This window comes from Urtica dioica, chromosome 10 (assembly GCF_054948205.1).
Source record: "Urtica dioica subsp. dioica isolate 48M chromosome 10, U.dioica_male_clone48M_v1_H2, whole genome shotgun sequence".
NCBI classification, from domain to species: Eukaryota; Viridiplantae; Streptophyta; class Magnoliopsida; order Rosales; family Urticaceae; genus Urtica; species Urtica dioica.
This window is the reverse complement of record NC_142765.1, coordinates 20220270-20291728: the sequence shown is the minus strand read 5'-3', so window position 1 is coordinate 20291728 and position 71459 is coordinate 20220270. Positions and strand designations below refer to the sequence as shown.

The following is a 71459-nucleotide window of genomic DNA, read 5'->3' as shown; positions in this document are numbered from 1 at the left end:
ATACGTATCTTGTAGCGGTATGCCTCGTGGGGCGCGACTTTGCAGAATTTAAGTCCCGTGGGACGTGACCTCGTAAGGCTAACCCAGTGGGGTTGATCCCGTAGGATTGAGTCCCGTGGGACATGGCCTCGTAAGGCTAACCCCGTGGGGCTGCGTCTCGTAAGATCAGCCCATTATCTCATTAATCCACGCTGGAATCCTTCTTCAAGTCGGAGTAGCGAAGCCCAAAAGTCAATGGGCCGAGACTGTTATACAGGACTGTTACAACACAAACTGCGACACTTGTGACCGAAAATTGTAACAAAGCCCAACGTTATCCGATAATATATTCCACGATTCTATATTATTTTGCCAACATTAAATCGCCAATTAATGGAACAACAATCTCCCCCTTTGGCGTTTAAAGGCAAAACAGAATCGTACCTGTGACACTTGTGACGATGACGACGACGACGAAGCTTCAACACCATTAGCAGAGTCACCAAGAGTCACATAATCTCCCCCTTTTTGCCATAAACATACCTCCAAATTTAAACAACCACCAAACAACAATTTTCTCCCCCTGAATATGATGCATCATCGTAGATCTCGTTTCATGTCGAAAAGAAGATATCACGGCGTCGGAGAAAACACGACCCAAGCTCAATAAAAAAGCTTCTAGCTCAATGAGTGTAGAAAAGAGCCGCTCATGGTGGTGTAAATCTACTCCGGAGGTGGAGAAAAACGTTGATTCATCGGAGAAGAAACCAAAAATTTCGGAATAAATCGCAACTACTCCGACCAGCGTCGCCAAACACGAGTTTCTGAATTCGTTAACCGTTGGATCGTCACGAAATTTGTACACCATGGTCGTAACACATAAAGGTACATTCTGAACGGTGGAGATTGGATTCTGAGACTCCGAAGTCTGTCTGCCGAGTGAAAAACCAGAGCAGTAAAATCTGGAAATCTGCAACTTTTTTTTTTTTTTTTTTTTTCGAATTTCGACTTCTTTTTTTTTTTTTTTTTAATTTCGACTTTTGAACTTTTTTTCGAACTTTGACTTTTTTTTTTTTTTTTTTTTAACACAAAGACAACTCATCGGACAAACACTAAAAATCCGAATTAACATGACAACTTGCACTTGAGGTAAAAAATATCGTACCTCAATAAAAGTGTATTCGAGCATTAATTTTCCATATTTATACTCGAATACACGTCGATGATAAATCACGAATCAGTCACACAAAGACCCACGACAGGTCTAAGTGATTCGAACTTTGAATCGTCTTTCGTGAAAATATCTGCAAGTTGTTGTTTCGGAACAACATCCTCTTTTATGAAGTTACCGCATACGATAGATTGCTCGTCTTTGGTCGGGACTTTCAGAGGAGTACACGCACCGTGATTTTGTGAATCTTTGACTTTCCAAACTTTTTTCATGGCAAGAGGGTTTGACCTTGAACGTCTTTGCTTTTTCAGATCTTTCAGGAGCTTGTAACACCAGGGTTTAATATGACCCTTCTTCGCACAGTAATGACAAACCCAAGATTTTTGGCTTGCCTTCGCAGGTGTTGCAGAAACTGTTGTAACAGTTCTTGAGCCAGTAGCTTCATTCTGGAAATTTATGCTCGGGACGAATATAGTCTTAGAGCTGGATGCTCCTCCTCTCTGATAGCCTATACCATGATGATCGCCACTGGTTTTTCCTATACATAAAATTTCATCAAGTTTTGATGTTCCAGAATTGAGCATTCTAATATTTTTCTTCAAGAGAGTTATTTCAGAAAGAAACTTATCTTGTTGAGATCTTTCAGATTTCAATTCTTCATTTAAGGAGGCAACAGAGGCAAGGAGTTCATCCTTTTCTTTTGAAGCGGTGGCAATCTTCTCATAAAGCCTTTGATTAAGACTAACAACCTCATTCCACTTGCTGTAGAGAAGTCCATAAGCCTTGGTAACAGACTCAAGTGTTAATTCTTCTTCATCTTCTTCGTTGCTGCTGACTTCAGAGTCGCTGTTGTAGAAAACGTCACTAACACAACCTGCGACAGTGTTGCATGGCTTCAAATTGTCTTGAGAATCACGGGCAGTAAAAGCAAGGAAGTTGTCGATAATGTCTTCCTCTTCTGAATCCTCATCACTCCAAGTACGGGTATTGTAGCTTTTGTTACGCTTCTTGAGGGTGTTGGCACATTCTGCTTGGATATGACCGAATCCATGACATTCTCGACATGGAATCCCCTTAGCTTTGACATTCAGATCTGTGGAAATTTCGTTGGCGTTGGATCTGTTTTGGGAACTGTCAGAGACAGTTTCTGAAACACTTCTGCGAGTGTTGTTGTTCATCCTCTTCATGAATTTGCCAAAGTTCTTAGCCAGAAGAGAGATATTCCTAGCCAAGTCTTCATCTTCATTAAGGCCGTGATTGTTGTCGAGGTCAGCTTTCAATGCAATTCCATGAGTCTTCGGCTCGGGATTGTGGTGCTCATCGTTCATCTCAAAGGTTCTGAGGGAACCCATTAACTCTTCCAGCTTCATCGTGGATACGTCTTTAGCCTCTTCAATGGCAGTGACTTTGTAGATGAACCGCTTCGGAAGCGACCGTAGAACTTTTCTGACAAGTTTTTCCTCAGACATTTTTTCACCAAGGGCAAACGATTCATTAGACAAGTCACAAAGTCTAGAATTGAATTCACTAATCGTTTCATCTTCTGTCATTCTTAAGTTCTCAAATTTAGTAGTCAAAAGCTGGAGACGAGACATTCGTACCGTGTCAGTTCCTTCATGAGTGACTTGAAGGATATTCCATGCATCTTTGGCCATGTCACATGTAGAAATCAGCTTGAATGTGTTGGGGTCGACGGCAGCCATGATCGCATTAAGAGCTTTAGAGTTACCGCTTGCCAGTTTATCTTCATTCACTGACCAATCAACTTCAGGTTTCAAAACAGTCTCTCCGGCATCATCGGTGGTGGTGGGGTGCTTCCAGCCAGTGAGGACGGCTCTCCAAGCTTTCTCGTCTAGTGCTTTTAAGAAGGCCTTCATCCGAGCTTTCCAATACGAGTAGTTTCCACCGTCGAGGAGGGGCGGACGGCCAATAGATGCACCTTCTCTCATGAACTCCATCTCTAAATAAACAGATCAGTAACATTACGGATCACAATCAAAAGGACTGAGTGAACCGCTCTGATACCAATTGAAATTACTGAATCTGCGCAGCTGTTGCAGAAAGTGTTGTAACAGAAAATGCGACAGTTGCTGAAATTTAGAGAAACACGAGATAAACGATATGAGTGCGGAATAATAAAGAGACACCAGAGTTGGTAACCCAGTTCGGCAATCCGTGCCTACGTCTGGAGGGCCTTTGCCCGGTGGAAAGCAGTTTACTATGATAACGTGGTACAATAAGGATTTACACTCAACGACTCCCTCGCTAGCTACCCAACCTACGTCTATCCTCTTCAACAGCAACTTAGGCTCCCCCTAAGTACGAGATCCCCTCGATTCCCACAGAATATCTCTCCCGAGACTTCTAAACGTGTTTCCCAACAAAAACAATTGAAAAACCTAACCTCTAGCTTCTAATACAATCACCCGTATATAGGCAACAAAGCAGAGGTAAAAGACACCTTAAAAGCTTGAACACAGGTCGTTCTAGCTCGGCTAAACACTCAAATAAATCTCTCAAAAGGCGTGAGTGTAGAAGGTGAGGTGATGACCTATTTATATGAGAAAACTAGGTCAACACGAATCTTGAAGTCGGATTAGGAAGACCAGCCCATTATCTCATTAATCCACGCTGGAATCCTTCTTCAAGTCGGAGTAGCGAAGCCCAAAAGTCAATGGGCCGAGACTGTTATACAGGACTGTTACAACACAAACTGCGACACTTGTGACCGAAAATTGTAACAAAGCCCAACGCTATCCGATAATATATTCCACGATTCTATATTATTTTGCCAACATTAAATCGCCAATTAATGTAACAACAATATCCTTGATGTTTACCGTGTTTACGATTCCATATTATTTTTTTCTTATTTAAAGGTATTTTTTATAAATGTTGGCTTAAACGAAATTCTCACATTTGAAGGGGCCTATTTAGCTATAATCATGTTTTACATTTTTACTTTAAAAAATTAGTATTTGAGGAAATTGTTAATTATCGGTAGCATGAAAACAGGATCTAAAATAAAAATTAATCAGACCCAGTATATTACCGTTATGGCCACACTTCGTGATTAAATATACAACATTATCTTCCCTAAATTTGTATACTATACATCAGTTTCAGAAGGGAAAAATAAAAATAAAAATTTAAGTCACCCGGCAAAAAAATACAACTTCGAGTTTAGCCTCTACAAATTAAATCGCTAAGAAAAATTGTGTTTAAATTAAAAAAAAAAAAAAAAAATTGAGGAGTAAGATCAAGTTTTAAATTATACTAATTTCAGAAAATATATATATATATATATATATATATATATATATATATATATATCGATCAAGATCGACAAGACTTGGTCAAGAATCATAGGCTTGCATTTTACGGGTGATGTTAACGAAGATGTCGTCTAAAGTAGTGTCAACGAGACTCCACGCTGTTACCGTGAACCTGCGCTTAGCGTCCTCAACGGCTTTGAACACGTCACCAATCCTAACACCACTCTTTGCGAGCTCAAACTTCTGTGTCCCTCCAATATTATTGGGGTACGTCTTAATGACATTAGGTGTGAGACTCATCACCAACTTCTCAACATCTTCAACATGTTCCGGCGGAGTCGTCATTGTCAATACATAGGAAGCGCCAAGTCGAGCTTTTAGCTGCCCATAAATATATATACAAAATATCTAATTAATTAGCGAATCTAAGATTAAAATTTCGCATGTGGATCATGATTGATTGATTTGTGTATATTTACGTTTCACTTAAATTTTTTAATGTTTTCGACATAAATTTGTTCAACTTTAAAAATATAATTAAAATATTCGGAATTTCAAATTTTCTCCGAAATTAAATCGTAAAAAAAAAAATCCAAAGTAATATATGAGTGAAAAATGCTAATACTCATTACCTCTTTGGTATTTCCTATGCATTGAAGCCTTCCATCTACAAATACTCCTATCCGGTCGCATACCACCTCGGCCTCTTTCATTGAATGTGCTAGATTATTTACATTATTGTAAAAAATTTAATTTATATGAGTATTGGAGATTAACAATATACCAATAGAGAGAGAGAGAGAGAGAGAGAGAGAGAAATCGTACTTGCGAGGAAGATTGTCCGGCCTTGATACTTAGCCCTCTTTACAACATTCCACAAGAGGTTTCTCGAATATGGGTCAATCCCGTTGGCCGGCTCGTCCATGAACACAACCTTGGAAGATTTTTATCATATTTATTCAACATATATATGAGGAAAAACCTAAACACTGGATTTATTATAATTATATATGTATGTGATACATATTTGCATACTTTGGGGTCTCCAAGTAGTGATATTGCAATACTAAGTCTTCTCTTCATCCCTGCACTGCATTGCCTTGTTTGCTTATCAGGAACGCCATCATAGTTCAGATTCACACCCTTCAATGCATCTTCCACTGCCTTATAAAAAAAAAGTTTGAAAATATCTTAATAATTTGAGAAAAAGGCTAGCTTAGTTTGTAAAACGCTCTTCCCCCAAATTAAGGGATGGGTTCGAGTCAACACAAAAGCACAAAAAATGGTGAGACGTCACTAAGAGTTTACTTGATTTAAGGCCAATCCTGAAAGATTTTTTAGCCGGCCGTAAAACTGCAAATGTTCCCTTGGTGTTAGGGTTTCCCAAAGCTGGCTAGCAAAAATATCGAGTGAAGCGAAATTAAGATATTACCGATATACAAAGAGTAGTAAAAATTAACATAAAGTAAGAAATTATTCGATTGATCTATTGAGATTAGGGCTTACTCGTGATGCAAAGAAACGCCTATTCTCGTTTGTACTTTGTGCCTCTGAGCCCGTACATCCATACCATGAACTAAAGCTGTCCCCGAGGTTTGCCTCATGATACCGGCCATCTATATTGAAGCTTTCTCGACTTATAAGCAGTAATAATTAATTTTGGAAAGATATTTACTACATAAGAAAAACAAATATCTAGCGATATAAGCCACAAAAACATAAGCATTTATATTTTAACCAACGTTTTATAATTTTTTGTAAATAGCCAAAAATATGATGTAACTAACGTTAGTTACACATATTTAACTATAAATTTACTCTGCGTAAATAGATTTACGTGACTATTTACCAAAAATTAACTAAACGTTGGTTATTTAGAAATTATTAATATTCTATATGACTAGATAGACATTAGACCCTAAGAAAAATGAAAATAAAATTTGTACCATTATATATACTGACCATGTGAATGAAAGATGTCTTTCCGGCTCTATTCGGTCCCACCATGCCAAAGCATTCCCCTTGAGGCACCGCGAGAGATAACCCATTCACCGCCAACTTCGGAGGATTTCCATCTACTTCTGGGTGAAACTTCGTGAGATTGTAACAAACGGTCGAAAAAATCCGATCGGGCTTCAATAAGAATTTTTCAACCCGCTTTCTCTATCAAATACAAAGAGCAAAAAATGTTACAATTAATTATATATACCATCTAAATTATTTTTTTGGGGAAAAAATTGGAAACAATTTTTAACCTCTTGGGTAACATCTGGCGTTTCCATGGGAACGGAGATCAAATTCGAACTTTGACTTTGACGAAAAGGTCTCGAGAGAGACATTATTTTAGCAAGAGATTTCTTGGCACGCAAGTCTTGTAGGAAATCTATAGGACACTTTCCCACCAAGACAATATAAAACGTAGCCGCGAGGAAAAAAAGCCCCTCGAAGAGCATGATAGCGATGACGGTTCTCATTCCGTCCATTTCATCGCTCAAGTCTCTCCATGTCATGCCGATTCCCCTAAAATTTGCCATTTCTGTGTATTCTGAAAACTCATTCAGCCCACGATACAGAGCAAAGCAGGGTAAAAATTCCAATGCGACGATCCAATTCGCTGTCGAAATGAACTGAATAGTTAGGGTTTTAAGAGTTAAATAATGGATTTAAAACTAGTACAATATTTTTTTTACGAACCGTTAGGGTTTGAGAATGATAGACCTCTGGTGGAACTTTCAAAAATGTCCTTTCCTACCAGCCCGTTTAAGACAATAAACATGTAAGAAAGAACTGAAAAAAAAAAAAAAAAAAAAAAATTATCCACTTACTTGATAGAGATTTTTATTAGGAAATAGCTATATAGCTTAGGTAAGTAAAAAAAAAAAAAAAAAATGATGAACATAGAAAAACCTGTTGCGATCCAAGCGTCTTTGAAAATCGTGGAGCCGAGAAAAGCCATCGAAATTTGTAAGTTGGCATTGACGAAATAGAACACAATGTGGATGAGAAAGTTATTTATTCTGAAGAAATCAATTCCTGAAAAGGGATTAAAAAAAAGAGAGAGAAAAATATGTTATAAACCTAGTATATTCCTAACCCAATTAATCAAACTACTAATTCATTAAAAATTATTTATTGTATTACCGAAAATGAGCGAGCCAATGATCAAAAGATGCAAGAAATAGGCCATTGAAATCAAAAGAAAATAAGCATATGAAATGGCCAAGTATGAAGCGTCACCAAGGCCGTGCAATGCCATCATAACCCTCGATCCATTTTGTTTCTCATAAACCAGCAACGCCAACATAACCTAGACCAAAGTCAATTCATAATATGAGATGATCATTAATAACCCAAGAAAATTGTACTAGAAATACACAGAGATCATATGCTTGTATATGTATACTTACAGGTAATAGCAACTGGTAAAGCCACACAAATGTTATTGTGCTATGGCGAGATGTGAAATCCGAACCCTTTTTCGATAGCGCTTTCGGGGTTTCGCTGACAAACTCAAGAAGTATTTTTGTGTTTGGGCCTTTAAGAAACTCAAGGTAAGCATTGGTTACCTGAAAGGGAAAGAAAAAAAAAAGTTTACATTAATTCAAACAATCATTTGAGGGTAACAAGACAGGTGATTAATAATAATAACAAGTAATTAATTAACAAGTCTAGGAACATACGAGATTCACCGATCGCGGAATCCGCTGTAGTTTGCGATCGTTATTGTCGTCCTTTTTGGGTTTGAACAATATGCTCACATTGAACAGATCCTTAGTTGTGTTTAGAAAATCATATGCTGATTATATTTATACAGTACATAGATAAGAGATTAAGTAAAGAACAAAACAAGAAAATAGTATAAAAAGATTAAAAAAAAAAAAATTATAGTTAACAACAGCAATGCATGTTTTGTGAGTCTTTTATTTTGTGCTTCTTATTAAGTAACTGTGCTCACAAAGTCCGGATCAGGGCGTTTATAATCCAATATATGATCTAGAAGGTAATTTTTTTAAAGTGTAATTTATCGACCATCAATATAATCTAGAATGTTATATCATCGTAGTCCTTATTGTTACCTGCTAGTATTTTGGCTTTCTTCTGTGTATCTTCTAAAGCACGGCCTTTGTAAAGCTCATTGATGATCACGGACGCGTTATTCCGCCACAAGCTTCGAGCTTCCAAGCACACAACCTCTACGGACATAACATGCATATGAGAACGTCGTCACAATGTATAAACAAATAATAATAATAGGGCTAGATATATAGCCATATGAAAATTTAATTTCGCCATATTACCAATCTTTGATCAATTTCAAGTAAATAGCACAAGATTTTATTAACAAAGTCAAAGAGGCGTTAATAGTTGTAAATAATCAATAATTACAAATAAATCATTAAACTTTAAAAGCATAAATGAAATGCTAAAAACGTTCGAACAATATTTAAAATTTATAAAAAAAAAATTGACTATTTAACAATTTTTCAATTTTTGATGATTTAGTTACTTATTTGATAATGATATTAGTGGTTTCTTGACAAAGTAGATATCTACCACTAACATCATAAAAAAAAAATATTATATTAAAAGACCCCCTAGCATCTCCTTCTAGGGTCATTTTCTTATTTGGTACTCGGTTTCTATAAGGGATATGTGGAGCTAGTTACTTATAAGGGCTATATATATGCACACACAAGGATAGATAATGATTGAAGTTCAAAGTAAATTAATTTTAGAGGGGTTATTGTACACAAAAATAAAATAAAAATTAAGTAATTAAGTAAATAGAAGTTTGTGAACTATTAAATGGAGCAATTAGACCGTCAGTAGTCCAATAGCTCACTATGCTTTTAAAAAAATAGTCAAAATTTTATTTTATTAAGAAAATAGCTCATCAGGCTGAAGTAAATTAATTAATTGGTTAAGTTAATTTAATTCACTTAATAAAATAGTCCACTAAACCAAAGTAAACTAAATCAACTTAAACAGTTATTTAATTTACTTCGGTCTGGTGGGTTATTTTCTTAAAATGAAACTTTTATTAGAAACTTAAACGAATCTATAAAGTTGGTCAGTTGCAACAAATTTTTCTTTTTAAATAGTCAATTCTTCATTAGTTATAGATAAATAGTTATTAGGATGATGTATTATCATATGAACAATTCGAGCATTTTATATATACCACATTTGTGTATTACGTAAATTTGTCCATATTAATATAAAAACATGATCATTTATTTATAATTATCGAAGGATCGGCTATATGACAATTTATTATGTTTATAAGGATATAAATTGCTTATAATAATCGTCATAAAAATTTAATATTCATGTTAAAAATAAATTGATAACGTAATTTTGGCTACTTTACTGATTAAAACTTTAAATATTTTGCTAATCAATTAGTTTGACTATTTTCTATAAACATTCCTAAGAACTAATTGTATAAATTAATTGTCACACATTTAAGAAAATAACTATATTAATTAATTGTATAAATTTTAATGGGCCATCGGTCTAAGCTATATTTCAACAACAAAAATACTAAAAAGTCTTGTTTATATTATTAAGCAAGCAATTTCACCCTGTGCTTTCTCTTATTGAGTTTATAAAACTATCTAAATTTTTGTAAAATATATTTTACAATAACTAATAATTTAAAACTGTTGGGTGTTTAGAAAAAGATTTTTCAGATTTTAATATAGATCGTGTATTGAGTACTATTTGTTTATCTTGTTACTCAAGGTCGAATAAAAAAAAGGGTCCATAAGTAAACAAACGTCAATAAGTAACGTATCATAATAAAGTACAACTAAGTTAACTGAATTATAACACAATTTAGCTATATTTACTAAACTCAACGTACTCTCATTTGAAAACGGTATAAATAGTCGAGTTCTTTAATACCTGTTTTCTCTTCGATTGGCGAGAGCTGGCTTGGGATAATAAGTGAAGAGTTTTTCAAGCACTGACGTTGTACATTGTAGAGTGGATATTGACGAGAGAAAGCGACGTCGTAATATAATGAATCTTTTAGCTCCGATTCAGAACCCTGAAAATTTCAATATAAAGCAATATTGTTACAAATTTGATTGGTGACACTCCACTACACATTAGACGTAAACATGGCAAAAATTGATACAAATTACAAATACACTTCAATCAAAAAACTTCTCTGGATCCCAATAATAATAAACACACCCAGTTTTCACATAATGTTTTAAAATTGCACATAGTATTTATTTATATATAATAAGATTATATTTGATTTCGTTGATTCATTACTTCATTTTATCTACATTCCTTTTTTTTCTTGAACTCGTGGTCTTACAAAACTTGAACCGTTGGATTTATTCTTTAGATATAAAGTTTGGAGTAGGTGTATATATATTTATCCAACGTATAAAATTGTTAATATGATTCATTTTAAAATTTAACTTAAAAATAGATAAATGCCAGAAACCCCTTTTATTATGCTTTATATATTTTGTACATTAAGATACAGCAAAATCATTTAAATTGACCAATACTTACCAAAACATTATAAGGAAGATTTTCCAAGGAAGTATCAGAGTCATGCACGGTGGAAGTGTTTGGGAATAGAAATCCACTCAACGCTACAAAGAGGAAAGCACTCAATTTGAGATTGGTACTGTTGTTGAAACACACATACCCACACATACTGACATACATACATATATATATATATATATATGTATATATATATATGCTATTGAACATATATGGTTGACTCATGACTAGTTTTTTTCTTACTAAAAGTCTTAAATACGTACGTACAGCCTTTTTTTTTTTTTTTTGTATTTCTGAAACCTTAGTACTTCAACTTAAATATTTCTTAAAAATACCAAATACTAATGAGTACTTCACATCTTTAAATATGTCATTAAATTGTGGCAAATACAAATTAATGAGTTTTTATAGAAATAAAACAAAACCTTTATAATTTGATACAAGTTCATCTTTTAAAGTGCATTAAATTATTTTTATCCGAACGAGTATTTTGTACGATAATATTTACATTTCTTTTAAAAACATAGAGAATTAGTATATAATGATTTTTTTTTGTTGCTAAATTTATGTTGAGAGTGACAAAATTTTTAATTTGTTTTTGTGCCTAAGTCAAATATATATCAAGTGAGAGAGATAGAGAGTAGTACTTTCTCCAAGAGTCCGATTTTCCGAGGTAACGAGCACGGTCAAACACGGATCTTTACTCTTGCACACGAAGAGTGTAGTGCCAATAATGTTGGGGTCGCGATCGTCGAGAACGGGCATTTGTAGTATTGGAGGCCATTTGGTAGGCTTAGAAATCGGACAATTGGATTGTAGTCCACTATTTGCAATTGTGGGTACACCATCTAAGTCTGTCAATCCACATTCGACGTGTCCTTCGTTCCTCGCGGCTTTCTCGTCTCTTTGAATCTTCGATAGCATTATACATAATAAAAATGGCAATAGAATCGTCACACAGTTTGATACCCAGTTTCGTTTCTGAAAGGACAAACAAAAAAAGTCATACGAACATCTCAAGGTGTAAGATATCAGTGTATAGATTGGCTGAAAATTCAATTTTACAAAATATAACGGTTGATGATAGAAATACTGACAAAATTTTGGTAAAATTTGAATTGTCTATTTGAAAATATTGCCGGAACTTCAAAATGCCGGTCTTTGGCTTAAAAAAAATGTTATTTATTAATTTAAAAACTAGCCTAAAGTTTGGATTTTCGTCGATTTTTCTGTCGGAAATTTAAATTTTCACCAAACACCTAACTTTCAGTTTGTTGCATTTTCGCAAGCTGCATATCGAAAATCGAAATTTGTAGCGACAAACCGATTAATAAAGATGGCATTTTGAATTCTAATGAGAACCAAAAGGAAATTGTGACTCGTGGTATATTAAAAAAAATTCTTCTTCTGCCAAGATAATTCAGTATTTAGTAGTCCTTATTGAATTCTTTATGAAATGACCATAAAGTTGAGAGAATGAGTCCGTTAGCTCTCTCCTAATATTTTATAAAAAATTATTATCATCAGCATCAGCACCTATGTGCGAGTTCTGCAAGGAAGGAGCATAATGCAAAATGAACTTATGTACTTTCTTTATAATGCTGAGAAATAACAATAAGCCTGAAATTGTGTTACTATTTTTTTTTTTCTTCAAACAAAAATTGAATAATACGCATAATAATAATAATAATAATAATAATAATAATAATACCTGGTAATTCAAGTTCTTCCGAAACAAAGCATTCGACTGAGTCCAAAAACTTGCTTCTCCCAATGAAGAATGATCAGCCATTGTTGGTGTAGCTCAAAACTTATTGTCAAAATCGAAAAACTATCTAATTGTTCCTATAAAACTCTCAAGAACAATTCTATTATTTACTCTATTTGTGAGGAGATTATGAGCTGTACGTCTTTGAGACGCTGTAAATCTCTTTTTGAAAATCAAAATAATAGAAAAATAGATAAAAGAAACAATATACGAAACAAAAAGCACAAACCATGTTACACCAATAAACTAAAAATGGCCATTCATTTTTTACTGCTCGATTGAAAGGGAAAATGGTTATGGGTTTGGGTGTATGACCTATCCAATCGAAGCTCTTTACGTCTAGTTTGTTATGGCGAAGATTTCAGACCATTTCGAATTTTCTACAACAAGTTATGGTTGTTTTAGTAACCAGTGGTCAGCATTGTGATGGCTGTTACAGTTGTTTTGGTCTTATTGTGTTTGTTATTTATATTCGTTTTTTAAGAGGTTTTTGTGATGTTAAGAGTCTATAAATAGAGTTGTATATTCTGAAAATGTAAGCAAGAAACATCAAATTAATAATAGCTTCACATTCGTTGAAAGAAATTCCCCAATTTTTTTTTTCCTCTTTCTCTATGACATATTATAATGGGTCTGAAATTGGTATCAGAGCCAAGACATTCTGGGAGTACATCGTTGCTCGGTGCTCAATAAGCAAGGGAAATAGTCAAAGATGGCTATGAAGAGTCAACTTGACGTACGGAAAATCAATTGAATGCGTTAAAAATGATGCGTATGAAAGACAAGATCGCTTATATCTTCTGTTCCAAGCAGTAAATATTCGGTATAATTGAAACACCGGATGTATTTGACTAAGAACCGAATGTTCAAACTCAACTTTCCACTTTGCTAAACATTTAACACTTCGAGATATAAATACTGTAAGTAGCCTAGAGAAACATAATCAACTAATAAAAACTGCAAATTCATACATCCACAGTAATGAAGTCTAATAAGCTAAGAACTTCAAAGAAGAAGATAATTTGCAATAGAAGGAGATATGCATTTTCAGCGCTATAGACTGATCAAACTACCTGAACCTGAAATATTTATTTATCTGAATAATGCGTTCTTGAAACATATACTCAATTATTTTCCATGTAAAAAAAAAAGCTTTAATTGTCACAAAAAGCTGTAATATACAACTGTACACTGTAATCACAAGGAGCTACTTTTAGTATATCGGCTAGACGGGAAGAAGAAGAAAAAAAAATCACAAAATAATATTAAAATAATTACTTTCAAGAGCCAAAAATAATTAGTAATTGTAATCATGAAAGGAAAAGGAAAAAGATTTAACTATGAGAAAACATTGAAGGCTTGAGCACCACGAGCGACCTTGATGAAGACGTCCTCGAGTGTGGTGTCGGCTAATCCCCAAGCAAAGACTGTGAAACGAGTTTTTGCGCTCTGAACGGCTCTGAACACTTCGGCGATTCTGACCTCGTGCTTTGGCAGCTCGAACTTCTGGGTCCCAGACAAGTGGTATATCCTGTTCGCACTCGGGGATAGAGTCTTGACCAGCCTCTCGACCTCAGCCTCGTTACCCGAAGAAGTCGTCATTGTAAACACGTACGACCCTCCATATCTCCCCTTTAGCTGCCATGACAGAGAAATACAGTTAAATAACGCCGCGTTGGATAAACTTTTTAGCAGAATAGCCAAACTAGACATTTGAGTGTGTGTGTATATATAGCGTACCTCTTTCGGGTTTCCTATGCACTGCAAGTGTCCATCCACAAAAATTCCTAATCGATCGCAGAGTACCTCAGCTTCTTCCATAGAATGAGCTGCAATACAGTGAAACCAAATGTTGATATAAATTTTAAGATTCAAAATATTACCCATTTTGCAGTGGTGTTATAAATTTTAGATAGAGTACTTGTGAGGATGATAGCACATTCTTGCTTCGCACGCTTGACAACATTCCACAGATTGTTTCTTGAAGCTGGATCCAGTCCAGTACTAGGCTCATCCATGTAAACAACCTACGCAAATATTTTTCAAAAAGCATGTATCAAGTGACACGTCAAAGGATATCTGAAAAAAAAAGAAAGGTGTGAATAAAGAGTGAGGCTTTACTTTCGGATCCCCTATGAGTGAAATCGCAACGCTGAGCCTTCTCTTCATGCCTCCACTGTACTTCCCAGCTCGTTTGTCAGCAACACCTCCATGGTATAGGTTTACACTCTTTAGAGAATCATCCACTGCCTGTAAAATCAAATATTCAAATATTTAAGAAGGAAAAAATAAAAAATAAACGATGTTGACTCGATTGTCAAGAGCAGAACTCAGGATCGTTCAGACTTCAGAAACATAGTATTTTTTCCCAGAGACAGAACCTATAAAATAATTTAATTTATGGAACTAGGTGATGGTCACAGTCGCTTTATTTAGTTATTTTGGACATGAAGCTGTTGTCTATAATGGTGAATATATTAACCTTAAATAATATTTTTGAGAGGTAAATGGAGTTTGTAACTTACTTGTGTCAAAGCAGAACCTGTTAGGTTCTTGAGTCTTCCATAGAATAGCAAATGTTCCCTCCCTGTTAGGCTCTCCCAAAGCAGGCTAAATTACCCGGTAGCAAAGGGAAATAAATAATTAGTCTTAAACATACAGGGGAAAAAAAAAATAGATGTGCCTTGAGACAGAGGATATAAAGGTGTTGCTTACTCGTGCTGTGGACACACACCCATGCTTGTATATATCTCATCCATATGAGTTTTTATGCTCATTCCCTGAACATATGCTGTGCCATCGGTTGGCTTTGTGAGACCGATCATCTGTTGACAAAACAAATACTCGACCGTTATAAGATGCAGAACCATGGAATCCTTTTTACTATGTTGACTGAAGGCACGATCTCATAAATAAATAAATAAAAATTCAAGTGAAATAGAGAGACAATCAAAGGTATCACTATCAAGATTTTTAACATAACTTTTAAAGAAGAATAAAAAATAAAATAAAAAGAAAAAAAGTTCAGATCCAAGAAACTTGAAAACTGTATGCAAACTTCAGCATTGAGCTTTTTTGTTGATATAGACTTACAAAAGCTACTAATACAGTCATTTGCATAAGGATATATAATAGCGTAGGGTATTATATATTTCTTCAGACTCTTAAAGCATAATTGCTCACCATATTAATAAAAGAGGTCTTCCCCGCACCATTTGGGCCAAGCATACCGAAACACTCGCCGCGAGGCAATGCAAGCGATAACCCTTTCACGGCATATTTTTCAGGATTGCCGTCCTTCCCCGGATATACCTTCTTGAGGTCATCACAAATGATTGCATGACCCGAATCGGATTCTAGAAGCAATTGTTCCACTTTCTCCCTCTGAATTTTTTAAACAAATTTTTAATTGACAATTGAGACAGTGCAACAGGTTTCTGAAGAGTCAAACATAAGAAACTAGATAAAACATTACCTCTTGAATAATATCAGGTTTCTCCATCTCAACAAAAACTTTAGATCCCTGCCTTTGTAAGCTAGCGGACCTTGAAGGCAATCCTTTTTTCTTGTTCCTTAAGCTTTGTAAGAAAAATAGTGGATTCTTTCTGCTACCTGATGATAGGATTTGATCCACATAATATGCAAGTAAGAGTACCACCACCCATTCAACAGCCATAATAATCAAGACTTCGGTCATTCCATTTGCGCCATCTTTTAAATTTTCCCAGCGCATACCGTGCGTCCCCATGTAATTTCCAATGAAAGAATATTGAGAGAGCTCATATATCCCTCGAAACAGAGCGAAACCTGGATATAGCTCCATTACAATGATCCAGCCTCCTGCAAGAGTATTGAAAGAAGTGCGATTAGTGATTCAGAGTGTGTCATCAATTAATTAAGAATGCATTATTGTAAAAGCCAACATGGTTGACTTTTCTTGAGAAGGTTTTCAAACACATTAACAAATGCATTTAACAAGTGACCCAAACCATGAGAAAACAAGTGTCCATAGACGAAAGTAATTTGAGCTTTTTCATTAGCCATATATAGAACAGCCTAGCTCGCCATGCCAAAGCTAGTAGAATCGTTCTAAACTCACTAGATATCTCCAGTTTTCCTTTAGGCATTGAAGATCCAATCCAGTTTTCCTTTAGGCATTGAAGATCCAATTATACACACGAGAAGAAAACTAGTTATCCATGTTTTAGTGCAGTGGATTAACTATTTGCATGGTCATTGGCATGTCTCTTTCTTTCTCGCTATTTATTCTCGTATATGCATATATATTTTATAGTAGCAGATAAAAGTTAGAAAATTATCGCAGGAATGGTTAGCTTACTGGGGAATGATGTATCTTCAACGAAAAAACTGAAAAGGAAGCCACCCAAGAGCCCGGTTCCGAAGACACATATGTACCCAATAACTGTATCAGAGGAAAAGCAAGCATGTCAGCGTGTTCTGAAATGCATTTTACCTTTTACCGATGATAAATAATATTTACGGTCAAACCTGTAGCAGTCTTCACATCCGAGAACATTGATGCTGCTAGGAAAGCCATAGCAATTTGCAAGTTGATGTAGATAAAGTAGAAAACAAATTGGATGCTATAGTCATTAAGAGTGAAGACTTTTATCCCTGTGACATGGCAAAGTTCAGTTCAAGCTGGCCAAGAAGCAATGCCAGATATATGTGAAGTGGTCAAGGGATTACCAACTAGCGAGCCAAATGCCACAAAGCACACCATGTAAATAAAAGAGACAGTGAAAAAGTAAGCATAGGAAATCATCCAATACGGCGCATCACCAAGTCCGTGCATTTTCATCATGATTCTTAGTTTTTGCTGTTTCTCATAAACCAGTGCAATCAACACAACCTAAACCAAAAAGTCAAGATACAAAAGGTCAAAACAAGAAGGGAAGGAAAGAACGGAAGAAAGAAGGTTTTGTATAAAATTCACATGTGCTTATCCAAGTGTCATTAAGGGTAACAACGACAGAAAGGTTAAACAAACGAGAGCAATTAAACTGCTTTCCAAATGAAAGGTTTAGATGTCCATTGGTCAGTATAAGGGCAGTAGTTGATCAGTTACTTGTTAAATGTAATTCACTAATTTACTAGATATTTTACTTGTTGAAACAGAGATAAAAAAAAAAAAAAAAAAAAAAAAATGAGCATATTCTGAAATAGATATTGACGCAGATTTCAGAGTGAATCTTAACAAAACTCAGGATGCATTAGAGCAAAAAAAAAAAAAAAAAAAAAAAAAACATATTAGATGATTGTAGCGTACTTACCGGAAATAGTTGTATGACGACCCATGTAAAGAACAGCGGTCCAAGAAGAGAAGACAAGTCAAGTCTCAGTTGGCTTTCAGCTTTGGGCATCTCCTTGACGAATTCAAATTGAATTTTTGTGCCCGGTCCTTGCAGAAATTGTAGGTAAGCATTTGATGCCTGTGATTAACCAACGTTACTAACTTAAATAAAAGGTCATCAATGTTCTAAACCTTTAGCAATAAGAATGGAATAACATCAAAAGTAAAAGAACTTGATTTTATAACATTTCGGTTAACTACATTTAACCGTGAACCAAGATCCATTAAGCTTGTTCCCAATATATTGGAGACGTTCCCATCTAAGGTAAATCTATGGCAGATTCCATGATTACTCTTAGAAAATAAAGAAAAGCTCACATGAAAAAGAGCTGTAAAAGCATACCAGATTCACTGAGCGTGGGACCCGTAGCAATGCAATTGGCTGATTTCCTGTGTCGCTCTTATATGTTGAATTGTACCATACGCTTACGTTGAAATTGTTTTGGTTTGTATTCGAGAAGTCAAAGGCTGTGAGGCGAAAAAACAAAATACAAAAAACAAAAAACAAAAAACAAAAAAAACTCAGCACTAAATACATAAAACTACAACATCAAGTGCTGAAAATTAAATTTTTCAAAGTCCATTAACCTGCAAGTATCTCATTTACTCGTCTCTCCGGGTTTCCCTTTCTGTAACCGCTATACAGCATCGTGTTTACATCTTCTGTGCTGTTACGCCACAAAGGCAAACCTTGAGCGCAAGTAACCGCTGGATATCAGAGCAAAAACCAAGTCAGGAACAAGTCAATCGGGTTCGCAAGCAAAAAACATTCAACCTTGAATTCCTTGCACTGCACTAAGATAGTCATATTTATTTACCTTGTTGCATATTGATGGACGCCACTTGGACAGGGACAGAAAAAGTGGAGTTTGGTGGGCATTGACGTTGCAAGTTGTATATAGGAAGACGCGAAAGAAAAGCGGGGTCGAGGAAATTGGAATATTGAGGCATCGACTGGGAACCCTGAAACAATTTCGAGAGTGGAAATGAGCGAGGTTACCGAGCCTGTACACTAACCGTAAAAATCACAATCAACAAATAAGTTGACAACAATATCCCGGCTCAACAACGACCGCTCACACACACACACACACACACACAAAAAAAAGAAAAAAAAAAAAGCAGAGTCAAGAGTAAATAAGAAACTTACATAGACGCTATTCGCTACATCGTCCATAAAATTGGTGGGATTCAGCGGCCCAGAGCTTGTGAACATATTCCCAGCCAAAACTACAATAAACATCAGATAAAGATTTCAAACTTGATATTGATCTCTGCAATGTAGTACACAAGAGAGAGAGAGAGAGAGACATACTGTCTCCAATTGACTGATTATTTCCCGTAAAAAGAAGAGTCGCCGGGCAGGAATTGGTTCTTTTGCACGAGTCGTTGGGCAAATCTTGGAACGGAAAAGCGTCGGAATAAACCGCACGATGCTCGGGGGCAGGCATTTGCAGCAAAGGAGGCCATTCGGGGGGGTTTTCAATGGCACACCAACCACCTTGATCGAGAGTCGAGTATTGCAATCCGCAAACTTCCCGGCACGGACCGCCTTGGCCCGTAGCAACACAAGTACACCCACATTTGTTTTCAGGCTTGTCAAACTGGCTGTTGGCCAGGTTTTGTATGACAACAAGCAATACGCAGAGGATAAACGGAAAGAAAATGAGCCTTATATTTGTCTTCATATTTCGCTTCTGCAAAATGGACATTATGACATTATCACCATCCATTTCATTTCATACATTTTCAATTAAAGCCAAATTTTATCAGAAATCGTTGATTAGCAGCTCTCTTTCACGATAATAACTCGTGTTTCATTTTCGGTGTCCATACAGAATCAATGCCGGAATTAGACTAAAAAAAATACATCCATAAAAGTATAAGCTTCATAACTTAACGGTAATTCAACGAGGTTGACTAAAAAAAAGTCGGCAATATAAACTTCAACTATAGTTTTCAACGGAAAAATAAAAATAGAAATAAAAATGAAAAGTAGATGAATAAAATAGACAGTAATTAACCAGTCCAATAAGTATCCGAGCCAACTGATCAAAAGTAGAATGAATACAAAAGGGGAAAAAGCTGAATCGTAAGGAATAATATATCCTTGATCTACAAGTAAAAAACAGTTCACGCCACTTATTAAAAAAAAAAAAACGTAATTTACACACATAAACAAAAAATTAAAATTTCATCCAAATTCCAAATACGAACAAACTATATTCCTCAACAATCTGTTACACAAATTCTACAACCACGGGCACATTCAGAAGCATACTGAGAAATAAATAAATAAATAAAAATACCTGGAAAATCAAGTTCTTTCTTAGGAGAGCATTAGCTTGAGTCCAGAAACTCGCTGGACCGAGATTCGGATTCGCCATTGAAGCTGCAGAAAAAACAAATGAACAAAAAAAAAAATTCGTCAAGCTCGGCTTCTTCAGATTCCAATAAGAACGAAACACTTTGTTTTTTTATTGCTTACACTTTTTATCCTCAAGTCTGTATTGAAGCTACAAGAGCGAAAATAAAACGTGCAGACTTTACTTTGGGTTCTTTTTTTTTCTCCTCTTTTTTTTTTTTTTTGACAAAATTTTTCTCCTCTTTTTGAAGCTCGTGGACTTTTTACGGAAATGAAACTGTTTTTGACGAATTTTAAGACGAGCTTTATTATATAGCTCACGGAATAGACGGGCCGGTGAATCTAAAGGACTGTTTTGTCCCTGCTCTTTGGTTTTAATTTCGGAAATAGGATCCGTGCCGTTTGGCCTGTATACCGAAAGTACCCTCTCTTTGAATGACCTCTCTACCCTTCCTGACCTTTTGGAAGTACAACGTGGAATATTAAGATATATTATTATAAATAATATCCATATAATAATAATCTATTAAATTTTTTTTTTTAAGAAACGTTTTGTTAAGTTATTTGGCTTGTGTTTTAAAAACAAAAATTATATGGCTAGAAAATTAATTTTCGTGATAAATGATTATATTTCAAAGTAAGTGATTCAAGGGGGACTTATATCACCAAAATTAAAAACTTCTGCTTGGTGCTGTTGTAAAAATATAGTCAAAATATAGGCAGAAGAAATTATTCTCACAAAATCTAGTTCCAAATATTCATCTTAAGTGTGAATGGTTCGTTAAAATATCCACATCGGCTAGAGACTGGAAATGTATCATTTGTATTTCTTATAAAATTTATAGATTGTTCATTTTTTTGTATTATCAATTAGTTTAGAGATGGAACTTCGTGATATATTTTTTTTTTTAGCAAAAACTGGAACTTCGTGATATTTATACTGTCTTATGTTAATTAGTTTATATATTAGAAAGTCAATGCTAAAACTTTCATGTAACAACCTAAATAGATCATGTCTTGTGAATAAAATGGGTACCGAAGCATCAGTTTTTGATCATGTTGGAGTTCTTTAATTATTTATTCAAGATCAAACATATACATAGTCAAATTTACTCCGCGTTAAAATTAAAAAAATGTGATTATATATATATATATGTGTGTGTGTGTGTGTGTGTGAGTGTGTGTGACGTTTGCATTTAGGAAATAAAAGCTAATAAAAATATACCATAAACAAGATATAAATAGCGAACGGACCAGAATGAGTTATTGTGATTATTAAAATATTAAATATGTATACCAGATAAGTTAGTTAAGTATTTAACGAAGCTCAACTTGCTCAATCTCTATAGGAGTGAGGTAATAGGGCGTGAATTAGCTTGTTTTGACCAAAAAAATTTTAATGCAAACGTAAACATCCTGATTCATGACCACTGAAGTTTATTAATCTCACAGATCACACGAAAATAAAAGGCTATTGCAAGTTATAACTACTAAGTTAACAACTAATTGAAGATTGTATGAACGACTTTTTCATGTACTGAATTAAATTATTACGGTCATTGAATTTACGTGTGATTTGTACTCTTCTAGTTTTACGGTTCTACCTATCTTTGTTTTGAATCTTCCTTTTTTTTAATAGAATTTTAATCTTCCTTTTAACTTTGAATTGACTTGGGTTTAGAAAACACCTGAAAAAAGATAGGCGATCGGGAGTGGAGCCGTTGAATGCTTTGGGAGATGTATTTGATTCGACTTCGATATTATAAATTAAAATACAACAGGATTCACTAGAGATTTATTTCTTTGAAAGGTGGTATTTCTACTTATTATAATATTAAATTATAATACTATTTTGTTATTTCCCTCTGGTAAACCCAATTGACTTTTATCTTTAAAATTAGCATCGACTCTTGTCATTGCACTCAAACTTCCTTGCAATTGAAGAATAGAAGATCTTCTTGTCATTATTACACTCAAAAGCGCGTAAGAGAGACCACGACGTGTGAAAATTTTGCGAACAATCCCAAATTATAATATGCGTGTATTTATGTATGGAAAATGACATTTTTGGACATAAAGAAGTACTTTATAATAGAGAAATTTCATTAATTGGGCTTAATAATCCATTAAATATCAAGATTAGACCCTAATATTTAAAAATATCGAAATATGGATTTTTGACCCAAAATCGGACAAAAACACCCCTGATTCAAAAAACCCATATTTTTCTCTCATTTTCAAATGATTTTCATCACAAATCTTTTGGTCTTCGAATTGGTTGCGCTAGGATTAGAATTTTCAAATGTGTTCAGTTTCGATTTTGAGTGTTTCACATTGAATCTCATCGTACGGCATCGTACGACATCGTACAGCATCGTATGTATTCAGTTTCGATTTTGAGGGTTTCACATTGAATCTCATCGTACGGCATCGTATCGCATCGTACGACATCATACAGCATCGTACGACATCGTACAGCATCGTATGTGTTCAGTTTCGATTTTGAGGGTTTCACATTGTTTCTCATCGTACGGCATCGTATCGCATCGTACAGCATCGTACGACATCGTACAGCATCGTACGGCATCGTACATTATAATGTGTATGAATTTTATCGATTTTGAGGGTTTCACATTGTATCTCATCGTACGATGCCGTACGATGCTGTACGATGTCGTACGATGCCGTACGATGAAATTCAATATGAAACCCTCAAAATCGAAACTGAACACATACCCAAATTCTTTATAAAAAAAAAAAATCGGGGCGTTGCCCCGAACCCCATGAGCTCAGCGGTGAGCTCGACCACCGAAAATTCTAATTCTAGCGCAACCAATTCGAAGATGAAAATGAATTGTGATGAAAATCATTTGAAAATGAGAGAAAAATATGGGTTTTTTGAATCATGGGTGTTTTTGTCCGATTTTGTGCCAAAAGTCCATATTCAGATATTTTTAAACATTAGGGTCTAATCTTGATATTTAATGGCTTATTAAGCCCAATTAATGAAATTTCTCTTATAATATCTCCGTTGAAAATCTAACCAACCACCGAAAATTTCAAAGGAAAAAAAAAAGTTATAAAAAATAGATTACAACGGCTTATCATGTATAATAAACTCGCACTCTTTTTAATGATTAAAAAAAAGTGAATAAAATTGACTAAGGAGTTAAAATTTTATCATGATGTAAAAAAAAAAAAAACTAAATTAACAACTAAATATGTTGAAACGTCATTATTTTAATATAATCAACGTTTCATTTTAGTTTGATAAATAGCCATTTTGTAGACTTGGCAGCAATTATAGCATGTTGAAAATTCAATTTCAACCTTCCGTTATTTTTACGTTTTCTTATTTGAAATTCATAAAAAAAAAATCGCGAACAGAATAAGTAATTTTGTTGCTGATTTGTTTCCTCATTTGTTGGAATCTCTCTCTCTCTCTCTCTCTCTCTCTCTCTCTCTCTCTCTCTCTCTGAAACCGCTTTCCAAAAAAATTTGACACCAAAAAATGTTGATTTTCATTCTCCCTACTCCTTCTTTGGCCACGAGAGACATAAACGTCGTTGAGCGTCGAGGTTGCGTGCGCGGACATATATGAGTTTCTTTGGCTGACGGAGACGCAGACGTCGATAATAATCGTTAATAATCATTAATATATATTAATAACTTATTGTGTTTCTAGGTTTTAAGGTTTCTGCACAGTTAATATTTGTTAGTTATTGGTAATAATTGGATGTTTTCAATCGGTGATTGTTATTTGAGGTTAGGTTTCTAGGTCTTGCGATTATTGTTTTAGGTTGGATTTTATCTGCAAGTGTTTTTTTCCCTGTTTGAAAATGGTTTTCGATTTGGTTGCGTGACCTCAAATTTATTGCCTATTTTATCGCATTAATCATTATTTACATTTATTATGAAATATATTTTATTCTTTCTCCAAATACAACTCATGCAAGTGAGCGGAAAAATGAAAGGGGTAGTTTTATACATTGACATGTGGTAATAAACTTGAATGGCTAATTACCATAAATTAATCAAACGTTGGCTAGTTTGTATTGAAGTGAGATAGTTCTACCTTGATTTTGTGTGTGAATGGACATCTGTTTAGATATCTATTGAACTCCTCCACTTCACACCAATTGGTTTTGAGTTGAAATTTAATAGTTTGTAATTACAAATTTCGGATTGGCTAGAAATTTACACCGCCTAAAAAAAGTCTCATATCAATATATACATAGGGAGGCAAATTGCAAAGATATATAGAAGAAATGTTATTTTAAAAATTAAAAAAAAATGATCATTTCTATTCAGTTTTTTGGAATATACAAATTAACACCATTCTTTTGTGTTTTTTTTTTTTACTATCGACATTATTTACCTTGATAATTCCTTACAAAATTAAAGGAAAGCACTCATTTGTATAAAATATAACAATGTGAAATCATATAAATAAATAAAAACCTATTAAACATTATTTTATTTCCGCATTAGGCATTTGTATATACAAGTTTCATAACATTAACTATAGCAGATGGATTGTATTAGAAATTTGTCACGTCATGTGATAGCTGATGGATACAGCAATTGATATTCAAAGTCAAAACTATGAAACAAACAAATATGTTGGTGATAACTCAAAATAAAATTTAAAAGAAAATTGTATTTCGAAATTGGATATGAAGTCGATATAGTTCTCGGGGGCCAATAGATCAAAATCAAATATGGTGACAATTCAATGTTGATGTGTGCATCTTTAATTCCAGTCAAATGATCATTTAATAGTTGATGTATAGAGTTAATTTTCAAATTGGTCAAGAGACCAGAGAAAAAATTAATTTTAAAATGTTGAAAAATCATATTGTGAAACTTCCGAACCACTAGACTAGATGCAAAAGTACAATGTCTTTCATATTCTTCTTTTTTTTTTTTTTTTTTTTGAATAATTCAATGTCTTTCATATTCATACTTCTATTATAAGTATATATTTTGATTTTCCCTCATTCATATCTACTCGATTTTAGATAGGATCTAACTCGGTTTAGTTTGTTTATGAAAGTTCTTGGTATGTTAATAATGTGGCCTTCCTCGTTGTTGCTATTTTATTATTATTATTATTTTTTTTATAGGATTGATAAAGATCGAATTGGGAATATTTATCCGTTGAATGTGATTTGTCTTTGTAAACAATACATTTTCCATATGCACTTATTAGATAATATACTGATAGGGTTTGGTCAAACTTAATAATAATAATAATGAATCTTATATCACATTCAAGTTTAAATACACAAAATAAAACAAAGATAAAAAAAAAAAAATTAAAAAAAAAAAAAAAAACACACACACACACACACATTCAAATGTGAGGTGTAAACCCTTTGTTATGTTTGGCAACATTGTTATAATATTTGCACCTATGGAGTGGTTTCTAAAATAAATAAATAAAGGATATCCATGAATAAATAAAGCAACACAGAATTTCAATTGCAGAGTAAGATGAAAATGAGAAGGCGTGAGTGACAATCATGCATGTTTAACAATACACGACAGCAAAAATTCAATGGTCCAAACGGTAGAGTAACATATTTTTAATATATTCAAGGAGTGGGAAAGGCATGCTAATGAAACATTTATATATGTTTATGTAGTTTATTTTGTTTAATTTGACTATCCTTTTTAGTGCTTTTTCCAAGAGTTTAAAAAATCATAATTATACACTTAGGTCCCTTTATATATATATATATATATATATATATAAAGGCTCTCTCATGGGAATTTTCTTTATTAATTAGTAAAAGTAAATAATAATTAAATTTTAAAAAATTAATAAATTAAATGTAAAATTCAAAACTCCTTTAAAAAAATGTAGATCACAAACACAATCATGATATTACAACAAGTTTCTCTGCTTGATTTTGTTTTTTTGATAGTTGTACTAGTAACGGACATGGAAATTCCGGTGGTTAATTTATCAATCAGTAACAACAGCTTGCAAAAAGACACTCCAATATTGCATGTTGAATTGGATGTGGAGGAGATAGCGAAGAACCACAAGGGTTGAAGCGTTTTCACGCATCACCGAGTTTGCTCAATTAAAACTCTTCTCATTTCTATTCACGATCTGATTTTCTTTCCCTGCCGTGTTTTGAAAAGAAAAAAAAAAGTAGTGAGTAAACAAAACTGGGTTTTAGGTTCTTTGTAATCGGCAATCACTACTACAAATACAGTTTTTCGGTGCGGATGACTTTTGGGTGCGACTTTTCGCACCTAAAAGTCGCACCAAAAATTACTTTCGGGTGCGACTTTTCACACCCAAAAGTCACTGAAGTAACAAAAAAATTTCACTGATTTTTTTAAAAAGTTCATCATACCTTTAGGTGCGACAAAGTCACACCAAAAGTCCAAAACATTTGGTCTAAAAAGTTAGCGGGATTTTGTTCCCTCTTATTTCACTTCTAAAATTTTGCTCCCCTCTTTTTAGCTTACTCTACCAAATTCTATCCCATTAGCTCCTATTTGTTTTCACCAACACGAGAGAAAGAAAGAAACGGGAAAGGAAAAAAAAAAGAAGAAAAGAAAAGAAAAGAAAGAAATTAAGAAAGGAAAGGAAATAAAGAAAAGAAAGAAGAGAGAAAGGGAAAGAGAGAGACCGAGGGAAGGAGAGAGAGAGCTGAGAGAATGAGAGAGACGAAGAGAGTAAGGGAGTGAGCGACGAGGGTGAGCTCACAGAGGAAGAGGAAGCTTGGCCAACAGCAAGCCATCGAGACCCGAAACCATCTCGAGGGCGCGCGCGGCCGAGAAGACAAGGACGCCGCGAGCCACCGAGGACACCAGCCGAGAAAGAAACGCCGGGAAAGTGAGAGGACACACCGAGGAGGCTGAAACTTATGAGAATTGGGTAAGAAAAACCAAATCCGAATTTAATTTTGGAGATTAGAGTTGAAATTGATTTTTAGGGCTTTTAGGATTCCGAGTTGGATTGGTGAAATTGATTGGCTTTTGATGATTGTTTAATCTCGGTTGTGATGTTTGTTACTCAGATTTGTGAATGGAAATTGTTGGTTGGATTCCTCTCTTGATATTTTTTTTTGGCCGAAAATTAGAAGTTAGGGTGTATGAATGTGAATTTTGGGGCTTTTCGAATTCTGAGATTGTTGGTGATTTGGAGTGTTCTCAGATTGAAATTATGCTCAAAATTGTGTTTACAATGGATCGTTTTTTTTTTAATATTTGGATAATTGGTTTTGATTTTTGGGTTTGACTGTGTGTGTGGGGTGAGTGTCTGTGTATATGTGTTTTTTTGTGTGTGGGTGTGTATGTGTGCGTGTATGGTAATTGAGTGTGTGTGTGTGTGTGTGTGTGCTCTGTGTGTTACCATGTTTATTTGAGTGTGTGTATGTGTGTATGCTCTGTGTGTGTGTGTGTGTGTGTGTGTGTGTGTGTGTGTGTGTGTGTGACCCTGTCATTGTCGCCACAGGACAGGTATGGTATCGATCTCGAGAAAAACACTCAATGTCACTCATTGATTCACGAGTGAATTCAAATCTAGTTGGTTTGGTTTGGTCGGTGCTGGTGACGTATAGGATAATCACGGGACGGGAATTTTTTTTTATTCTACTTGTTTATAAAATGCTTGCGAGGTTAGCTTATTTGTTTATTTTGGTTTGGTAGACGTACGAGAGATGTTACATCCAGAGATGGATAGACTGCGGCAACAAAACGTGCCCGAACTACTTGTTTACAAAACCCAGCAGAAGCTCGAGCACTTGACGCTGACTCCGAACTACGTGCTGAGAAGCCTGATCGGCCAATGGTACGAGGGCCACAACATCGAACCCCCGACGGGTCTGGTGAACGGGAAGATGAAACGGAGCGGCAGGTCGGTTCGGGACGTCTCCGGCGACATGGCGGCCATCGAATCCCTGGTTCGGAAGCTGTGGAGCCGGTCGCTGGAGGAGCGGCGACGGAGATCCGGTCCCTCTCGAAGAGAAGCACCGACAACCAGATCCTGATCGCGGAGGCCGGAGCCATCCCGGTCCTGGACAGTCTGCCTTGGAACAAGGAAAACGCCACAGCAATCTTGCTGGCTCTGTGCAAGAGGGACGGGGATAACCTGGCCTGTATAAGCCGTCTCGGAGCGTTGATTCCATTGACAGAGCTCGCGAAGAACGGCTCTGTCCGCACCAAACGCAAGGCTGCTTCGTTGCTGGAACATCTTCGCAAGCTGCAACAGCTCTAATTAACAGGTAGCAACTACCCATAGATTCTTTCTTTTTTCTTTTAATTAAAGGAAAAAAAATTGATTATTCTTGTACCAATTTGTGTGTATGTTCTGTGTGGGTGTATTTGTGTGTATGTTCTGTGTGGGTGTATTTGTGTTTGTGTGTGTATGTTTTGAGATACGAAATAGGAATTGGAGTCGCTTTTAAATTAGCTGACATCCAACATACCGTCAATAAATATGTTATTTTATAGATTTAACTTCACTTTATAAACAAGCGCCGTCTAAAGTACAATTTTTTTTACTCAGCAACGACTTTGTCGCACCCAAAATTTGGCGGGTAGAGCTTTGGGTGCGACTTTTCGCACTCAAAAGTCAATAATACCCGCCAATAGGGTGTTATTGGGTGCGATTTTGGGTGCGAAAAGTCGCACCCGAAAGTCATGACTTTTGGGTGCGACTTTTCGCACCCAAGACCTTTAGGTGCGGACTTTCGGGTGCGGAAAAATCACACCCAAAATCGCACTCAAAGATATCTTTGGGTGCGAAAATTGACTTTTAGGCGCGAAAAATGTCGCACAAAAAAATCGTTTTTGTCCTAGTGAATGGTTTGTGGCTGACTTTTAATTAAGAGATTTGTAACTAATTAGACCACTTTAAACATGTGATTTTGGATCTAGCCTTTGTTTGACAATTTTTAGGGATATAGCCAAATGGCTTATGTGGCAATAATTAAGGTCTTATTTGCCCTTATTTATTATTAAATTCGTCACTTTCTCTCTCTTATTTTTTTTCAAATATTTTTTTTTATCAAAACTTCAAAAATTTGTATCTTTCTCGTACGAACTCGAAATTGAGTGATTTCAAATCTTACAAATTCGTGGCGTCGAGATCTTCAAAAATAGATCCATAGTGTTTGGTAAAAAATTATTTTTAATGCATCATATTTACATTTTCATTTTTTTTTTATAATTTCAAAAAAATTCAGTTATTTCCATATTTAAGGTAGATTTTTCTACATCTATGGTATTAAACATTATTTTTCATCAAACACAATGGATCTATTTTTGAAGATCTCGGCGTCACGGATCCGTAGGATTTGGAATCACTCAATTTCGAGTTCATATGAGATAGATATGGTTTTTTGAAGTTTTTATGTAAAAAAAAAGTGTATGAAAAAAATAGGAGAGAGAAAATGAAGAATTTATCAACAAATAAGGGTAAATAAGACCTTAATTAATGACACATAATCATGTTGACTATTTCCCTAAAAGTTGTGAAACATGGGCTAAAAACAAATTTTATAGTTTCATTTTGGCTATTTTGCTACAATGCCCTTTAATTAATTAGCAAAAGTAAATAATAATTAAATTAAAAAAAAATAATAAATTAAATGTAAATTTCAAAACTCATTAAAAAAACAAAAAATTGGCCATATAAGCCTCTTAAACGCTGCTTATTGTGTTTTAGCAAACATTTAGTTAATTTTTGGTTAATGGCCAATCAGCCGACGTGGCATAAATTATACCGAATATTTGTACTGAAATGCCCTTATTAATTGCGCTGTCAATTGTAAAATGAGACAGTTTAATTCGAAATTTGAATTGTACGCAAATGGAAAGAACTGTTAGGTTAAACACTTTTGGAAAGCAGTTATTGCTTCCAGATTTCAAGCGTTTTGTAGAGCGGTTTTTGTAAAATGAGCGAGGAGTGCCTCTTTTCCACGTGGAACCCCCTGGCCGGGCTGCGCTGCACCAAACACTCTGCCTGCGACTCGGCGAAGTTGCTGAAGCTTGCCGGAGCGAAGCCGGCTGCGGAGACGAGGCTGCGCCAGGGCGCGAGGGGGCGGCGGGAGGCGGCGCCGAGGACGAGGCGCTCGATGGCCGGCTGGACGAGGCAGCGCTCGATCTTCTGGGCGGCGTCGGGGCCGGCGTTGACGGCGTCCAGCGACTCCAGCAGCGCGGAGTAGGAGGCCAGCCCGTGCGCCACCTGGAGCGGGAACGGCGCGTCGGGGCGGTCCCCGCCGCGCTCGGCGGCCACCATGATCTTCCCCGCCACGCTCGATCCCACGCTCGTCCAGGTTCCGGATCTGAGCCAGCTTCAGAGCTTCCCTGCTCTGCTCGACGCTCGCCTGGCAACGCAGCTTCGCCGCCAAAATGGACCGCCCAGACCCGAAGGCCATGACCGACCCGCTCGATCATGGCGGCGGCTTCGTCCCCGACCAAGAAGACGACATCGTAAGTGGTTTATGATGTTCATTCGCAGAGACAGAAACATTCGCAGAGAAAGATTGTGCGAATGTCATATTAATTAATATGACCGAGTTTATTATGTTCCTCGATTACAGGGGACAGTTATTATCAATATCCCGAATTAATTGTTTTTTTTTTCATTTACGTTTTGGGCGGGAACAGATAAGGGGTTATATGGTATTTTTAAGCGTGTAAATAAATTAGATTGGCCATTTACACAAAATTAACCAAATGGTGGCCAAATCCAAATTGGTTATAATTAATGTGGCCATTTAGCTATATAACCCTTAAAAAAATGTAGATCACAAACACAATCACGATATTACAACAAGAACTCTTTATCACTAGTCTTTTCAGGTGTCTCGTATCACGAATATATATTTTTTGTCTTGATCATCTGTCGCAGATTGCTTTCTTAAATACCTTGTTCAAATAAGCTTCCCACTCAAGAGAAAAAAAAAATTATATCATTCAGGTCTAAAAAATGAAAAATAAAAACTTCAACGATTAGAGATCTGGTGGTACAAATACCATATCTAAATTTAGATTTATCTAAACATAAAAAAAAATGAAAAATAAAAGGAAAATGAGAAGAAACCCTTCATTTGAGATGTGGTCAACCAAAATTGATCCGCACAATGAAGACTAGCTCGCAATGGTGGGGATGGCAACTACTTTCTCGCTGGAGACAGACTTGGTGGAAACTGCTGGCAATAATATAAAATTTGTAGTTATACATGTAAATTATTCACTATATATGTGGGTATCGATTTTGATAAAGCCTTGCTGTTATTGAAGGAAGTAGACTGTGATGGAGATTCCACCACTGAAGATCTATCGTTTATGAGTGTTTGGATTCAAATTCATAGCCTTCAATTCTTGTGCACATTATGACCCCTGAGATTGGTCGTTCTTTCGGTTATCAAATTGGCCGAGTCCTCGAGATAAAGACGTATATGAGAAAATTTATTTTTTATGTTTCGCTTGTGAGAGTGTGTGGTAATCAAAGAGGGCTTGCAATATGCAAAAACCCGCAGTTTTGCAATTGAAGTTCCTCGTGAAAAAAAATAAAGTAGCCCACTCGCGAATTTAATTCATGTCAAGCGTATGTTGACTTTAAAAATCTCCATTGTGTACTAGCGTATAATTGCAAATGATAATGCTACTATTTGATAGATAAAATAACACACACACACACGCGATCTATACTTTTTTTTTAACCTTGGATATCAAGAAAACACGTAACCAATACGAATATACTTGAGCATTTTTAACCCTTATTATTATCATTATTATATCAATATTATAATAATTATCTGGGCCACTACAAAATTTTCTTTTGGTATATAGGAGCCAAGGTTTACAGATTCTTAAAAAAGTAGCCAAACATGTAACGTGGCATTCTTTTCATTTCAAACATGCCCTTAGCATGTGTTTGAACGTTCTCGCTTCTCTTTCAGTTTATTTAGGCAAGCAATTATAATTTATGATAATTTGTTTGTGATGAATTTATTTATTTCCTCTTTTGTAGTTAGTAGTTGTATGGAATATTTTTTTGTGATCTGCGTTTTAAATTTAAAAATTATCATTGCGGTATTCATAGACATACGTGTGGTCGTAGACTTTATAATAGATTATTTGTCAATCAGAATTTTGAGCATATGCAAGCTTTCGTTTTCTCTTGTTCGTGTCGAAGAACCCTATTTTTTGTTGTTGTTGTTGTTGTTGAAAATGAGAAATAATGTGAAATATACTCGGTTGGGGTTTTGGTGGATTTCTTACCTTAATTATCGTGAATGATATTAATTGCTCTTAATTACGTATTTAAAAAAAAATCGTTGATATACTAGACGTAAATAAACTAGTTGGCAAAAAAGCCTTTTTCATTTAGCCAAGTGTTTGGATGGCTGATTAACTAAAATTAATGAAACGTAAGCTATATATAGGGATGGCAACGGGTACGGGTAAGGCCGGGTACACCTATTCCGTTACCCGTACCCGTTATAATTTTTTACCCGTTTACCCGGATTTTGAGACGGGCCGGGTAACGGGGATACCCGCCGGGTAAACGAGTTAAAAATGTTGGACCCGTTACCCGTTTACCCGGTTTAAAAAAAGGTAGCGGGTCGGGTAGACCCGCTTACCCGTTTATAAAATAAAAATCTATCAACAATATAAAGTTTAAAAATAATATATCATCTTTAGGTAAACATATGATTTATTATATTTTTTAAAAACAATGTTTAAAATATATCATCTAATTATGTAAACATATGATTTATTATATTTTTAACTATTTAAAAGTTAACGGGTCGGGTCCCGGGTAACCGGGTACGGGATAGCTATTCCGTTACCCGTACCCGGACCCGAATAAATCGGGTAACGGGTCAGAACGCGAGTAACGGGTCAAATTGCCATCCCTAGCTATATAGCAAATTCTATGTTTTATTATGACTGTATAGCTAGAGCGCCTTTATTATATTGACAATTGGAGCACTTTCTTAGTCAAATATTTTTAATTGAAATGCATATCCCCACTTTCACTGCAATTTCTCTCGACGGTTGTGACTCTTTTAGCTTATACATACATGATGGATTGACCTGATCAAATCACCCTTCGCTCTAATTTTTTATTTGTTCACGTTTAACTTTTAAGACTATTTACAACTCATAACACTAAATTTGGTATAACTTAAATTTGTGCAACTATCACATCGAACAATATTTTCATATCTTGCCCACAACACCAATTCTCACACACAAAAAAAAAATAATTTTTTTATTTATTTATATTTTTCAATATTATTTCATATAAATTGCATATTAACCCCTTTATTTTGGGATTTCATTCATAGATTAAAGACTACATAAAAATTGCACATCATAGGTAAAAGTAAATACTTAAAATAAATTAAAGAAAAAAGCATGCACATGAAAAAAAAAAAAAAAAGCACACAAAAAATATTGATACTTGCTATTATGTGCTGTTAGTATACTCCTCACATAAATGATCAATTAACGCATTACGAATGGCTATATGAGCATCTTTATCTTTCATTTGTCTATATCGATCAATAAATTGTTGAGATCTTACGCCACTACAACAAATACGACAATTACCGACGATTTTTTTCGTCGGTAATAACCCTATAATCGTCGCTAAATCTATTTAGCGACGATTTTAGCGACGATTATTATCGTCGCTAAATGTCCGTGCCTAAATATATTTAGCGACGATTTATTCGTCGCTAAATATTTACCGACGATAATGTCGTCCCTAAATGTCGTGACGAGAAGTTTTTTTCCATTCTGTGTAATAATATTCAGCGACGACTTTGTCGTCGCTAATTATTATTATTATTATTATTTTTTTATTTTTTTCGTCGTTAATTATTAATTTTTTATGGTTTTTTGTTTATGAAATTCTAAAATGAAAAATCAAATAAAAACTAAATTATATTATCCAAATCAACAAATATATAAAATCCGGTTACGTACGTTTTCGGTTATCGAGAAATATGTAAATAATAATCTACTATACACAAAATATCTAATAAAACACTAGTCGCGACGTTTGCTTTGTCGTACCGGCGCTCATTTTCCCCCTCCTCGACGTGAAACGCTCTTCTGCTGGCGCTGAAACTCTGCTGGCTGCGGCGGAACAACGTGCTGATCAGTAGACTGACTTGGTCCGCCGGGCGTCGTCTGCTGGCTGGCGTCGGGAGTCCTCTGCTGGCCGCCCGTCGGAGTGTGGACGCCGGGCGTCGGAGTGTGGACGCCGGCCGTCGGAGTCTGCTGGCTGTGGGATGACGGAGCCTGCTGCGAACTCTGCGGAAATTGGGGCATGAACGAGCTAAGGTTGAGGCCGGGCACCTGACTCTGTATTGCCTCAGCGAACGCGACGAAGGACGATGTCAACACCTCCTGCGAGATATATCCTGGTTGCGACGTCCCAGCCTCCGAACCGTAGACTTCGGCGACTTCAGCCGCCATCCGTGCTCCCTGTGGCACCAAACGTCCGACGCCGGTCAAGTAATCAGTTCGCGAACCCATAATATCGCGGATCGCCTGCTGCTCTAGGACGGAAATATCAACGTCCGCTCCTTGTTGCTCAGCCTCCGCTCGCAACGTGTTGAACCTATCGACCAGTCGATCCTGATATAATTAACTAGTTAGTATATATTAATCGAAAAATAAGAAAAATAAATGTAAACTTACATAACGTTCGGAGGCTTCAGGAGTCAGCCATTCGGACTTGTCGGACTGATGTTGGCGCTTGTAGTTCGCAAACAAGCTCTCGAAAGCGCCTGTCTCGGCGCTCTTCTGCATGCATGTAAACAAAACTTCAAGTGTTAGATAATTTTAACGATTTGATGTATCATATAAACATAAAACTTACGTTCTTCATGCGGTGGGTCGAGAACCCAATCGTCCCCTGTCGAGTCTTCGTCTTCTTCTTCGCGCGATTCGCCTTGTTCTTCGCTTGTATGGCCTGTAATATAAGTAAACGTACACGTAAATAACAAATCGTTTAATAAAAGGGTAAACACATATTTAACGTAAATGATTTGATTACCTTAAACTCATCGCTCGTATATCGTTGTATCAGCGTCTCCCATTCGGTGTCGAGCTTAACGGTCCTCAGTTTCAGCGACCGCGCCACCTGTACACTGCTCTTGCAGTCGATGTCGAACCATGACCGCAAGGTATGCCTCCAATCGCGAAGACGAGTCTTCGCGTCTCGAATGATTGCCGCATCGACAATCGCCTTCTTCTTCCCGGTTGCATCACCATCGACTCGAATGTCGTACTTGTCTCGAATCGCTGCTCGGATCTCGGCCTCCTTCGCCGGCCCCACGTTCGCATTCGTCTACCTTGGGACCGTAGGCGAGATCTTGTCTCGGACGACCAACCCGAGCGTGTTCGCGAACGTCGCGAGATTCGGATCCATCCCGCGCTCTGGCTGCAAGAACGACTGAAACTCCTCGTTATAAATAACGACTTCCTTCACCCCGGGGCGCCGTGCACGCTCAGATTGAAGCCCGACCGTCGGCCCACGCACGGCCGGTTCGATATCCTCGTCTTCTTCTTCGACGCCATCACGTACGGGCGCCAACTGGCAATAATTCGGGAGACGGGCTAAGAAGTCATCCCCGCCTCCGCTGCCTCCAGCTCCTGTAGCCGTAGCCATCTGAAATTCAAAACAAAATTTATTTAGTTATGCATTCGTAATGATTTAAATCAGTTAATTTAGTAAGTAAATGAAAAACGTTATATACTATCAATCATCGTCGTCTGACAAATTATCTTCTTCTATCAAATCTTCGTCCTCAGTTTCTTCGTCATCGATAAACTCTTCTTCTTCAATATTTTCCAACAAGTTCACTGCGTCGTTGCTCACGGGCTCTGGTATCGCAGACTGATGACGCGTCGACAGTGAATCTAAATCTGACGGTTCTACTGACAACTGAACTAAAGACGAAGATTGACCAAGAATGAGGTCAATATCAGGAAGATCCCACACATTTCGCTGATTACACTCTTCGACGATTCGCCAATCAAGACCATTCAAGTTATCTAACTGATCAAACGACTTATTCGTCCACTTGTTCATCACTTTCAAATGCATCAACGTGACAACAAAGGAGAGTGACGAATACTCCGTACAACCCGCCCATAATTCTGTGTTCAGGTCGCTGAAAAGGTCATCGAACTGTCCACTCTGGTATTCTGCATTCGGTTCAATACTGTCATCGTCACCGTCTACGTCGTTGTGATCTAAGATATCGCGTACAGCATCAAACATCCCACATCCTCCTCTGTAATCCGTCTGATACTGCATTACGTCATCTTCTTCCTCCCCGTGAAAGTTCCACCTCATGTAATTCCTCTTAAATCCTCTAATAAAGAGATGATTCTCTATATCAGGAATTTTTTGCATCAATACGTTGTTACACCTCTTACATGGACACTTAACTCGTCCTTCGATGTTTACGTGTTGTCGGGCCATTGTCATGAACTCTGTCATGCCAGTCGCAAACTCAACGCTTAAACGTTGGTCCTCGATTATCCAATTCCTATTTGGATAACTCATTTTACCTATAGATTGAACATTTCAAAATTTAGTAGTTTTCGGATTTTATATTATAATTTTACGATCCTACCGAAATTTCGGCAGAACCTCCCCTATAAACTTAAAAACCCGGCATCAAGCCTTTAACTTTAAAACCTGCATAGAAACATCCTAAAACTAACAATAAATCCAACCTCAGTGGTTCGATTATTAAAATTCATAATCCATATCAACTAATTAATTTCACATTATTAATCATTTGTAACAAGAATTAAATACAATTCCATTTAATTTACATAAACTAACTAATTGTTTTGACATGTTTTTACATAATTTTACCTAATATAAATATTTATAACTAATTTAAATATTTATACCTAATATTAAAATTTATAACTAATTTAAATATTTGTGTAAACTAATTAATATAAATAACTAATTTAAACTAATTAATTCTATAAACTAATTTAAATTACCTAATATAAATATTTATAACTAATTTAAATTTATACCTAATTTAAACTAATTAGTTCTATAAATATAAATATTTATACTAAATTATGTAAATATAACTAATTAATTCATTTACATTTATAACTAATTAATTCATTTATATTTATAACTAATATATAAATAAAGTTATATATATATATATAAATAACTAATATATTAATTATATAAATAACTAATATATATATATATATATATATAAAGTTATAAAAAAAAAACTTACTGTGACCAAACGGCGCGCGCGCGGGAAACGGGGAAGAGCAGCGCTGTCAGACCGGGGCGGACGAGGACGAGGACGGTGTCGGTGGTGGAGCGGCGACGGCGTCGGCGGCGGAGCGGCGGAGGAGCTGCAGACAGGAGAGAGAAATTAGGAGAGAGATGTGAGGAGAGAGAGAGAAGTGAGGAGAGAGAGACTTACCGGGGAGGCACACGGCGTCGATTGCGTTGGCGGCACACGGCGGAGGAGGCGCACGGCGGAGGAGGAGAAACCAGAGAAAAATGGGGATTTTAGGGTTTGGGAGCGAATGAGGGAACCAGGTCGCGATATGGTATTTAAAGACATTTAGCGACGATTTTTTCGTCGCTAATTGATTAAAATTCGTCGCTAAATGAACTTAATTCAACCTGGCATTTAGCGACGATTTAGTCGTCGCTAATAGTAAATTTCACATCTTTAGCGACGATGACATCGTCGCTAAATCATTTCGTTTTAATTAAATGGGAGGGATTTTTCGCTCTTTAAAATTCGTTAAAATTCGAAATCAATTAGCGACGATTAAATCGTCGCTAAATGTTTTCGTTTTAATTAAATTGGAGGGACTTTTCCCTCTTTAGGAGTCGAAATTAATTCTACATTATTAGCGACGATATTATCGTCGCTAAATGAATTCACAAATAATTAGCGACGATAAAATCGTCGCTAATTATATTCCCGCGAACTTAGCGACGACAAAAAACAATTAGCGACGATAAATTCGTCGCTAATTATCTTTGCTGTCAAACTTCAATATTTTTGGCACCAAACAATCAGCGGCGATATTATCGTCGCTAAAAGGGTGATTAACGACGATTTATTAGCGACGATTAAGTCGTCGCTAATAGTTTCGTCGCTAAATGTGGTATTTCTTGTAGTGCGCCTCTTCTCTTATCATATTGTGCATAATAATGCATGCAGTTGTTATGTCATGCAACACATTTCTTTGCCAAAAACGTGATTCTCCTACCATGATTGCATGCACTTGTATTTTTTTTTTTTTTCTATTATGTTGTGTGTGTTAAGTTTAATTTTTATTGAGATTGTATTTGTATTTTATTAGTATAATTTATGTGTATTTTATTTGGTATATATTGTGTTTAATTAATGTTATGCATGTATTTTATTAATGTTCTCTTATTAATGTTATACACTATTCACAAAATTAACAAATAATAAAAATTAAATTTAAAATATATTTTATTTAAAAAAATTAAAAATTAAAAATTAAAACATTTAAAAACTCGGATGAACAATAGAGAAAGATATCTGAAATTCTAGTTCCGTGAAACTTAGAATGGAATTTCAGGCTACGTGAATAGTGTTGACCGTATGAAAATTTCAGATTTCTTCTATCTTGTTGCCCAAGATTAATGACTAGTTAAAAACAACAAGTATATTATTAATATTAAAATGGAATAATCGTACATTGTATGTTTTCAAAGAATACTAATTTTTTTTAAATGACTCAAATTATATTTTCTAAAACAATTTAAAATGTCTTGTCTGCAGACTGCTTTAGAATGTGATATTACTAATATTACTAGTTTTTTAGCATCGCGCTATGCGCGAATGATTTTAGCATATTATAACGATAATAACAAGTAAAATTTGTAGAGGTTAATTTGTGTTATCAAGATTTGTAAACAATGGACACCAAAGAAACCGGCAATTAAGAAAAAACCCTTAAAAATCATAAACGAATAATAAAATGTAAAAAATTTATTTTGTACATTGATTAGACTTTCATGGGTAAATAAGACTTGCGTTCGCTTTCCAATGAAATATGGAGACACATATAAGGTGAAGGAAAATAAATATCAAAGAGAAACTAATAAAGAAAATATAAAACTAACATACACTCCAAATAATGTATGTTATTGATATAGGCTACGTTTGTTTGGGATTAAAAAGCCTTGTTTTTGTTTTTAGAAAAAAAAAACTGTTTATCCGGTGATTGGCAAAACTGTTTATACAAAAAATTTCAAAAACGTTTTTAGATTTTGTACATGAGATAGAAAAGCTAGGATTCTTAACTTTTAGAAAAAGTGTTTTTAAGTTTGCTATATAAATTACTGTAATATCATCGTAAAAAATATTATTTATATATATATATATGTATATAAATAAGCATATCATAAACGAATAATAAAATGTAAAAAATTTATTTTGTACATTGATTAGACTTTCATGGGTAAATAAGACTTGCGTTCGTTTTCCAATGAAATATGGAGACACATATAAGGTGAAGAAAAATAAATATCAAAGAGAAACTAATAAAGAAAATATAAAACTAACATACACTCAAAATAATGTATGTTATTGATATATGCTACGTTTGTTTGGGATTAAAAAAATCTTGTTTTTGTTTTTAGAAAGAAAAAAAACTGTTTATCCGGTGATTGACAAAACTGTTTTTACAAAAATTTTCAAAAACGTTTTTAGATTTTGTACATGAGATAGAAAAGCTAGGATTCTTAACTTTTAGAAAAAGTGTTTTTAAGTTTGCTATATAAATTACTGTAATATCATCGTAAAAAATATTATTTATATATATGTATACAAATAAGCATTCAATAATTATTATTTAATTATTAAGAACATAACTATTTTAGTTTTTTTACTATAATATATTTATTTTACCAAACGCTAAATCAGTTTTTGTTACCAGAAACAACTGTTTTATAAACAGTTTACCAAACACTTTGTCATTTTTTGAAAAAAAAACAGTTTTTTATAAAAGCACTTTTTAAAAAAACAAAGATATGTCAAACGGGGCCATAGTATAATATAGCATTAGTAATTATGATTATAAAATAACATAAAAAAAATTACACAAAATATATTGATGAGAGAGAGGAAAAAAAACAATATATATAAAAAAATACAAAATAGATTGGAAAAAAACAAAAAAAAAAACGAACTAATGAAATATGGAGACACATATAAGGTGAATGGTAATAAATATCAAAGATAAAAAAAAGATAATCTAATAAAGAAAATATAAAACTAATATACACTCAAAATAATGTATGTTATTGATATAGTATAATATAGCATCAGTAATTATGATTATAAAATAAAAAAAAAATTATACAAAATATATTGATGAGAGAGGGAGAAAAAAAAACAATATACATAAATTTTTAATTTTACAAAATAGATTGGAAAAAAAAAACCACCCCAAAAAGGCAAAGGCAAAAAGAAAAAAGAAAAGAAAAAAAAAACCTCAACCGGCAAAGGCAAAGAAAAGAAAAGAAAAGAAAAAAAAAAAAAAAAACCTAAAAGGCAGGGCAAAAAAAAAAAAAAAAACGGGAAAAAGACAAAGAAAAAAAAAAACTAAAAGGCCGTCACTCGCCTCCTGGAGACGCCACGTGGCGGCCCCAGAATGAAAGTTGGGGGAGAGTTCCTCTTTATTATCTATGTTATAGATATTATGTTATACACTTGTTAATCTTACGGTTACAGGTATAAAAGCAAAATAAATAATACGCGTTTGTTAGACAAGTCAAATAATCAATTTAAAAAAACAGACAAGTCAAACAAAAATAACAAATGGCGATCTCGTAAATTAACGGAAAACCATGTCCGATTGATAATACCGTAACTAAGGGCAGCAAATTACCGTCCTCTATAATTCTCGGCTAAAACCGCGCTTTTCAAACCAGTCCTTCAATTCTCTTTCTCAGAATCCAAACAGTCCAAAACCCAAGAAACCAAAACATTAATAATAATAATAATATCAATAAGATTAAATCGGCTTTGGATATGAATTTGCAGAGAGGCTTTCCATTGCTGTACCAGCAATACAAAGCTCTGCTAAAGAAGAACATCTTGCTCTCATGGCGGAACAAGACAGCCACGTTCCTTCAGCTCTTCGCGTCGCTCTTCTTCATCTTCCTCATCTTCGCGATCCAGAAGGCGTTCGAGTCCCGCTTCGCGTCGTCGACGCTGTACCAGAGCGTCTCCGAGCCCAAATCTCTCGTCTCGCCTCCGATCCCGCCGTGCGAGGACAAGTTCTACGTCAAGCTTCCCTGCCACGACTTCGTCTGGAGCGGAAATGGCAGCGCTAGGGCTCAGAGGATCGTCGACGCCATCAGAGATAACAATCCCGGCCGGAAGATTCCCGTCGGTAAGGTATGTAAATGTTCAACACCGATAGATGATTTCATTTTTTTTTTTTGTGCATGTTTAAGAGAACAGTGAAAACGGAAATGTCATATTGATTTCTCAGTGATTTAAAAAAAATGATATGAAATTGCGGTTTTATTTCCTCTGTTTGTTTCTCGGAAAAATAAATTGAAATTGAAAAAAATCCGAATGTTGAAGGTCACTCGGATCCTTTTAGAGGATAGTTGTCTTCTGTTTCATTCCCCCGGGAAAAGGACAAAACGAAAAAGTAAAACCAGAAAGAAAATCGAAGCATTAATTTATCATTTATCATTACCTACTTTTTCACTATTATTATCGACTGTATTACTCTTATTTCAACGAACCAAATTTCGCCACGTGGCAAGTTTAGGTCGATTAATTTGGTCCACTGTTGAAGCACAAGGTATTCGTTCCAAAACTTTGCTCTTTGTGCAAGTCTTCTCGTTTATCTGTCTGAAATGTGACCCAAACCAAAACTGGATATCTATAAAAATTATTAAATTTCAATATTATACAAAGTAAAAAAAAAAAAAAAAGTACTCTTGCAAAATTCACAGAAGCCAAAAATCTCGATTGCTAGAAGATATATTGAGCTATGAAAGAACTATGTACGTGTCTTTGTTTTTGCAGGTCTTATCATTTAGAACCCCAGAGGAACTGGATGATCATCTGTTCAAGAATCCAATGAAATGCCCTGGAGCTTTGCATTTCATGGACAGAAATGCTACTGTGTTTGGCTACGGAATTCAGACGAACTCGACTCCGCTTCGGAAACGAGGAATCTTTGAAGATCCCACGCTCAAGTTCCAAATTCCTCTCCAGATTGCCGCGGAGCGCGAGATTGCAAGGTCTCTGCTCGGAGGTATTGCCTTGTCTCAAGCTGTTAGGATAACTTATTTAATTTTATTAATTTTCTTTTTTGTTCACTGATGTGTTTCTCATCGAGGACTCTATTTTCAGCTCCGAACTTTAGCTGGGTTGTCTCACTGAAGGAATTCGCACACCCTGCACAAGAAATATTCTCCGCGGTGGGCAGTATAGGACCGTCGTTTTTCCTTGCGACTGCCATGTTTGGATTTGTGTTTCAAATAAGTACTCTGGTCTCCGAGAAAGAACTAAAACTCCGACAGGTATTGATCACATACCCTTTTAGTAAAGATTAAACGAATTGACTAGCGTTTACTGTGTTAAGGTGATTTGGTTTTTGATTCTCTGCGATTCTTTGTCCCAATCGACAGGCAATGACTCTTATGGGTATTTATGACTCTGCATACTGGTTCTCGTGGTTCACGTGGGAGGGGATTCTCACCCTTCTCTCGTCGCTTTTTATCGTTGTCTTTGGAATCATGTTTCAGTTTGACTTTTTCTTGAAGAACAGCTTTGCGATTGTATTTCTCGTGTTCTTCCTGTTCCAAATAAACATGGTAACGCCATTTTATGTTACCAAACTTGTTTACTTTTTATGCTTAGTCCACTTTGGCAAGGCTTATGTTTCATATTTTAACTTTGGATCGCAGCTCGGAGTTGCTTTTTTGTTTTCGACGTTCATCAACAAGGCATCTTCAGCTACATCTGTTGGTTTCTTTATATACATTATCGGCTTCCTGACTCAGGTAGGATTTCTCTCTATTGATCATCAGTTAAAGAAATGTTTACACGACTAAACGACATAATTTCATGTTTCACTGCAGCTTGTTACAGTATTCGGATTTCCCTACAATGACAGCATCAAAACACTATACCAAAATATTTGGTCTCTCTTCCCGCCTAATCTTCTAGCTAAAGCTCTGGACTTACTCGCTAGCGCAACCGCAACTCCTCAGGACGACGGGATTAGCTGGAGTAGAAGAACTGAATGTCCACCAAACTCTGATGACTGTGTGATAACAATTGTACGTCCAATCACTGATTCTCAAAATTCGAAAATTTTCCTTTTTCATGTTTGAGGAATTTGTACTAGATCTTTGCTATTCACTGATATAGTCTCCTTTCTCTTTTGAAAAAACTCCTTGACAGGATGATATTTATAAGTGGCTTGTGGGGACATTTATCCTCTGGTCTTTGCTGGGAATCTACTTGGATAATGTCATTCGAAATGCATCTGGTGTAAGAAAATCACCGTTTTACTTTTTGAAACCCGGATACTGGACGGGAAAAGGTGGAAACAAAGTGAAAGGTAAAGCTTGGATTATGTTATTTGTTTCCTCTCGATCGTCTCTTGTTGTGATATACCATGAGTCTGATATTTATTTTTCATTGCCTCTTTATAGATAGCGGCGTTTTCAGCTGCTTTGGCTCTGCCCCACGGGTGGAACTTAGTAGTCCAGATGATGAAGATGTTCAAGAAGAGGAGAATCTAGTGAAACAACAATCTCATGAAGGTGTTGAGGATCCAAATATCGCAGTTCAAATACGCGGCTTAGCAAAAACGTATCCCGGGTCAACGAACATTGGTTGCTTCAAATGCAAGAAAAAGGCCCCATACCATGCTATCAAGGTAGAGAATGACAAGGCTCAACTATGAGTTTTACTTGTATCTAGGTTGGAGTAGGCTCAACTAAAATCTGGATTATTAATTCTTTATCTTCACTAGGTTTCTTTAATACCGTAGAAATGTTATTTTTGTCTAGTCTACGAAAATTTCAGCACAACAAATGATTAGATTCTATTACCTGATTTAGTTTTTATCACCACTAACTGCGTTGCATTAAGCAGAAATCGTTGGTCACAAAAGCAAAGTGATTTTTTTAGTCTGATTTTTCTGGTCTAAACCTTCAGGGCTTATGGGTGAACTTTCCAAAGGATCAGTTGTTTTGTTTACTTGGACCTAACGGAGCAGGAAAGACAACAACCATCAATTGTTTGACTGGAATTACACCAGTGACTGGTGGAGATGGTAATTATTAGCAAAATCCTATTTTTTATTATTTTTTATTTTTGTGTTTATCAACCAAATTATCTTCCGTGTACTCTACAAAGTATGATATAAAATTTACAACTTTCAACAGCATTGATATATGGGTCATCCATACGAAGCTCTATCGGTATGTCTAAATCCCGGAAACTGATAGGAGTTTGTCCTCAGGTTATCCTCTTTCTCTGCCCCAGGGACCATTGAGCAACATAAAAAGTTTATAACTCGAGACTTATTTTTGTATCTTTGTCCATTTCGTAGTTTGATATTCTTTGGGATTTACTTTCCGGCAAAGAGCACCTAGAACTGTTTGCTAGTATTAAGGGTATACCACCATCTTCAATAAACTCGGTACGTTACCCTGTTTACTCTTATGAAAGCTATCGATGATTAAAGAAAATTCTTTACTTTGGGCTTTTAATTACATGTGATTTGAACCTTCTGCATTCCATTTTCAAAACAATAGAAAATATAAGAGAAACATATATTTGAGAGAGAGACCTGAAATCCAAAGGCTAAACTTTTCACAAAATTAATTCGTTCCCTCCTAAATGACTATTTCCAACCTCTGTTTATAGACTAACAACTCTCACTATTACTAATTCTAACCTTGAACAATGAATTAACAATTTATTTATCTAGAGTTCTAACATAATACTGCTGAAGCGCAGATAATCAAGAAGTCACTTGAAGATGTGAAACTAACCGAGGCAGCCAAAGTGCGAGCCGGGAGTTACAGTGGAGGAATGAAACGCCGTCTCAGTGTAGCAATAGCCCTGATCGGTGATCCAAAATTGGTTATTCTAGATGAGCCGGTATGCAAAAAAACATTTGAAACCGTTCTGTTTTTCTCTATCTAACCATTTTTCTTTCAGTCTTCTCTTCTTTTTACCATAATCCTTACAGTCAAGCTTATTTGAAACGCAGACGACTGGTATGGACCCAATCACGAGAAGGCACGTGTGGGACATCATAGAGGACGCTAAGAAAGGCCGTGCGATAATCCTAACCACGCATTCTATGGAAGAAGCTGATATCTTGAGTGACCGCATTGGAATAATGGCAAAGGGAAGGCTTCGCTGCATTGGGACCTCGATAAGATTGAAGTCGCGGTTCGGGACCGGTTTCATTGTTAATGTGAGCTTCAGCGGCTCCAACGGTCAAACACCTACTCCTGAGAGATACACGGTCAACGACACGACTACTCATCACCACGAGGATGTGAAACAGTTCTTCAAACACGTACGTATAGAATAAGTGATCTCACCATAACGTTTACAATCAGTTAGTCTCGAGTTCTGACCAGGAAAAATGTATTACCGACAGCATTTAGACGTCGTACCCAAGGAAGAGAACAAATCGTTTCTGACTTTCGTCATACCTCACGATAAAGAAACAGTTTTGCAAGTACAATTCTGCCTCACTCTCTGCGTCTGATTTTTTTTTTCTTTTGCTGGAGTCTAATAATGATCTGTGTATCCTCGGAAAATACGAGCAGCAATTTTTTACGGAGCTCCAAGACAGAGAGAATGAATTTGGCATAACCGACATTCAACTCGGTCTGACAACACTGGAAGAAGTCTTTTTGAACATTGCAAGGCAAGCCGAGCTTGAAGACGCCACATCCGAGGGAAGACTAGTCCCTCTCACCCTCACATCCGGAACCTCATTGAAGGTAAAAGTCCCAAGAAAAATCCAGTGTGCATTTCAACATTTAAAAACTTATAATAAACCACAACATCCCCGACTCGTGTCAAGTCGTAGCTCACTAAATCAGTTTTGGTAAGTTAAAGAAAAACAAAAATTGATATTCATACTATAACATGAATGTGCAGATACCAGTGGGAGCTAGGTTTGTGGGGATTCCGGGGACAGAGTGCGCAGAGACACCGAGAGGATTAATGGTGGAGGTATTCTGGAACCAGGACGATTCCGGTTCTCTCTGCGTTTCTGGGCACACCGACGAAACTCCGATACCTCTGAACGTCGATCCAATGGCTTCTTCGGCCCACACTCCGCACAGGAGTACCTTTGGCCGGAGACCCATTGTGCTTCACGGCGTCATGCTCGACACCTATCAAGTCCTCAACACTACGGATACGCACACATATTGATCTTTTGTATAATAACATTATTATATTTACACTCACATTTGTTGATTGTAGTTTTTAAATAGGGGCTTCTTCATTAACGCTTCTTATCCTGGTCCAGTTTGTTTTTTTATTTTTTTTTTTAGCTTTTGCTTTGATTGATTGAGTCGATCGGTGTTTGTTGTTACAAGTGTTCATGTGTAAAAATTTTCCTGTGAAGAAAGTTATAGTGGTATACAACCTCAAAATTGCGTAATAAGGGGTAATTTTTTTTATGCCTACATCGGTAATTACATATTTATAGCTTTATTCTCGTCTTTGCTGAACTACCCTTTTAACAAAGTGGATAATAATAACAATAATATCGGAGAAGCCGATATGTTTTTAACCATATGAATAGTTTTGAGCGAGGGAAAAATGTATTTTTCGCTAACCAACTAGTATAACGAAAATCAGAGATTTTTTCGTTTCATGTGATCTAGTTACACATTATTCGGTTTGTAACTATTAATAAATAAATAAAGAAGAAAAGGAAACAAGGTTATATCTGATCTCATCATCATCCTCGCTTGGTCAGTGGGCAATGGTACGTACGTACACATAGTGTATAAGTGTATACGTAGGAAATGGAGATAGAGACGAGTGGTTTGAAACTTCTAGTCCAACAATACAAAGCTCTTTTGTGGAAGAACTTGTTGCTCTCATGGCGGAACAAGGGAGCCAGTTTAGTGAGGCTAATCGCTCCTTTCTTCTTCTTCTTGCTCGTCTTCTTCATCCAAACCACGGCCAAGGCCTCGTACGGCTCTCTGTCCTCCAACATGAACCTGAAGAACCCTCCGGGCCTCGTGTCTCCTCCGATCCCGCCGTGCGAGGATAAATTCTTCGTCAAGCTTCCTTGTTTCGACTTTGTTTGGAGCGGAAACGATAGCTATAGGGTTCATAGCATCGTCCGCGCTATCATGGATAACAATCCCGGGAGGCCAATTCCTTCATCCAAGGTATATATATAATAATAATAATAATAATAATAATAATAAAAAATTGTTAGGGCATAATATTAAATTTTTAAAACAAATTATAGTTGGTGTGTTAAAAAAAAATGCACGAGTTATATACACTTCAAAATTGTAGAGGTGGTTTTATCAATCCAATTGGCCATCTATGACGTCATTAGAATATTACGGTAGGAGTTAGTTTGAAAATGAAACAAGTAGTTATTGATTATTGATTGAAATAACAAAATTTCACTGCCAATGGCAATAGTTGTAAGGTTTAGGCCTTTAGAGAGAGGTTTTTTTTTTTTTGGATAACAATTTTTGTAATCCAAGGATAGTTTTGACATTTTGTTGGATAATAAATTATTTTTATAGGTGAAATCGTTTAGAACGGTGGCGGAAGTGGATGCGTGGCTGAACGTGAATCAGATGCGAACCCCGGGAGGTTTGCATTTTGCGGAGAGAAGCGGGAATGCGATCAGCTATGGGTTGCAGATCAACTCCACCGCGGCTCTGCGCAGAGGAGTCTATGAAGATCCAACATTCAAGTTCCAAATCCCTCTTCAGATCGCGGCCGAGCGTGAAATCGCTAGGTCTCTTCTTCGAGGTGTGATTATTATTAGTGAATTTTTTTTTTCCTAATTAATTAAGTAGTTTGGGAGGGGCAAATCACTAGGTCACTTCTTCGAGGTGTAATTTCACGGGGGACAAATTTATAAAAATATATATATATATATATAGTTTTGGACTATAAATACAACATTTGATAAAGATATTGGGGTAAAATTAAATTTTTTTAAAGTTCAAGGGGAGCATCCGTCAGTGTTTTCTAGCTAACTCATTTGTGAATTCAAATAGTTTGCTCTTCTTTCTTTTTTTAGCTCGTTTTATGTCTCTCCAATTAAATTAGTTAAATTATGTAGTCTCTGAATTATAAAATATATGTAAAATTAAAATACACGCGATGATGTATTAGATTATAATATAATTGGAGACATCAAGGGTCCAAACTATTCTTCAATTAGGTACCTTGTATATATTTGTTCATTTATTTAACTGTTGCCCATTTTCCCGTGTCTAACAAAATATGAGTGACTTGTAATGTTAATAAGTGTGTGACATTATGATCCTATATGGAATTTCAGTTCCCAATTTTAGCTGGGTTGTGACCATCAAGGAATTCGCACATCCTGCGATGGAAATTCTCTCAGCCTTGGACTCGGCCGGACCGGCGTCTTTCCTCGCCACCGCTATGTTCAATTTCGTCTTTCAGATGACTGCCTTGATCTCTGAAAAGGAGACCAAACTTCGTCAAGTATATATCTATCTATCTATCTATCTATTTATCTATCTATTTGTATCAAAGTCTCTTGACCTCTCTCTTTTTTCGCAGGCAATGACGATGATGGGCCTCTATGATTCGGCATACTGGCTCTCGTGGCTCACTTTCGATATGATTTTCGCGTTTGTGTCGACGCTTCTCATAGTCCTATTCGGCTTGGTTTTTCAATTCGAAATCTTCCTTAGAAACAGCTTCGTGGTCGTCTTTCTCGTGTTTTTTCTCTTCCAGCTCAGCATGGTATCACCATTTCTTCCTTTTCCTAGAACGCAATTCGTCTGTCCCACTTTCGTATCCCTCAATAAAAATATGCCACGTCGTCACTTTTAATTCAATTTTAAACAAAATGATATAATAATAAAATAAAAGTGATGATGTGGTTTTTTTTTTTTTTTTTTTTTTTTTTATAAGAGTGATACATAGAGACACAAAAATGATAAAGTTGAAAAATTGATATTGGACTAAGTGGGTAAGTGTGTAATTTCAGATCCTTCCTAAAGAAAATAAACATAAGTTTTATAAATTAAATAAATATATTTCTTTTAAAATTCGTATGTAGTTTTTTTTTTTATATATATATAAATCACAGTTAATACGTATCAGAAATAGGTCTTTACATGTGTAAACATTAATCGCCTCGTTAAAATATTCGCATTCGTACTGAATTTATTAAAAATAGAGGTTTACAATTTTAGATCACGAGTTATGCAATTTCGTACTGATTTTTTTTTTTTTTAGAAATATATGTATTGAATTTATAAAAACTGTGGTTATTAACTTAGTAAGAATTGAACTTGTATCCAATTTATTGATTAATATATGTTGTCACACACAGCTTGGATTCGCCTACATGCTATCATCCTTGATAAGCATGTCATCTTCGTCGACGACCGTTGGTTTCTCTATTTTTATAATTGGCACGATGACTCAGGCAAGGAAATATACATATACATACACATATACACAGAATCTATTAAATCATGATCACTATGGACGTGTGTCACATTATGTTCTGATTTTTTTATTTTATTTATTTATTTATTTTTTGTGTTTCAATATTTGCAGCTTGTCACAGTTTTCGGGTTCCCTTACACCCACGGAATTTCGAAAATGTACCAAATCATATGGTCATTATTCCCGCCAAATCTTCTAGCCAAAGCTCTATTGCTTCTCAGCCAAGCAATCCCTTCCAGTCATGATATCAGCACGGGATGGGGCGGACAAATGGCGGGCGAGAATTGTTCTGCAAGTAACCATGGTCAATGCGTTATGAATATGGTACATTTTCTCAATAATTTTCAATAATAGAAAGAAAAATAAAATAGTAACTAGTGATTTTTTTTTTTTTTTTGCAGAGTGATGTATGTGTGTGGCTTCTGGTCACTTTCTTGTTTTGGCTTGTATGTGCAATATATTTGGACAACGTCGTCCCAAATCCGTTCGGGGCCAGAAAATCGATGCTTTATTTTCTGAACCTCCAATATTGGACCGGGAAAGGTGGCTACAATGTTGAAGGTTTGTACAAATTTTACAATTTTAATTACAACGTGATCATGTAGCTTAGATTTGACAATAGAGAATCAGATTGAGAAATAATTTAAAAAAAAAAAAACAACAACTTTGAAACGATATAAGTTAAATTAGAGATCATTTAATTTTTGAGTAGCTAGTGCCCAAAGAAAAAATAATAATAATTTGAGAAATTGGATCCTCTATGTCCTTTTATTGTGTCGCGTTAAAAAATGTCATTCCAACTAAATTTTATTATGACATGTCATTATTTTTCCTAGCTAATTTAATTTGAAAGATATAAAAGGAGACACTAAAAGAGGACGTGAATACTTTCATTCAAATTGATCCAAAAATGATAATATTCAACGCAGTGATAGTCCTGATGCTCTCACATAGGATCAGGGCTGACTTAATACGTTTCGGGGCCTAAAACGAACGTTCCAAATAGGGCCTTTTTATTCAAAAAAAAAAAAAAAACATAAACCACCTTCTCTTTTTTTTCTTAATTTTATCATACTACGATATTGATAATTTTTATTAGAAGTGGATATAATTATTCTTTATTTATATTAAAAATTAAGCCAAACCAACAATTATTGACAATATACAACAATCAGAAACAAAAAAGTACACAAAATTAATGTCTAATTGATATTTATGAGGCGAACAACATAGATAATACAGAGTAGAAACAAAGACAATAAATAAACAAATACAAAATACAAATGGTAATAGACTTCTTTATATTTTATTTGCAATAAAAAAGAAACATAATTTTGAAGAATATATATATAGTGGCGGACCCAGGTAGAAGGGTGAGGATGCCTTGACCCCTCTCCAATCAAAAGTTTCAGCCTAAATAATTTTCAAACAAATTTTTTTTTTTTTTTTACAGTTAATTTTTTTTTCGGCCCTCCCTAAAAAAGACTTTTGGGTCTGCCATTGTATATATTTATATATATATATATATATATATATATATATATATATATATAAATTGTTTATAATTTGCATGTTTATAATTTGAAGGGTAATGCATCGTTTAATAGTATGTGTCAGTGTCTGTGTGTGACTTAATTAAAAAAAAATGGAAAAAAAAACAGTAAGAAAAAAAAAAGCAGTGTAGTTTAATGTTTGGGGGAGAAAGTTTTTTTGTAGTTACAAAATGGGTCCATTAAAAATGACTCAGCAAATCAATAGTGATCAGTGGGCCTATGTAACCCGAATAGAAAAGGAAAACATAAGATGATATGAGTGTAGACAGCTTTTTAATGTATACATATATATATATATATATATATTTTAAATTGTATGCTGTTAAGTTGCCAAGTATGGGCCTTCTTGAATCACGAGGCCTAAAGTCAATGTTTTATCTCCCTCATGGTTGGGCCGGGCCAAGCTGGACCCTACCTGTTATATGGGTCCCACAAGTCAAATTGATCACCACATTTAGTATATACAAAAATTTTAGACTAATAAATTTTTTATGGCACTACTAATTTTTATAGGGGCGTATTCAAATATTTACTCTAATATTGTTTCATGATTAATAATATTGATATATTTGTTCCGTAGAGGGTAATGTTTGTAGTTGTACTCGCGTGTGCAACGAGGAGGGATTTCTGGCCCCAGATGACGAGGACGTGGCAGAAGAGGAGAGAATGGTAAAAGCGCAGACGAGGAACCAAGTTGACGACTTAGGCGTCGCCGTTCACATCCGCGGTCTATCAAAGACTTACCCAAAGACCACCGAAATCGGTTGCTTCAGATGCAAGAAAACTCTGTCTCATCATGCTCTCAAGGTAGTTTTTTTTTATAATAAAAGCAATAATATAAGATGAGGTAATTAACAAGTGGTCATTAGTTAATTAAGATATATATGTGTCCATTTTTTATTTTTTGTAACTAGGAGTTATGGCTGAACGTGGATAAAGGTCAACTGTTTTGTCTGCTCGGACCAAATGGAGCGGGAAAAACCACCACCATAAATTGTCTCACCGGATTCACACGGGTCGCTGGTGGAGATGGTAATTAATCAAGTCTACATTCAGATTTTGTAATTATGGAAAATGGTCAGAACTAATTAATTAAACCTGTATTTGTTTGATGATATAAACAGCATTTATATATGGAAATTCCGTGAGGAGCTCCATCGGGATGTCGAATATCCGAAAAACTATAGGAGTTTGTCCTCAGGTGCTTTGCAAAAATAAAAAATATAATAAAAAAATAAATTTCCCTAGCAAAATTTCAGCTTTTTTTTTTTTTTTTTTTTTACCTAATTATTTGTTTTTTTGCCTACATATATATAGTTTGATATTCTTTGGGAGTCACTTACCGGGCAAGATCATCTCAGTCTATTTGCTAGTATCAAGGGCATAAATCCAGCTTCAGTAGCTTCGGTATGTGAACACATAAATATAGCTCAGATATATTCTCTTTTGTTTTTTTGATTTCCTCTGTGTACTTTAACTTTTAACATGAAATGCTTAATTAATTAAAATTCCTAATTATACAGGTAATCGAAAACTTGTTAGCGGAGACGGGACTCAATGAGGCAGCACGAGTTAGAGCCGGAAGTTACTGCGGAGGAATGAAACGCCGTCTCAGCGTTGCAATAGCCCTAATCGGAGATCCAAAGCTAGTCATCTTAGATGAACCCGTAAAAATATAAATAAATGACTACTTATTATCTCAAAACCCTAATTCGATCACTTAATTACGCGATTTTCGGTCTTTTTTTTTTATCAGACAACTGGGGCGGACCCGATAGCGAGAAGGAAAATTTGGGACATAATAGAGAACGCGAAGCGAGGGCGCGCGATAATCCTAACGACACATTCTATGGAAGAAGCCGATGTTTTGGGGGACCGGATCGGGATCATGACAGATGGCAGGCTTAGGTGCATCGGAACCCCAATCAGGCTCAAGCTACGATATGGGACCGGTTTCATCGCTCATGTCAGCTTCGTCGGAGGCCTTGATGATGGACGAGCTCACCGAGATGCCGTGAAGGAATTTTTCAAACACGTAAGAAACAAATTTTTTTGTGCCGTTCATTTTTGGTATAAGGAATTGAATTTAAGGTTTTGTTTTTCTATAGAAAAAAGAGGCCATATTCTCATTATATGGTATGGTGGGAATTGAGAAGGAAATAAATTGTTTGAAGGAAATGGGGTAAAAATGACAAGGGAATCGGTTCTCAATATTACTATTTTCAAGTTTTGTATAAAGAAAAAAATTGACACATATATTATCAATTTTGTCACAAATTTACTACATTTTGTGAAAAGTTTGTCATGAAAAAAAGAGAATTTTGTGACAAGTTTACGTGATTTTGTGACAAATTTAAGTATCAAAGATAGTATTAGTTTCCAATTCCCAAAGAAAGACTCTGGGAAGAAAAAATTGGAAGGAAACGTAAGGTAAACGTTTGACTTTGACCGAGCGTTTTTCACTCCTCCAAAAAAATGGAAATTATATGAAAAGTCTTCTACTACAAATTTTAAGATAAAATTATTATAATAAATCAATTTCTTTTGTGAAAATCGATTTCTTTTGTATTATTCTTATTTTCTAATCCTCATAAAATTTCATTCCTTTTTTTCTCATACCTGACATGTTGTTCATAACTGATTAGTGTCATCATAAAAACCATGGCAAGATATACAAAATGTGAATTACGTGATACAAAAAAAAATTGTCAATTCCTTTTTCTTATCAATTTATTTATTTTTATTTTTATTTTTTGGTGGATTTTTGGTGACAGAAACTAGGTGTTGTACCAAAAGAGGAAAACAGCGTCTATATCACTTTTGTCACTCCTCATGATAAAGAGATTCTTTTACCGGTAAAGAATAATTTTTTCCCCACCTTCTATGTATTGTTAGTTTGCTTCGATTTCAGTCCTAATTTTTTTACGACTAGAACTTTTATGCGGAGCTTCAAGAGAGAGCGAGAGAATTCGGCGTGGCAAACATACAGCTCGGCCTCACAACTCTTCATGAAGTTTTCTTAAACGTAGCTGCAAAGAACTCACAACAAGAAACCGAGTCGGCTCAGAGGCGAATTGACACAGGTAAAACTCTATGACGAGATTTAATTTTATATGTTAATTAATAACTTCGTAATATGTTCATTCTCTTTTGTTACGAAGCCTCTACTAATTTAAATTGACAATGTAGATATCCCGAGTCCAGAGTCTCAGCAAAGAATTGGAGGAGGACTGTGGTGTAGAAGCAGAAACTGCCTCAACGTTTGAACACAAAATTTCCAGCTTAATTATTCAGCCCATAATTATATATTGAAGTGTTTTTTTTTTTAATGCCAAATCAAATCATCAACGTCAACATGAAATGCCAATGGCATTGTATGTATAAGTTTTATAAAAAAAAAAAAAAAAAAAAATCAATGTATCAAATAAGTGACACTCAGGGCTTGTTTGGTAGAGTTGATTTTAGGGAGTATTGATTAATATAGATGGATTTTGGTGGTTGGATTTGTAATTTCTCTTGTTTGGTATATTTAAAGTAGAGGATGAAAATAATTGTAAGAATGATTTAAATCCGTGGGACCCACAGAAAATCAATCCGCCTAATTTGGAAGGATTGTGAGAAAGGAGAGCTTATTTGTTTTATTTTACAATAATAATCTTATTTCCTCTCTTTTATTTATTTATACCAAACAACAAATAGATGAAAAATAATCTTTCATCTCATTATATCAATCAACTTTTGAGAAAATTACAATCCATCACTTTTTTTTCATTTCTTTTCCATCTTATTTAATTCATCCACTCATTTTTCCCTCCTTCCTACCAAACAAAGCCTCAAAGTTGGAGATATAAGTGCATATTACCTCTTCTATTTTGGACAAAATTATTCTTTCACGACAAACTCAAAAGATCTCAAATTCTAATTACTCTTCGTTCTCCACAAATAATGTGATTCGCATTGTGATTCGTACACGAAAATGTACAACTTTTATGCTTATTTAATAATGTATTCACAATATGTTAGATAACTTTCTGATGTATCAAATCGATAAACACAATCAAACGCAGCGAATGATATGCCGACGGGAATCCACAAATCGTGAATCCCCGTTAATAATAATCGAATAGAAATCAACAAACAAAGTCTCATCCGAACCTTCGAGAATATAGACGATGTTCTCCAGGAGTCTCGACGGCTGAATCAAGAAAATCAAAACTGAAACCTTCCTGAGCATAATAGGGGCAACTTATAGGTCAGTTTTAGACCTACGGACTTGATTTTATGGGCTCGTTCCTAATTAATAATTAAAAGCCCTAAATATATGATCAAAGGCTTTATATATAGTTGCTTAAATAATTAAATAAAACATAAAAAAGCTTAATATTAATTAAGCCCGTTTTCTCAATTCCTTCTCCGATACAACATGCCAACAACTCTATCCCTTTCTTATTTTCACTGATTATCAATTTTACTAGAAAAATATTAAGTCAGTCTGTTTTTGTTAAATTGAGTGCATTTTATTGCTACAAACATTTTACTTGATATATGTTAGTTTGTAGGATTAAGTAATGAAAGTTTGTCGTAATATAATTTTTTTTAACTTTTTTTTCCCCTTCAAAAATACTTTCTCGTATACTTCCATTCAAGCGGGTATCTTACCTTTAGGAGCTTTAATTGGAAAAGCAATGGGTAATCAAGCACCATTAAATGAACTCAATCCTTTTATGATGTCTCTTTGGTGTTCTTCTAATCAAAATAAGTCAATTTAATTATTTTAATTTATTTTTAAATAAATATAAACTAATAAATAAATAAAAAGATGATATAGTTTATTTTGATTGGAAAGACACCAAAAGAAGATACAGAATTCAAGTTCCCATTAAATGAGGTTTTATACGCCACGTGTTTAAAAAATGAATCCGCATTATCCAATCAAAATCCAACTTCATGCAAGCAAGGATCCTACTGTCTTCCATATAACAAATGAGCACGTGATACGTGGTCAAGCTGATCAAATCCACAAAATATTTCTCTTTGACACAAGAATTTTAAGGAATCCAGATCATGTTGAATAACCAATTGAACAACCAATTGAACAACAAGATCCTCGAGAGAATGATGAAGCAACATTACGAAGATCTACTACAGTTACAAGACCAGCAATACTCAGTGATTATGAAGTGTACCTACAAGAAATTGACTGCTACATTGAAGTAGAGAATGATCCCGAAACATTTTTACAAGTTGTAAGTTCTAAGGAATCTAACTTATAGCACAAAGCAATGACTGAAGAGATGAACTCTATGGCAACTAATGATGTCTGGGATCTCGTCGCGATGTCTGGTGGTGTAAAAGTCATTGGATGCAAATGGGTTTTTAAAACAAAGAAAGACCCACAAGGCAACATCTAGAGACATAAGGCAAGACTTGTAGCCAAAGAGTTTACTCAAAGAGAAGGAATTGACTACACAATATATATTTTCTCATGTATCAGAGAAAGATTATGTTCGCACGATCGTGACATTAGTAGCTCATTTTGATTTTGAGCTACATCAAATGGAAGTGAAAAAGGTTTTCCTTAACGGAGATCTGGAATAAGAGGTTTACATGAAACAACCTGAATGATTCTCCTCTAGTGATTGTGGCATTTAGTCTGAAAGCTTAATAAATCTATTTACGGTTTGAAACAAGCCTCTCGCCAATGATATTTAAAGTTCCATGACCTCATCACTTCATTCGGTTTTGAAGAGAACGTCATGGATATTGGTATATATCAAAAGGTTAATGGGAGTAAGATATATTTCTTGTTTTATATGTGGATGAAATTTTGCTAGCGACTGATGATAACTGAATACTGTATGAGGTGAAATAATTTCTTTATATTAAAGATATGGGTGAGACGTATTATGTCATTAGCATCAAAATTTATAGGGAAAGATCACGAGGCCTGTGTATCTTATGTCATTGTCATTGGCATCTTATGTCTCAAGAGACATATCAACAAAGTTCTAGAGAGATTACAGATGAAAGATTGTTCACCGAATATAGCTCTTATTATGAAGGGTGACAAATTCAGTTTGGATCAATGCTGAAAGAATGACCTTGAATAGGGAAAAATGAAATATATTGCATATGTTTTCGCTGTAGGAAGCCTTATGTATGCTCAGGTACCAGACCTGGCATTGCATATATTGTTGGAGCATTAGGTAGATATCAGCGTAACCCAGGTCTTGACCACTGGAAAGCTACAAAGAATGTTATGAGATACTTTCAAGGAACAAATGACTACATGCTTATTTTCAGACAAACCGATGAATTTAAGGTGGTTGGCTACTCTGACGCTGACTTCGCTGCATGGATTTAAGAAAATTCACTTAAGGATATGTTTTTATGCTAGCTAGTGGAGCTGTGTCTTGGAGAAGCACCAAGCAAACATTGATTGCTACTTCCACTATGGAGGCTGAGTTCGTATCTTGTTTTGAAGCTATATCTCATGGTGTTTGGTTGAAGAGTTTCTTATATGAGCTTAGAGTTGTCGACTCTAGGCATTAAAGTTGTATTGTGACAATTCATATGTTGTTTTATGGCTAAGAATAACAAAAGTGGAATTCGAAGCAAGCACATCGACATCAAGTATCTAGCCATAAGAGAACGTCTTAAAGATGATAAAGTGGTCATCCAACACATTAGCACTGATTTGAGGATTGTCGATCATTTAACTAAAGACATGCCATCAAATAAATTTAGTGGTACGGTTCCTAATGTTTTCGTTGTAAGGTGGGTATTTCTAATAAATTCTTATTCAGTTTGATATTTTTCTTATATTGTTGTGCACATTCATTTAAATTTATCGAGAAATATCGTTTAAGTGGACCTATAATAAACATATGATTTATTCACTAAAGAATAAAAAAGCTATTGAGTTGAGAGACTTGATTTATTGCAATACATGGAAGATAATACTCGCTCATAGAGAACTTATCGTCATTATTTATATATTGTGTTTCTTTTTTGTTGAGTGTTTCGTTTTACGGACCAAGTGGGAGAATGCAAGAATATTTTCATATTAATTATGATATCAATGAAAATAATTTCTCCATTAATATGCTCCATTAAGCAAACGATGTTAGACCAAATATAACTCACATTAATTGCCAAAAATCGCGCTCACATTAATGATCAAATCAAGTAATTAGCTACAATAGTGAGATTGTGATATTTTCCATTGATAGTACAAACGTTTTGAGGTCACTAAACTCAATCATACCTGCAAAAAATCAACACCATATCGGATGAGAGATAAAGCTCAGAAGAACTTCGAAATAACTCGTCGAAGTCAGAGTTCGAAACTCGTTGGAAAACACAACAAAAGTCGGAAATAACTCGATTTTTTTCACTTTCGCTTTAATGTGTTCATATTATTAAAACACTTTTTGTATTGGTAGTAAATTCTCACAACCAAAAGACGTGCGGTAACAAATTGCGTACTCCACCGATTATAAAATTTAGTGACTGCGTTTCCAACTTTCTACGACGCTTTGAATGACAGGGTAAAAGTGTCAAATCAATGAAATGAGAAATGGGAAATGGGAATGTCTATAGAAAAAGACAAACTAGCTCGCCCTTATCATATAAGTCAAAACTAATGGATTAAATTGCAAATTAATAAAAGATAGGCCAAAGCCACAAAATAAATAAGAGAAGTTACTCGCATCCTCAAATCGTCTCTTTACCAGATAATCAGCACTCCAAAACCCAGATTGTAATCTCTTCGCTCTCTTCGCTCTCTTCGCTCCGGTTACAACATGGTAAGGAATTCGAAACCCAGAATCATTCTTACTGATTCATTTCCTGTTACGTTTTGATGAGCGGTAATGCAATCTCATTTACTCATCGAAACCCTAAATTTATAGTCTATGTAATAGCTTTACCAAGTTTTTCTCACTAGCAATAGAGGTCTATAATTTCCTGCTACAAAGTGCATTAGTCTTTGTTTCATTTAATTTCTGTGCAGCTTTTTTTTTAATATGTACTTGATGGGTATTGAAGTTAAATATTGTAGTATACTCTCTGGAGCTTGATACCAATCTATTGGGCGTGTAGATTGTAGAAACCTTGTTTCAGATTTCAACCTTCTCGCTTTAGGTGTAGAAACAGAAACAGAATATCATATATAGTGTGTGTAGACTTTATAGATATTTTCTTATCAAGCGTGCAATATAAATGAGCTTTTACTTGAATAGCATTGGTCTATTTTCATTAATGCTGATTTAAGAATTCCCATCTTATGATTTTTTATTCCTCAGGCATCCAAGAGGAAGAACAGAGAGCCCAAGGAAGAGACTGTTACTCTCGGCCCAGCTGTCAGGGAGGGAGAGTTTGTCTTTGCTGTGGCTCACATTTTTGCCTCATTCAACGACACGTTCATCGTAAGTCTAGCGCTCCTATTTTATTTATTTATTTATTTATAAATCTGTGTGATTGTTTCTTCTATTACCTGATTCAAAATTTAATTTTAATTCGATTTCATATTAATCCAGCACGTGACTGATCTGTCTGGAAGGGAAACCCTCGTCCGCATCACCGGTAGGTCCACTTTGAAAAAAATTCAACAAACTAGAACGAGACTCATCTCTGTTTTTCACCGCATTAGATTGTTAACTTTCCTATCTTACATTTTTTTTGTTGTTGTGAAATGCTCTGCTTTACAGGTGGGATGAAGGTGAAGGCTGACAGAGATGAATCTTCTCCTTACGCTGCTATGCTTGCAGCTCAGGATGTCTCTCAGCGATGCAAGGTATATCCATGGCCTTGTACACATACGTATTCAAGGTATATATATATGTATATTTGGCTGTGCTAAGCTATGGTTTGTTGTTGCAGGAGTTGGGTATCACTGCTCTTCACATTAAGCTCCGTGCCACCGGTGGAAACAAAACAAAGACTCCCGGTCCAGGAGCCCAGTCGGCTCTCCGTGCTCTTGCTCGTTCGGGAATGAGAGTTGGTCGCATTGGTATGAACCCTTTAGTCCAAACTCAGTCAATGTCACATGTAACTTGTAATTTGAGGGTTTTAATAAATGACACAAGTTTGAATTCTTGGGTTGCAGAGGATGTGACTCCCATTCCTACTGACAGCACTCGCCGAAGGGGTGGAAGGAGAGGAAGGAGGCTGTGAGCTTCATCTTCTTGCTTCATCTTTGTTGAAATCTTGCTTCTGTTATGGATGGGATTGAGTTGTTTTTTTTAGGTTGATGCTTTTTTACATTATAAGTTTTGAACTGATGATATGTACTTTTTTTTTATCTCTAGCCAAGGATTTCTTTTCAACTAGTAGAAAAGAGTTTTGTGGGATTATTATTAAAGTATTTCCGGATTCTTCTTTCTACTCTTTATGTTTTTCTTTTGATATAGTACTTTTCTTCTTTTGGTTGCTTTATGTATTTATTTATAGTTAGTCTTACGCCTGTAGTTGCCTCAATGCTCGTATCAGTTCTCATTTTGTTGTAGCAGGTAGCAATCAACTTTTACCTATTCAAACAAAGCTAAAAAGACTAAAGTGCAGGAATAGGGTAGTGAAGCTCAGAAATAATGAAAATTCACATAGAAAACTGGGCCAACCAAATAAATGGTGATTAGATTTAATGTCCAAGCCCATCTCCAAATTGAGATCTTAAGGGCTGTAGAAGTCAATCCGGCTGAAGCTGACCAGTCCTACGAGCATGGTCTTCCAATGTGAAGCTCTTGAAGAAGGCTTTCAGTGTCTCGCTCTCCTTTGTGAAGAACGACAGGTTAAACTTTGCCCATGATGGGTTGGATTCTCGGGTAAGTTTGGGATACCAACGATGGGGTGTCACGAATCTCGACCCTCACTGCCATGCTGAGAAATTTTGATAACCGGGATCAGAAAAGACATCACGAATCTCGACCCTCACTGCCATGCTGAGAAATTGTACTCCGAAAAAAAGAGGTCTCAAATTGTTCTGAATTCTTGAATAAACATTCCCAAACGATATTACATCTTCTTTACCCTGATTGCCAAAACATACCTACTTCAATTTATAGTCCCTTTTTCATACTCGCTCACCAAGTGTCAAACGCCCCTGAGAACTTCTCTATTTCTCGACACAGCTTCGTGTTCCTCTCGACGAAGAAGATAGTGAGCCAATGGGTTCGAGGAGAGATAGAGTTCCTTATGATCCAACAGCCATCAGAGTAGTACTTGCTTCGTTGGACCTCCTCAGCGACATGTCAACAAGGACCTGCGATTGCGACTCTCTCTCTCTCTCTCTCTCTCTCTCTCTCTCTCTCTCTCTCTCTCTCTCTCTTTCTCTCCAAATAACGGGTATATACCTCTCGTGTAAGCGGGTAGAAAATGTTGCACGTTACCGGCTGAAAAAATCAGATAATGGTCGGGTAGAAAAATCGTTTATTTATGGATGACAAAACTAACCAAGCAACAATCCAAAACTAACTTTAACAAGTTGCTACAATTCAAGGAAAATTGATATTCAAAATTTTTCAAGTTACAAATATATATATATATATATATATATATATATATATATATATATATATATATATATATATTTCACTAAAAATTATCAAAATATCAAGACTAGACCCGTTAGTTTAATAATATCCGAAATTGGACTTTTGGACACTTTTCGGACAAAAAAGCCCCTGAAATTCAAATAACCCCTCTTCCTCTCTCATTTCAAACCCTCTTCATCACAAACCCTAGTATTTTTGTCCGAAAAGTGTCCAAAAGTCCAATTTTGGATATTGTTAAACTAATGGGTCTAGTCTTGATAGTTTGATAATTTTTAGGTCTACAAAATAAAATTTCTCTGTATATATGTAATCGTGATTTGATTTATTTATGGAAAGAGCTAAAAACTCATCATAACACTTGATGAAGTCAAGTTCACTGTTGTGAAAATTGAACATGTTAGTGATTTTTGAAATTTATTGCAATAATATAGTATAGTATATGTAGCTTTTATCGTGCAAATAGTATTTTTCAAGTTGTAAATAATCGATTTTCTAGATGTTTATAGATATTTTTTTAAAAACTTTTTTGGGTTCTATATAACTTTTGTTTAATTGTTTACAATTTCAGCTCTAAGGAAAATAATCCCAAATAATTGTTCAGTGTTTGAAAAAAAAAATACTATTTTGAAAGGATTTAGAACTACTATTTTAGAACTGCGGCACTTTGAAACACCATTCTTATTATTTTCTCTTTTTTTTTTTTTATGATTTGCATAATATGCTAACTTAGCATAATGATAATTGTTTTGATTAAAAGTCCAGTTGTGCAATTTTCCTCGTCTAATAAAAATTTCACAATTTTCTAAACAAGCGTATGTTTAAAGGGCGTGATAGCTAAATAGTCGATTGAAATTGATTGATTTGTTAAATTGTAAATGTTTGTCTAAAATTAGTGAAATAACTTAAAATTACAAAAATGTACAAGTATCAACTTTCAACAACTTTTTGAGCTTGTAATTAAATTTTTTAAAAGTGGTAAATTGCTCGTTTATAGGGTCAAAATTGTTATTGATAATGTGAAAAATAAATAAACGTAAGTTTGACTATTTTTCTGAGGATGGGTCAGCCGTTGTCCACCTTCCCGCTATAATTAGTTCTCTTTTTTGGAGGACGAGGGAGCAATCCCGTCATATGCATCTCGGCATCTACGTTGCTGTTTACCTCTCAAGAGTCATAATTCTCTTCATAATTTACTTTGTACTATTTCACTGAACAGTCTCAGCTATTATGTAGGAGTTTATCTCCGTTGCGAATTTTTTATATTTTCTCTTTATTAATATCATCAATAATACAGATTTCGTTCTAAAAAAATTATATATATTTAAGTGTAATAGACAACGTGGAGAAGAATATTAATAAGATTATGAATTAGGAGAAATCAGGATAAAAGATACGACGATTAAGGAGTTACAATTAAAAGTTGGAGCGGCAAAACACAAGCAATATATAAGTAAAGATATGACCATCTGTATACAGAATCAAGGAAAATCTTAGCACATGCTTTAGAACTTAGAATGACATACAATATGCCCATCATGTTAATTTTATACATAAAAGTCGTAAACAAATAAACTCTCCATTTTCTCTTTTTCTCGAATAGGAATATATATTACGTACATACACGACTACAGCCTATATTTTAATGGGAAAATAACACATTTATATCCTGTGTTTTAGTGAAATGTCGAGTTTAACCCTCGGTTTTCAAAAATGTCGAGTTCATACCCTCTGTTTAACTAAAATGACGAAATTATACTCTCTGTTTAACTAAAATGACGAAATTATATCATGAAATAGACAACAGTGTCACAAATATTCTTTTTATTGACTTTTCATTGACGTTGACTATAATATTTATAATATAAACACCAATTATCTTTATTCATTCGCGTCATATATGTAATTTATTTAAAAACTAAAAAATAAACAACAGTCTCTTAATCGTGAAGAACACAGAAAGAGGCCAAAGGGTAAACATCGATAGTTGATAGTCATCAAAATCGCATATTCGAACAGAGAATCCAATATTTAGAGTTACTATTCGAACACGGAATGAAATCATTTCTTAGGCGGTATGAGTTTTATTATTTAATTTCAATTTAAGGCTATTTTTATTTCAAAATTGAGAATTTGGAAATTAGGGTACTGATTTAGATTTGATTCGGTTTTTCTTATATAAGAGTTAATATCAATGAAAGGGAGATTTGTGACGCTGTTATTCATTTCAGGGTATAATTTCGTTATTTTAGTTAAACAGAGGGTATGAACTCGACATTTTTGAAAACTGAGGATTAAACTCGACATTTCACTAAAACACAGGGTATAAATATGTTATTTTCCCTATTTTAATTAAGAACAAGAATGATATGAAATCCGCTGGATGACATTTTCTAATACATACGCATTGCCATTGTCCTTATTAAATTGTCATCTCTCGCTCCCAAAATCCCAAAAAAAAAAAAAAAGAAAAAAAAAAGAAGGTTTTTGAGCTATCGATTACGAAGCCATGAGCGAAGTGCTAGAAAGCGGTTTCCCATTGTTTGTGCAACAATTCAAGGCTCTGCTGAGGAAGAACTCGTTGCTTTCATGGCGGAGCAAGAGAGCCACTTTTCTTCAGCTCTTCGCGTCCTTATTATTCGTTCTGATCCTCTTCTCGATGCGAAAGTCCGAGGTGGCGCGATCTTCCTCATCCACGGCTTTTGTGGATTCTCCCGAGCCCAGCGGATGGGTCTCTCCCCCGGTCCCGCCGTGCGAGGACAGAGCCTTCCTCAAGAAGCCGTGCTTCGACTTTGTGTGGAGCGGCAACGAGAGCTCTAAGATTCGGAGCATCGTCAACTCCATCATGAAGAACAATCCCGGAAGACCTATTCCTTCTCAAAAGGTATATATATATATATATATATATATATATATATATATATATATATATATATATTGTAAATATGAATGAGGATTTACTGTTCATAAGAACCACCAATATTGCATTTTAGTGTTTGAGTGATATGTTATATATGATATAAGACACGGGTCTTCTATAACTTGAGAGTACTGCTATTTATCCCTACTCACGATTTTGAACGATCCAGTCAGGGTTTGACACATGGTCAATTTTAAACTGTTTATCACTTTGGATGGGAAAAGTAGTGAGTCGTAAATCGTGCCAAAAATCATTTCCGATAACTTGATTCTTATTGGAAATTACTTTTCTACACAAAGATTATAGTATATGTACATAATGTGGGCTCCATATACATCATTTGTTAATTAACTTTATATATATATATATATATATTATGAATTGTTTTTTCATTTGAAATTGATTATCTGCCAACATGCATTATAGTTTTTTAGAGTACGTATAGAAATAAAATTTATATAATTATTAAAATACCTAACAAATATTATTACTATTTAATTTTTTTTACTTCAAATATTTAATTGGAAGAGTTACTTTTCACAAGAATATCCAATCAAATTACAATTTCATGCTTGTGTGGCCCATCATATATGTGAAGCATATGTGTCCGTTAAATAAAATGAAACTCACTAATAGCTATCACCTTCTAAAGCCTTTAACATACTACGCAACTTTTCCTCCTATCTCAAATATTAATTTCTTTATGTTCTTTGGTAAATTTATAAGATATCATACATCTTATCTCCATGTCCATTATAAACGCATATACTATCCCAAAATATCATCGTCACAAATCTTTTCCATATCAATATTATGACAAATATATATATATATATATATATATATATATATATATATATATATTCAACTATTACGGACATTATTTTAATGTGAGAAGCGAAGCGCAGTTTTAATATCCTTTATTTTTCCAAAAAAAATTTATGAATACGTATTTTTTAGATCATAAACCAGAGCAACGAAGAGTGGTTTGATATGAAGTCTTCTTAATAGATAATGAGAAAGTCTTCCAATTTGCCATAATTTTGGAATAATCCTTGTACATTACTTGGGATAGAAATGCTGCTACATTCCGGTTAAAACCATTCGTTCTCTTAAAATAAAATAAAAATAAATTTCAATTTTATGGTTTTCCGGGAAAAATGAGGAATTCCAGCTAAAAGTCGTCAGATATATGAAATTCTGATTTTTGTTGTTTAATAGTTAAATTTTCAATATTTTTATGGGCATGCTCATTCATTGCTGACGTTTCTGTACTACCAGTCAATCATCGACAACCGACATTCTAACCCTTGATGAGAAGTAGGAGTCACACAGCCAAATAAGGACTTAAAAGGGTAGTTTTTATTTTGTTCCTTTCTTAATAGGTGAAATCATTCAGAACCAAAGCTGAAGTAGAGGAATGGTTGTACAGAAACCCCATGCATTGCTCGGGAGCTTTGCATTTTGTGGAAAGAAACTCGAGTGTGATCAGTTATGGAATCCAAGTCAACTCGATTTCCCCGGTAAAGAGAGGACGATTTGAAGACCCGACCTTGAAGTTTCTAATCCCTTTTCAAATCGCAGTGGAGCGCGAAATCGCCAGGTCTCTCATTGGAGGTACTTTTCATTATGCTTATTTTTTAATCTTTGTAATGATATTTTAAATAACGCGCCTTATTTATCCTATAAACTTGGAGGTTCTTATGAGAAAGTCCCACATCCGTTCGATATCTAAAAGACGTACTCATTAAAAGCATTTGACAATCCCCTACTTTTGAGCTAGGTTTTGGTGTTATGCCCACACTTTTCACATGGTACCATAGTCAATCAAATCCAATTTCAATGATGGGTCAACCCGTAGAGTTCATTCCTACAAACATCATGCTCTAATCGGGTGTGTCAGAAAGTCCTACATCAGTTCAATACCCAAGCAATTCGCTCATTATAATTGTTTGACAATCGTCCACTCTTGAGCTAATTTTGGGTGTGAATTTGGCTCACACTTATCATACTTCTTCACTGAAAAACACTTATATCCTTATTTGGGGGTGAGAGTGTTTTACCAACTGACATTTTGTACCATATTGTCTTATAATAAAATAATATAAATTAAATAGATAGAAAGCATATATTTACCTGGTATAAGAGGAATTCCTCGGTGGTGCCACGTGTCGAACATCGAACAATTCTAAAAAAAAAAAAATGAAATAACGATTTAAAGGTCATCAGTACGACAACAAACTACATCTTATTTCAAGAGGGCAAGTCAAGCTACTAACTTTTCTGCTGCAACTGTCGTATCGAAAAGAAAAAAAAAAAAAAAACCTATCTGAAGCTTGAGAACCATTGACGCCGCCGTACGAAGGCTACCATGACACCAATTTTCAGTAATATCAATCTTCGGTTAATGTCTCTATAATAAGAATAACTAAAAACGCAACAAACCGCATTCATCCATTCTCAAACATTTCATCGTACACCTTGCGCTCGTGTGCCGTAATTGAGAACATAAATTGTACGGATTTCAGTTTCTAAACAGACAAGCTCGGTAATGGAAAATGTGATATCCAGATTGATGAAATGTAGGTTTAGAATTTATAATCGTATACCTTACTTGTTTTGGTGATCAGATCCAAAATTTGGCTGGATAGTCTCGCTCAAGGAATTCGCACACCCGTCAATGAAAGTCCCATCTCAGCTGGAGCTGCAAGCCCCTTCCGCTTTTCTCGCAGCAGCCTTGTTTGGCTTTGTGCTCCAAATGGGCTCCTTGATCGAAGAGAGAGAATCAAACCTTCGTCAGGTAATTTATTTGGAGTTAATGAGACCAAAATGACTTAATATTTTAAAAAAATCATACTTATATACTTGACTTTTTTTTCGATAAAAATAGTTAATGTTATATTTTAATTGCACAGTAAATACATATAATACAAAACAATCCAAAAGAAAAAAATATCTCATCTCATTAATATACAAAGTTATTAATTTTTTTAAAACTAATCAAACATTAATTTTATCATTTTATAATAATAATAAAATTTTGTATTTTTTCTTAAAACTAATTAAATATTAACTATATCATTTTCTAAATAATAACTATATCATTTTATAATGCAAAAATTGTTATCACTAATTTGTATTAAAACTAATTAAACATTAATCATAATAATTTTTTTTTATCAATGAGGATAGATTTTTTTTCATAAAAACTTTTTGTTTATAAAATTATATATTTAACTTTAAGAAAAAATTAATGATTTTTTCATTAAATTTTATGTTGCCACGTGGTTTTCCATCCAATTTAACGGTTTAAGTACTTACAGTGCAACTAAAACGTAACATTATGTATTTTTGCCGCCGGAAAAAAAGATTAGATATATAAGTATGATTTTTGAAAAATATTAAGTATTTTTTTCCGCTAATAACTCATTTATTTATTATAAGAAACTTGATTGTATTTATTTATTACACACTAATTATAAGAAACTTGATTTTCATGCAGAAAAAATACACCGTATTTATTTATTACACACACTAATTGAAAACTTTACGCATCTTTCTTTTTTGAAAAATATAACGGATTAGGTCACTTAAAAATGCTAACGTTGCTATTTAGCCAACGTTTCAAAATATGCTTCCAATACAGTACTGAATTTGATGCGACACAATTAATTTATGTTATATTTTTGGATATTTGTATACCGTTAATTTTTGTTAATGATTACTTTGTAAAATTAACAAAACGTTGTCTATTTATCACATTTTCAGTTTGTACGTGGTTAGTTAGCTACAAAATTCTTTTTTTTTTTTTAAAAAAAACATCTAGACTTTCGAAAAACGATTGAATTTTACTGTAAGCATCGATTTTCCATAATATCATCGATTTGTCTGTAAAAAAAACCCGCCAATTTTAATAAGAAAACATCAAATTTTTTTAATGATCATTATATTAAGTATTTTATATGTCAACTAATTGTCGCTGATTCCGCGGAAGAGGCTGAGCTTATGAGTGTTCATATGGCTATTCTAGTGGCTAAGTTTCATGGCTTGAGAAAAAATTACAATTGAGAGTGATAACAAGAACATAATAGAAAGTTTTGAAAACTTTAGGAAGAGTCCATTTTTGTTCTTGTATCCCTTGTTCCAATGTATTCTGGATTGTAGTATTCATTTTGATGTTGTTAATTTCGTTTGGATTAATAGAGATGCTAACTTAGTCGCTCATGAACTTTTTCAATGGGCGGCTAGTTTTTGAAATTTAAGGGATTTTCTGCCCCTTGAGACCCATTTAAAAAAATGATCATGGCTCTATTCATATTTGAACTAATCTCCATCACATTCCCTTAAAAAAAAAAACAGATTCCAATTAGTTAGAGCTCCTTTCAGGACAATTAATATATATATATATATATATATATATATATATATAATATTTTTGTATATATTGATTACAACACCAATAATAACGTATAATAAAATTTGATTTTTTTTTAATTATCATGTTTTTTAAGGCAATTTTGCTGCTAGTGGAAATTGAACCCACGATCTTTACTTTGGAGATGGTGTGAAATTACCAATTAGGTTATGCTATGTATCACTTTATAAGACCATGTTAAGTTATAAATTTGATGTTGTGAGGGTATTTTTGTCCAAAATAAAAAGATGTGTATAGTTTTCAGATGTTATAATTAGTATGTATAAAAGTAAACATGAGGCCTTTTTTTTATGGAAACTCAAAATTTCTCTTTATTATTACCCCTCAAATAATATCGATTTTGCAGGCAATGTCGATGATGGGGCTCTATGATTCTGCGTACTGGCTTTCCACTACAACAAATACCACATTTACCGACGATTTTTTTCGTCGCTAAAAACCCCGTAATCGTCGCTAAATCTCTTTAGCGACGATTTTAGCGACGATAATAATCGTCGCTAAATATGCGTGCCTAAATATATTTAGCGACGATTTTATCGTCACTAAATATTTACCGACGATATTAGCGACGATAATGTCGTCCCTAAATGTCGTGACGAGAAGTTTTTTTCCATTTTGAAACAGGGAATTAGCGACGAAAAAGTCGTCGCTAATTCACGCGCGAAAAATTCCCGCGTGAATTAGCGACGACTTTGCTGATACTTTTGTGTAATAATATTTAGCGACGACTTTGTCGTCGCTAATTATTATTTTTTTTATTTTTTTTTTATTTTTTTCGTCGTTAATTATTTATTTTTTATGGTTTTTTGTTTATGAAATTCTAAAATGAAAAATCAAATAAAAACTAAATTATATTATCCAAATCAAGAAATATATAAAAAAATCCGATTACGTACGTTTTCGGTTATCGAGAAATATGTACTATACACAAAATTTCTAATAAAACACTACTCGCGACGTTTGCTTTGTCGTCCCGCCGCTCGTTTTCCTCCTCCTCGACGTGAAACGCTCTTTTGCTGGCGCTGAAGTTCTGCAGGCTGCGGCGTCGGAGTAGACTGACTTGGTCCTCCGGGCGTCGTCTGCTGGCTGGCGTCGGGAGTCCTCTGTTGGCCGCCCGTCGGAGTGTGGACGTCGGGCGTCGGAGTGTGGACGCCGGCCGTCGGAGTCTGCTGGCTGTGGGATGACGGAGCCTGCTGCGAACTCTGCTGAAATTGGGACATGAAGGAGCTAAGGTTGAGGCCGGGCACCTGACTCTGTATTGTCTCGGCGAACGCGGCGATGGTCGATGCCAACACCTCCTGCGAGACATATCCTGGTTGCGACGTCCCAGCCTCCGAACCGTAGACTTCGGCGACTTCAGCCGCCATCCGTGCTCCATGTGGCACCAAACGTCCGACGCCGGTCAAGTGATCAGTCCGCGAACCCATAATATCGCGGATCGCCTGCTGCTCTAGAACGGAAATATCAACGTCCGCTCCTTGGTGCTCAGCCTCCGCTCGCAACGTGTTGAACCTAGCGACCAGTCGATCCTAATATAATTAACTAGTTAGTATATATTAATCGAAAAATAAGAAAAATAAATGTAAACTTACATAACGTGCAGAGGTTTCAGGAGTCAGCCATTTGGACTTGTCGGACTGATGTTGGCGCTTGTAGTTCGCAAACAAGCTCTCGAATGCGCCTGTCTCGACGCTCTTCTGCATGTAAACAAAACTTCAAGTGTTAGATAATTTTAACGATTTGATGTATCATATAAACATAAAACTTACGTTCTTCATGCGGTGG

At 35.0% G+C, this 71459-nt stretch overlaps 6 protein-coding genes across 6 annotated transcripts in view; 4 read left to right on the top strand and 2 right to left on the bottom strand.

The window, feature by feature from the left end:
* Positions 1-4506: 4506 nt before the first annotated feature.
* LOC149383851 (ABC transporter A family member 7-like) lies at positions 4507-8637 on the bottom strand. Its single transcript, XM_089627922.1, has 14 exons — positions 8502-8637; positions 8106-8221; positions 7833-7991; positions 7567-7732; positions 7333-7458; positions 7120-7212; positions 6681-6970; positions 6388-6588; positions 5932-6041; positions 5734-5818; positions 5461-5589; positions 5251-5359; positions 5058-5146; positions 4507-4806 (listed from the first exon to the last, which is right to left on the bottom strand). The coding sequence occupies exons 1-14, from the start codon at positions 8635-8637 to the stop codon at positions 4507-4509; spliced, it is 2109 nt and encodes a 702-aa protein (XP_089484048.1).
* Positions 8638-13674: 5037 nt separating this feature from the next.
* On the bottom strand, positions 13675-20738 carry LOC149383850 (ABC transporter A family member 7-like). Its single transcript, XM_089628757.1, has 19 exons — positions 20589-20738; positions 20408-20490; positions 19414-19795; positions 19249-19328; positions 18917-19061; positions 18687-18806; positions 18442-18566; positions 18019-18177; positions 17435-17597; positions 17234-17359; positions 17064-17147; positions 16200-16564; positions 15908-16108; positions 15440-15549; positions 15250-15334; positions 14846-14974; positions 14646-14751; positions 14465-14553; positions 13675-14362 (listed from the first exon to the last, which is right to left on the bottom strand). The coding sequence occupies exons 2-19, from the start codon at positions 20483-20485 to the stop codon at positions 14063-14065; spliced, it is 2847 nt and encodes a 948-aa protein (XP_089484883.1). The 5' UTR covers positions 20486-20490; positions 20589-20738; the 3' UTR covers positions 13675-14062.
* A 20695-nt stretch (positions 20739-41433) lies between these two features.
* Positions 41434-47186, top strand: LOC149383849 (ABC transporter A family member 2-like). The gene is made up of 16 exons (XM_089629248.1): positions 41434-41909; positions 42555-42786; positions 42885-43054; positions 43163-43348; positions 43442-43537; positions 43616-43816; positions 43941-44100; positions 44195-44421; positions 44703-44820; positions 44933-45009; positions 45100-45189; positions 45510-45653; positions 45766-46080; positions 46165-46245; positions 46337-46513; positions 46674-47186. The coding sequence occupies exons 1-16, from the start codon at positions 41541-41543 to the stop codon at positions 46950-46952; spliced, it is 2922 nt and encodes a 973-aa protein (XP_089485374.1). The 5' UTR covers positions 41434-41540; the 3' UTR covers positions 46953-47186.
* A 327-nt stretch (positions 47187-47513) lies between these two features.
* LOC149383848 (ABC transporter A family member 2-like) lies at positions 47514-55050 on the top strand. Its single transcript, XM_089629029.1, has 16 exons — positions 47514-47926; positions 48299-48530; positions 49069-49238; positions 49317-49502; positions 50098-50193; positions 50328-50540; positions 50618-50777; positions 52350-52576; positions 52684-52801; positions 52894-52970; positions 53087-53176; positions 53293-53436; positions 53526-53804; positions 54544-54624; positions 54702-54852; positions 54959-55050. Exons 1-16 carry the CDS (start codon positions 47555-47557, stop codon positions 55033-55035), a joined length of 2673 nt encoding a protein of 890 aa, XP_089485155.1. The 5' UTR covers positions 47514-47554; the 3' UTR covers positions 55036-55050.
* Positions 55051-59466: 4416 nt separating this feature from the next.
* On the top strand, positions 59467-61156 carry LOC149383847 (small ribosomal subunit protein uS11z). The gene is made up of 6 exons (XM_089629394.1): positions 59467-59577; positions 60076-60198; positions 60310-60355; positions 60481-60566; positions 60653-60782; positions 60879-61156. Exons 1-6 carry the CDS (start codon positions 59575-59577, stop codon positions 60944-60946), a joined length of 456 nt encoding a protein of 151 aa, XP_089485520.1. The 5' UTR covers positions 59467-59574; the 3' UTR covers positions 60947-61156.
* A 3647-nt stretch (positions 61157-64803) lies between these two features.
* Positions 64804-71459, top strand: part of LOC149383846 (ABC transporter A family member 2-like) — a 22286-nt gene continuing 15630 nt past the window's right edge. The window contains exons 1-4 of the mRNA XM_089628864.1: positions 64804-65203; positions 66625-66856; positions 67870-68039; positions 70021-70061. Coding sequence (XP_089484990.1) covers positions 64829-65203; positions 66625-66856; positions 67870-68039; positions 70021-70061 — 818 coding nt within the window. The 5' untranslated portion in view covers positions 64804-64828. The remainder of the gene's footprint in view (positions 65204-66624; positions 66857-67869; positions 68040-70020; positions 70062-71459) is intronic.

Excerpts from the sequence above, each read along its gene's own strand:
- LOC149383847 (XM_089629394.1), top strand. Across the intron at positions 60,356-60,480 it reads AACCCTCGTCCGCATCACCG|GTGGGATGAAGGTGAAGGCT; the intron begins GTAGGTCCACTT and ends TCTGCTTTACAG. Across the intron at positions 60,783-60,878 it reads AATGAGAGTTGGTCGCATTG|AGGATGTGACTCCCATTCCT; the intron begins GTATGAACCCTT and ends CTTGGGTTGCAG.
- LOC149383850 (XM_089628757.1), bottom strand. The coding sequence starts at position 20,485 with ATGGCGAATCCGAATCTCGGTCCAGCGAGTTTCTGGACTCAAGCTAAT. Across the intron at positions 17,148-17,233 it reads GGATGTGAAGACTGCTACAG|TTATTGGGTACATATGTGTC; the intron begins GTTTGACCGTAA and ends CCTCTGATACAG. Across the intron at positions 14,975-15,249 it reads CAGGTTCTGCTTTGACACAA|GCAGTGGATGATTCTCTAAA; the intron begins GTAAGTTACAAA and ends TTGATTTTACAG.
- LOC149383848 (XM_089629029.1), top strand. The coding sequence starts at position 47,555 with ATGGAGATAGAGACGAGTGGTTTGAAACTTCTAGTCCAACAATACAAA. Across the intron at positions 53,177-53,292 it reads ATCCAGCTTCAGTAGCTTCG|GTAATCGAAAACTTGTTAGC; the intron begins GTATGTGAACAC and ends CTAATTATACAG. Across the intron at positions 53,437-53,525 it reads TAGTCATCTTAGATGAACCC|ACAACTGGGGCGGACCCGAT; the intron begins GTAAAAATATAA and ends TTTTTTTATCAG.
- LOC149383851 (XM_089627922.1), bottom strand. The coding sequence starts at position 8,637 with ATGCATGTTATGTCCGTAGAGGTTGTGTGCTTGGAAGCTCGAAGCTTG. Across the intron at positions 7,992-8,105 it reads TTCCGCGATCGGTGAATCTC|GTAACCAATGCTTACCTTGA; the intron begins GTATGTTCCTAG and ends TTTCCCTTTCAG. Across the intron at positions 6,971-7,119 it reads ATCATTCTCAAACCCTAACG|AATACACAGAAATGGCAAAT; the intron begins GTTCGTAAAAAA and ends ATGAGTTTTCAG.
- LOC149383849 (XM_089629248.1), top strand. The coding sequence starts at position 41,541 with ATGAATTTGCAGAGAGGCTTTCCATTGCTGTACCAGCAATACAAAGCT. Across the intron at positions 43,538-43,615 it reads TTATCGGCTTCCTGACTCAG|CTTGTTACAGTATTCGGATT; the intron begins GTAGGATTTCTC and ends GTTTCACTGCAG. Across the intron at positions 45,010-45,099 it reads TGATAGGAGTTTGTCCTCAG|TTTGATATTCTTTGGGATTT; the intron begins GTTATCCTCTTT and ends TCCATTTCGTAG.